The sequence below is a fragment of the Aegilops tauschii genome, chromosome 6 (genome assembly GCF_002575655.3).
Source record: "Aegilops tauschii subsp. strangulata cultivar AL8/78 chromosome 6, Aet v6.0, whole genome shotgun sequence".
NCBI lineage: Eukaryota > Viridiplantae > Streptophyta > Magnoliopsida > Poales > Poaceae > Aegilops > Aegilops tauschii.
Window position 1 is genome coordinate 275333799 of NC_053040.3, and position 72089 is coordinate 275405887.

The following is a 72089-nucleotide window of genomic DNA, read 5'->3' on the forward strand; positions in this document are numbered from 1 at the left end:
CTTTCTCATCAGTCGGTAAAGAGGCAATGCCTTTTCACCGAGATGAGAAATGAATCGACTTAATGCAGCAACACAACCTGTATGCTTCTGAACGTCATGCACAAGCACAAGGCATTTCATTCGGAGAATTGCACCGATCTTTTCAGGATTTACATCTATCCCTTGTTCGGAAATGAGAAAACCGAGCAACTTTCCACCAGGAACTCCGAATGTGCACTTGGGCGGATTCAGCTTGATGTCATATCTTCTCAGATTGGCAAAGGTTTCAGCGAGGTCAGATAGCAGGTCGGATCTCTTGCGTGACTTGACCATGATATCATCCATATATGCCTCAACATTCCGACTGATCTAAGTGAGCAGGCACTTCTAGATCATGCGCATGAATGTGGCGCCAGCATTCTTGAGACTGAAAGGCATGGTGACATAGCAAAAACACCCAAACGAGGTGATGAAGGCCGTTTTTATTTCATCGGGCCCATACAGTCGGATCTGATGCTACCCGAAATATGCATCCAGAAAAGAAAAACGCTCACACCCCGCAGCCGAGTCGACTATCTAATCGATGCGGGGGAGAGGGAAATGATCTTTCGGGCAGGCCCGATTGATATGCTTGAAATCAATACACATACGAAGTGAATTATCCTTCTTAGGGACCGTGACGATGTTGGCGAGCCACTCGGAGTGGTATATCTCGCGGATGAACTCAGCTGCCAGGAGCCGAGCCACCTCCTCGTCAATTGCCTTCCTCTTTTCCATGGCGGACCAACGAAGATGCTCTTTGACAGGTTTTTCCTTTGAGTGGATGCGCAAATGGTGCTCAGCCAGCCCCCTGGGTACACCTGGCATGTTCGATGGTTTCCATGCAAAGATGTCCCAGTTCTCACGGAGGAACTGGATGAGCGCGGCTAGATGTGGGTCGGAGCAGCCGTGGGGTCTTCCGGGTGAATGTGGACTGGCTTTGTCTCACCAGCCGACTGAAATGCGGATTCTGAAGCAGGCTTATTGGCTCACAACAAATCACTCGGATTAGCATTCTTCTTGTACTCCTCCAGTTCCACCACCGCCATTTGCTCATCAACAATCTTGGGACCCTTCTGGAGGCACTCCTCTGCTCTCTGCCTATTCCCAGTGACTGTAATCACACCTTTGGGCCAGGGCATCTTCAACCTAAGATACATGTAACATGGACGGGCCATGAAACGAGCATATGCGGGCCTGCCCAGAATAGCATGATAGGCACTATGGAAATCCACTACCTCAAACGTCAACTTCTCCTTGCGAAAATTCTTGGAATCAGCAAAAACCACATCAAGAGCAATCTGCCCGAGTGACTTTGCTTTCTTCCCCGGGATGACTCCATGGAACTGCATGTTGCTCTCACTGAGCTGGGACATCGGAATGCCCATCCCTTGGGGGGTCTTAGCATACAGAATGTTCAGACCACTACCACCATACATGAGTACTTTAGTCAATCGGGTGCCCCCAACGACTGGGTCGACCACGAAAGCTTGCTGCCCTGGGGTAGCAACGTGAGCTGGGTGATCGAACTGGTCGAATGTAATGGGAGTATTTGACCACTTCAGGTATGTCGTAGTTGCCGGAGCAACCATGTTGACCTCTCTGTTTATTACTTTCAGTCGACTTTTCCTCTCAACATCAGCAAAAATCACCAAGGTAGCATTGACCTTCGGGTAACCATCATCCTTTTCCTCATCTTCGCCCTTATCAGAGTCCTTCTCACTGGGATGACCCTCTCGGAACTGCTGAATCAGGAGTCTGCATTGTCGAGTGGTATGCTTGGGCAGAATCAAGTTACCCTCTTCATCCTTCTTTGTGTGAATGTGGCACGACAAATCCAGGACGTTCTGGCCGGACTAATCCTTCAACTTTTTTGGCACCCATGGCCCCTTGGGTTTTCCTTTAAACTTTCCTTGGGTATTCACTACTGCTGCTTCAGCCTGACCAGTGGCTTCGGCCTTGCGTTTATGCTTCCGAGTGGGGTTTCCACCCCGGGTGTCTTGGTCGACTATCTTTCCCTTGCCATTGCGGAGTCGGTCTTCCTGAGGGAGTCCTGGATTATGGGGTCCTCGGGTGTCCGGGCTATGTAACATGGGTCGGACTGATGGGCCATGAAGGTACAAGCTTGAAGGCTTTCTCCTATGTCCAGATGGGACTCTCCTTTGCGTGGATGGCAAGCCTGACGCCCGGATGTATAGTTTCCTTTTCTCTGTAAACCGACTTTGTATAACCCTAGGCCCCTCCGATGTCTATATAAACCGGAGGGTTTAGTCCATACGGGCAATCATATATCATATAGGCTAGACATCTAGGGTTTATCCATTACGATCTCGAGGTAGATCGACTCTTGTAACCCCCATACTCATCAAAGTCAATCAAACAGGAAGTAGGGTATTACCTCCATCAAGAGGGCCCGAACCTGGGTAAACATTGTGTCCCCTTTGTCTCCTGTTACCTTCGATCCTCAGACGCACAGTTCGGGACCCCCTACCCGAGATCGGCCGGTTTTGACACCGACATTGGTGCTTTCATTGAGAGTTCCACTGTGTCATCGACGGTGGGATCGATGGCTCGCCTTGTCATTAAAGACAACATTACCTCTGGAGGAGCCCTAGTTCCGGGACAGGTCCTCCAGCTCGGCGGTTTCACCATAGGCGCCCGTACGGCCGTTAAGCCAAAGGCGTCCCTTGAGATCGCTAAACATCGTCTTCGGATCGACTTTGAACACCTCGAAAAGATGGATCCGGCAGATGTCTCGTCCTTAAATGAGCTACTAGATCGCATCGCCGCCATGGGAGTTGCAACAGACTACGATCAGATTGGGCTTAAACCCGATCAGAGGGAAATCAGGTCCCCGGCGATCACCCATCTGGTAGCGGTCGTGGAGGAACAAGCCGAGAATACTTCTCCCCCTAAGTTAAGAACGAGCTATGTTCGGGTTTCCGAGTCCCGCGGGCTGGATACCCGTCTTCGGGAAGAGACATCATGTCCTCCAAACACAGAACCAAGCGTTGAGCCCAAAGGCCACCGGGACACTCCGGATCTTGGGTCGGTGACCTGGCAAATTCTTCAAACTCCGGATACAATAGTGGATCAGGGTTCAGATTTTCACCCGCCCACCCACCACAAGCAATATTCCCCAAGTAATTCAGGTCCTCCAGACGTATGTGACCTAATGTATATACGGCGGCAACCTGAGGAAACGGTCCATCACTTTGGGCCCAGATTCCTCCTTGTTAAAAACAAGATCAAAGATTGTTGCGATGACGACGCAGTTTCAGTATTCTGTCGCAAGTGTACGGACGAGGGAATCCTTAACGCCCTCAACCGCCGCCGCATACTGCACTTTGCAGATCTGGCACACATCATATAGAAGTACTGTGCAATGGAAAGCGCCTGGAAGGCCCAGACAGCTCGGTGGGACCCGCCTGCCTTCAAGCAGTCCACCGGATGAACAAAAAGGTTTCATCCTTACGGGGCACCTGATCATCATCTCATGGACAAAAAAATCAAGCCCTGCACGGGACATAGAACTATCCTTGACGACCTGCTCTACAAACCCTGTCAGATACATACGACGCCGAATACCGAATCAACACATAGCCTTCGGGCATGTTGGGTACTCCGGCAGGTGGCTAAAAGCGGCGAGGCCATCCTCACCAGCATTACCCCAAAGAGGCACTCTGTGGAGGTCTCCGATCTCAATGTTTTTACGATCTTCGAGGCCTTTTCTTCCAACAACCGGCGCAAAAGGGCATTACGCGACCTTGCCGAAGTTAATCAGGTAGCCGCGATAAATCCTTGGAACGACATAGCGATAACTTTCACTGTCGATGACAAGCCAAGGGCCAGATCAGACTGAGCACCAGCCGCCTTGGTCTTAAACCCAATAGTGGATGGCTTTCGGCTCACCAAAGTGCTCATGGATGGCGGCAGCAGATTGAACCTCATCTACGAAGATACGCTCCAAAAAATGCAAATGGATAAAAGCAGCATTGAGCAAAAAGGCACCACTTTCCGAGGCATCATCCCCAGCCGAGAAGCACGATGCTCGGGAAAAATCAAACTTGATGTAGTATTCGGCATGCCGGAGAACAACAGGTCTGAAGAGCTACTCTTCCACGTGGCACCTTTCAACAGCGGATATCACGCCCTGTTGGGACGAGACATTTTCACACGCTTCCAAGCAATACCCCATTATGGGTACATGAAGCTCAAAATGCCAGGGCCCAACGGAATCATCACCATCACAAGTGATCCGGATATAGCACTCCGTGCCGAAAACAAAACTGCATCCCTGGCCCTCAAGGCACTATCTGAGGCCCTCGCGGCCGAGGAGTTATCCACTTTGCGGACAACGGTGGACAAGGACAATGTAATCCTCGATAAGAGATCCAAGTCCACCTCTTTCAAACCAGCAGACGAAATAGTTAAATTTCAAGTACACCCAACGGATCCTAACAAGACAGCCTCCATTGGAGCACAGCTGGATCCAGCAGTCGACGTCGCTTTGCGAGCATTCTTGCACGAAAACCGGGACATCTTTGCTTGGCATCCTTCGGACATGCCAGGAATCCCGCGCAGACTGGCCAAACACAGCCTCAACATAATAAAGGGGTTCAAGCCAGTCAAGCAAATGCTGCGACGATTCTCCAAACCCAAACGACAAGCCATGGGGAAGGAGCTTGCCAAGCTACTTGAAGCCGAGTTCATTAGAGAAATCAAACACCCGGATTGGCTGGCAAACCTGGTCATGGTACCAAAGAAGGACAAATCCTGGCGCCTTTGTGTCGATTTCAAGGACCTCAATAAGGCTTGCCCTAAGGACCCCTTCCCACAACCTTGCATCGACCAAATCATTGACGCAACCATAGGACACGACTCATTGTGTTTCCTCGACGCATACTCCGGATATCATCAAATCAAGATGAAGGAGTCCGACCAAGCTGCGACAGCATTCATTACCCCCTATGGGCCTTTCTGCTTCAGCACTATGCCTTTTGGGCTAAAAAACGCCGGTGCCACTTACCAACGCATGATTCAAACATGCCTAGAAAAGAAAATTGGCAAGATGGTGGAGGCCTACGTAGATGACATCGTCATCAAGACTAAGCACGTCGAATCATTCGTGGATGATCTATGACTCACATTTGACAACCTCCGAACATACGATATCCGACTCAATCCGGAAAAATGTGTCTTTGGCGTTCCAGCCGGAAAACTGCTTGGGTTCATCATGTCCAATAGAGGAATTGAAGGAAACCCAGCAAAAATCCGAGCCTTTTCACAATTGTCAATGCCAACAGACTTAAAACAGGTCCAAAAACTAGCGGGGTGTGTGGCAGCATTGAGCCGCTTTATATCCAGACTAGGAGAAAGGCATTGTGCTTTATCGACTGCTCCGACGTACTGACCACTTCGAGTGAATAGATGCGGCAACAGACGGGTTGGAAGAAATAAAAACCTTGTTAGCAAGCAACCCAATCCTTGCCGCACCGAACGTCGGCAAGCCTATGTTGCTCTACATATCTGCAACTCACCAGGTGGTGAGCGTTGTGCTCGTCGTCGAATGAGAAGAAGAGGGACACAAATTCCCACTCCAAAAACTAGTATACTATGTATCGGCGGTCCTTACACCATGCAAATCCCGATACTCGCACTATCAAAAGATAGCCTATGCGGTCTTCATGGCATCTCGGAAGCTGCGGCACTACTTTCAAGAGTGATCGATTACGGTGGCTTCCGAAGTTCCACTCAACGACATTATAAAATATCGAGACGCCACCGGCCGCATCGCCAAATGGGCCATCGAACTCTTACCATTTTAAATAACATACAAGCCACGCCGAGCTATTAAATCTCAGGTGTTGGCTGACTTTGTCGCCGAATGGACAGAAGCCCAGCTCCCTAAAGAGTACATCACATACTCCAACTGGGTGATGTACTTTGACGGCTCTAAAATGTTAGCCGGATTAGTGGCCGGTGTCATCCTCACATCCCTACAGGGGACACGGTCCGTTAGTATTACAGATTATGTATACGGACTCCAACATTGCGGCCGAATATGAGGCACTATTGCATGGTCTCCGAATGGCTGTTTCCATGGGCATACAACGCCTTGAGGTGCGTGGGGATTCGAACCTCGCGATATCTCAAATAAATGGAGAATTCGATGCAAAATATCCAAAGATGGCGGCCTACCGCAACACCGTACTCAAAATATCAGCCCGGTTTGAGGGGCTTGAGTTTCACCATGTGGCTCGAGACAGTAATCAGGCAGCGGACATCCTTGCTCGAATGGGTGCTAAACGCGACCCCGTCCCGCCTAACACCTTTGTGGAAAGGCTTTTCAAACCATCCGTGGTGTGGCAGGACGAAAGCGGAAATACCAGTCCGGCGCCGATTACACCCCCGGAGGTCGAACACGATACCGATATCATCGGAGGCTCGGGCACTGAACCAGCGCCTTCCGCCCATGTAATCATGGCGGTTATTGCTCCATGGACCGAACCCTTCTTAGCCTACCTTAATAGGCAGGAGCTCCCTGATGACCAGAACGAGGCCCGTCGCATAGTTCGACGCTCCAAAGCCTACAAAGTTCACGAAGGAGAGCTCTACAAGAAAAGCACTACTGGAGTCCTTCAAAGATGTATCTCCGAAGAAGAGGGGCGGCAGCTCTTGGTCGAAATACACGCTGGCCTCGGCGGCCATCACGCCGCAGCTTGGGCCCTTGTAAGCAAAGCCTTCCGTATAGGCTTCTTCTGGCCTACGGCCCGAGCAGATGCACGGGCCCTCGTACAGCACTGTGTCGGATGCCAGCTCTTTGCCAATCAAAGCCATATGCCGCCCACTGCCCTAAGAACTATCCCCATTACCTGGTCTTTTGCGGTCTGGGGGCTAGATATGGTCGGACCTCTTAAAGGGGGAAGACATAAGAAGAACTACCTACTGGTCATGGTGGATAAATTCACTAAATGGATAGAAGCCAGACCAGTAAAAACAGTTGAAGCCGGACCAGTGATAGATTTCATATCCGGCGCCGTACACCGTTATGGTGTCCCGCACAACATTATCACTGACAACGGTTCTAATTTTACAGTCGATGAGGTAAAAAATTGGTGTGCTAACCTGGGCATCAAGCTCGCCTACGCCTCCGTATATCATCCTCAAACAAATGGTCAAGTCAAGCGGGCTAATGGCCTGATAATGAGCGGCATCAAACCCAGACTAGTGCGCTCCCTAAAGGAGTCAGATAAACACTGGGTCGAGGAGCTTGACTCCGTACTCTGGGGGCTTCGGACCATGCCCAACCGCACGACTGGATACACACCATTCTTCATGGTGTACGGCGCAGAGGCTGTCTTGCCCTGTGACATTATTCATGATTCACCTCGAGTGCGCATGTACGAAGAGAGAGAGGCCGAGATCGATCGGCAGGACGACTTAGATGGCCTAGAGGAGGAGCGCGATGTCGCCAAGGCCCGTTCCGCATTCTATCAACAACAAGCTCGAAGATACCAAAGCAGAGAAGTGCTGGCAAAGACTTATAACGTCGGTGAGCTTGTTTTACGCTTCCTAGAGAAGAAAAAGGACAAACTCAAACTAAAATGGGAAGGTCCCTTCATAATAGATGAAGTTCTCACTGGAGGAGCCTACCGCCTTCGCATCGGATAATCGCTTAGAGCCGAACCCTTGGAACGCTGCCTGGCTCCAAAGATTCTACGCGTAAGTACGGCCATGTTTCTTATTCGTTCTTTTGTCTCCTTTTTAATTTTTTTCCTTTTTCTAGCTTTATACGCTTTCCATGGTGCGTTCGGATAAGCCAAACACTTGAAGGGTACACATCCTTAAATGTACACACCCCACCATGACTGGGGGCTTCTATAAGTAGAAGCTTATTATTATAACAAGCCTAGAGCTCTCAATTTATGTGTCGTTCACGGATGTACATCCCTTTTGCCATCATATGCACCATTATGACTTAAGTTTTGGCCAAGCTGGGTTGCCTCGCTCCTGTGCTTATGCCCTACGTTCCCGATTGTTCAGCTAGGGCATAAAGGGAGCACCTCTACGATTATTACAACTGGGTTATCCGGACATGTACCTCAGATGGGTGAAGCCGAAAGCTAGCATTCTTAAGGGAATAATTGGCTGGCACTAAAATGACAGATTGTTGCCGTATTGCAACTATTTTAAGCACCGCAAGATAGTTTTTTCCGTATTACGGACAAAACACCCCGGCACGTGTAATCATAAAATGCTGACCCAGGGAAAGGAACCCTTAACGGAACTATTTTCCTTGGAAGATGTTTCTTACTTATGTAATATAATATACATCTCGAACTCGAATATTTTTTCTGTTCGAGCACAATGACTGGGTTGCCTTGTTTCCGGATGGATACTTCCTTTTGTCTTAAGTATCCGGAAACACTCCACCATTTTGGTCCGGGGGATAAAGCCGAAAGCCTGCGATGAAAAAATCATTTCACATGTTCGGATCTAACCAAAGGTTGATCATAAATGTACATTGATACATCAAGTCAAAAACCTATTCCTTTTCTATTCCATCTATAAGGCTGTCTAATCTACAGTCTTCCTGCGAATATTTCGCAGCGATCATTACTTGAATATACACCAAATTTAAAGAGATTTCCTTCCCATCTGTCCATGTGGTCCTACTCGGGCCATATGATTCAGATCCAGTTTCGAGAAGCATGTCTTCACCATGGCCCAGGCTTCTCGTGCGCCTTCACGGCTGGCAAACATCTTCCATAGCTCGAACCGCCGCCGGGCACCTTTGAAAACAGTTTTGCCAGGGCTTCCATACTTTCTGGAGGGGTGTCAAATGGCCATAACGCCTTCACCATACTCCTCATAGCCTTCCGGGCTCGAGCATGCATGATGGATAACTCCTTTAGCACGTCGCCTTGAAACCCAGCCACTTCCTCCTCTGGTCGACCAGTTAACAGACCTGCCGCAACAAATTCATGATATTCCACATTATGGATTAGCCATGAAATACCTATGGTGGTTCTAAAACATGAGGGGAACACATACCGAACATGTCGCCCTTCAGCTTTTCATTTTCATTCCGAGCGGCTGATAGCTGAGCCTTCAAGCTCTCTATCTCTTTGGATTGTTTGTCCTTTTCCTCCTCAAGTTTTCTCTCCCTAGATGCACCCTTTGTGGTCTCTTTCAAAGCCGATAGTTCGGCAGTAGCTGCACTCAGTTGCGTCTGGTTTGCGTTCAGCTCCTGAGCCAACATAGTATTATTTTCTTGCAGAACCTGCACAAATTATCGATCCTTAAATCGGTGTGCTTCACCGTTTCAAGTCTCAGGGGCTATTGGCATACAACCATGCAAAATTGTGTCAAACTTTACCTGTATTTTCTTTAAGAACAACTGTATAACTCCGGCAAGGCCGTCTCGAGCGGCTCGGACGATATAAGCATCTTTCGAACTCAGGGCGGTGAATTCTTGTTCGGACAAGGCCGGAGCACACATAGCTTCCTTCAAGCGACAGTGATTCATCACGCTCCCCACTTCAGAATTCGTGACCGACACGTCATCCGAATCCTCTTGAAGAGGCAGAACGGGCGCGACATTTGCTTGCGTCCTAGCCGGCGAGTCCGGCACCGGATTAGTAGGCATTTGGCTAATTGGGCATTTTCCCACCGTTTGTCGCATACTCCGCCCACAAATAAAAAGGGGGGAGACTCTTAACAATCCAGACTCATGCCTAGGCATGCATTAAATATACATACCTCTTGGAAGACTGTGAAGTCTCCATGGTACTCCCGGTCCCTTTCTGTTTTGAACGACGGCCTTGTGTGGGGGCCACCCTCGAGGAGACACGGTCCCCGGAGCACCGATCCTGTTAAGATCCAGGTCAGTACAGCGGATAATGGTACAGCTGGGGACCTCTTCTTAAGAAGCCGCTGGATACTCACAATGCAGAATGGGTAAAGGCGAGGGTAGTCAGCGATGATGGCCACTTCCAAACCGTCAAGGCTCGGTTGATAGAATACCCCATCATCGAATACTATATATATGTCCGGATCCTCACAGAAGCCAGGATCCTTGTCGCGATTATGATCCTCAGGCTGGGGAGTAGGATAGTGGACGTCCTCGATCATCCTCCTCCATGACTAAGTTGGTGGCAATAAAAATTACATTCGATCAGTATCTGCAATGCAGTAAAGTAAGCACAAACGAATTGAGATCTTACCCATTCAATAGGGGTGTACATGGAATAGGCCTCCCGACAGTTCAACCGGAGAAAAACTTCTTTTTTGCCCTTGTACAGATCTGCCAAAATAGAGGCCAGTTCGGCTGGGGTATCCGGACCCTGCCGCCTGTAACGAGATGCGTCGTCTTCTCCGTTGTAACACCATGAAGGAGTTACTCTGGATTGAAGAGGCTGCACACACCTCTTTATTGCAATCGCCATGACTTCAACTATTGAGAGTTCGGAGTGGGCCAGCAGCCTGACCTTGCGGACCAACCTCTGTACTTCCACACTATCCTCTTCTTTGGGACTGTGGGGACGCCAGTTGAGGCACTTCCTTAAGGGAGCAGTGGAAAATTCAGGGAGGCCGCTCCGAACTGGGTCTGGCAGTGCGACGCCGTCCACATAGAACCATTCCGAAGACCGCTGCGGGTAAACCTCTTTAGGTGTTCCTACTAGGTATCCGGATCCGGCTATGCGCCATACTTCGCCGCCGCCCACCTCAAATATGGAACCTCCTCGGTGGCGGGGAACGAGACAGAAGAACTTCCTCCATAATTCAAAATGGGCCTCAATGCCCAGAAATAGCTCGCAGAGGGCAACAAAGCCTGAGATGTGCAAAATTGAACCTGGGGTGAGGTTGTGTAGTTGGATGTCGTAGAATTCCAATAACCCCCTAAGAAAGGGATGGATTGGAAATCCTAGGCCCCGCAACAGGAATGGGACGAAGCACACCCTCTCCTCCCTATTGGGATTGGGGAATTTCTCAGCCATTGCGTCATCGCCTACTGAATACAATCCCGCTCAAACAGAGACTAGATCCGCGGGGGGGAGGTAGCCTTGCATTTGGAGCCGGCTTAACTGAAGATGAGGCATGGAGCAACTCTGCCAATCAACCTCTTGAGGGCTGTGAGGGCGCGAAGAAGAGCCTGGGCGCTCATCATGATGGAGGGCTTTGTTCGTGGCTAAACTTGATAGTTTTTTTTCTACGCGATGTGAGATGACGGTTGGAGCTCTGTATCTGCTTATATAGATGCCATCTGAGCGTGGCGAAGGACTTAATTGCTAAAAAGCATGGACCGTTCATATTCACTCAACGCGCGGAAATCGAAGCGTCCGTAGGGGGAATCGTAAAAGGCATCAAGATTATCACCAGACTGTCATCGGCCTGGACTATAGTGAAGAACTCGCCTTGCAAAGCCGAAGACATGAGCCGAATACTATGTCGTCATTGAAGGCAAGTTCGGGGGCTACTAAGGGAGTCCTGGATTATGGGGTCCTCGGGCGTCCGGGCTATGTAACATGGGTCGGACTGATGGGCCATGAACGTACAAGATCAAAGGCTTTGTCCCGTGTCCGTATGGGACTCTCCTTTGCATGGATGGCAAGCCTGACGCCCGGCTGTATAGTTTCCTTTTCTCTGTAAACCGACTTTGTATAACCCTAGGCCCCTACGGTGTCTATATAAACCGGAGGGTTTAGTCCATAGAGGCTATCATAAATCATATAGGCTAGACATCTAGGGTTTAGCCATTACGATCTCGAGGTAGATCGACTCTTGTAACCCCCATACTCATCAAATTCAATCAAGCAGGAAGTAGGGTATTACCTCCATCAAGAGGGCCCGAACCTAGGTAAACATCGTGTCCCCTTTGTCTCCTGTTACCTTCGATCCTCAGATGCACAGTTCGGGACCCCCTACCCGAGATCGGCCGGTTTTGACACCGACACTTCCTCTTTGCCTTTCGCATACCGAGTGGCTATCTCCATCATCCGATTCAGAGTCATGGCCCCAGAGCGACCGCATTTCAGTGTGAGCTCTCTGTACCGTACGCCTTCCTTGAAAGCGCAGACGGCCTGGTGCTCTAAAACATTCTCCACCAGATGATGAAGTGTAGTCCACCGCTGGATGTAATCCCTCAAAGTTTCATTCGGCTTCTGGACACAATACTGCAATTCAGACATCCCAGCGAGGCGCTTCCAAGTGCCTTCGAATGTCTTGATAAACACTCGGGCCAAATCTTCCCAACAGAATTTTCTTCTAGGAGCCAACTGATTCAACAAAGCTCTGGCCGAGCCTTCAAGCATCAAGGGGAGGTGCTTCATGGCTACATCATCGTTGCCTCCACCAATCGGCACCGCCACTCGGTAATCTTCCAACCATGTGTGTGGCTTCGACTCGCCAGTGAACTTGCTCACTCCCGCAGCCAATCTGAAGTTGGACGGGATCTCAGCTGCTCGGATGGCCCTGCTGAAACATTTGGGCCCAGAAACGAACGCCCTGTTTCCACTCGGACGATCTCTGTCCAGCCCTTCTCTGTTAGCTCCGCCTCTGTCAACCAAGCCATGTACGAGGACTGACCTATCGCATCGAACCCAGGCTCTCTTGGGTCGACTGGAACTCTCTGCTCATCACCATATGGACGCCTGTCATCATACCGCTGGGGCGCGTACGAACCACCCCTCGGAGGGGGTGTAGGCACTCAACGGTGGTATCGAGGATCAAACTACCCATAGCCTCAACCAAGGTACTGGTCCTGGCGATAACCACGATCTTCACGCCGCGGAGGCGATCTCGGGCCGTGTGCCGACTGAACTATGTCCGCCATGATGGATCTGTTGTGAATCCTGTTGTGCGACTGAGAAACAGCTGAATTCTGCTCCTCGGCCGCCCTGAGCAATTCCCGAATCTGCTGCAACCCTCTACCAGCCTCGGAACGGGACGTTTGAATTGAATCTGCTATACGTGCAACTGCTACAACATTCTGGATCGGGGTACGGTATACCTCACACTCTTCTCGAGGCCCAGTCAAAAACAATTGTCATTGCCGTCGACTGGAACTTGGAATTTGCCTGCGGGCGCAGTCGCCGAGTGCCTGCTAAAGATTCTCCAAGCGCGTACGCTCAGCCAAGGTGGCCAAGCGCGCAGCCTCCAAAGCCCGAGCCTCGGAGGTCTCCCCAACAATGGGGGTCTAGAGAGCCTGATTGTTTCTGCGATGAAGCTCCTCCCTCTGCTCTGTAGTGAGGGCTTGAGGATAATACTCATCGTAGTCGCGCGACGGGCCACCTCTATCGCCGCCGCCGCGACGGAAATCGGGCAGACTGCACTGGGAGTCGACCATGAGGACTTCCGCCGCGGGATTGTCGTTGCTCTCACACTCGGAAAGCGTATCTGAATGGCCAGTCGGCAGATCAAACAATCTGTAGAGAGATTCATCGGGCTCAATCGCCGCGGTTTGAGGGGTGGTCGACTGACGAGGCACCGCATGCTTCACCCACCGCTGGAGCCGCGAGCGACCGGATCGCTTGCGGCGACGGATAGCGGGGAGCGAAGACGCCACGGGAGCCGATCGATACTGAGTCGACGGCTGCCGCAGGAGGACGCCGCAGGCACTCGCGCGGATGTGCGCCGCCCCGTGAATGGGGAGAGCCTCGACGTCGACGGGGGCTTCTTGGAGCCAGGTGGAGTCATCAGCGATGAAGGTGAGCGCGCCCGGAAACCATGTTGATGAAGATCGAAGATTGCAACCTCACCGGAAGTCGCTCAGATGCCTGCCCCATGGTGGGCGCCAACTATCGTGGGAACGAGTCTGACAGTAGAAGTAGGGGGTACGTAGGAGAGGGCAGTGTCCTAGCTACGGCGAGGTTGTACGCACAGATTTACGAGTTCAGGCCCCTCTCGAAGGAGGTAACAGACCTACGTCTCGGTGCCGCGGAGGCTTGTCAATTGGAGTGTTGAATAGTTACAGGGGGTGCGAACCCTTGTGCAAGAGGGGGGTGGCTTATATAGAGTGCGCCGACCCTTCACTATCCTCAGTTACACCAGGGTTCAATGAGAGTTAAATCCAGAACGTTACTGGTAACGCCCATACTAAATGGTCTTTATAACGACAAAGTGAATGCCTGACCATTGCCATCCTGGGGTGACTCTAGGTATTCTGTACTTCGAGTGGATTCTTGTATGATCGAGTGAAATAGTCATGGTCGAGTGGAATTGGGATTTCCGAGTGGAACCTCCTGTTTGCACTTCATGGGGATTTCAGTCGGCATCTTCTCTTGCACCTTATAGGCCTTGGACTCTTGTGTAGCGTCCTTGGGTAGGGTGTCCAGGTCAGGCCTAAGACCCTACCCTAGGTACGTGGCACCGTCACCTGCCACTGCGCATTGGACTGCAGCAAAACGCATACTAAGATATGTGAAGGATAAGTTAAGTGTTGGGTTGACATTTAACAAGTCACCATCCACTCTTGTTAGTGCTTTATCTGACTCTGATTGAGCAGGATGCCCAGATGACAGATGCTCAACTGGTGGTTTTGCTGTGTTCTTTGGACCTAACCTAATCTCATGGCGTGCAAGGAAACAGGCCATAGTTTCGAGGTCAAGCACTGAAGCAGAATACAAGGCACTAGCAGATGCAACTTCAGAGATTATTTGGGTGAAGTACATGCTGAGAGAACTTGGGATACATCACACTCCAACTCCTTGTCTTTGGTGCGACAATCTTGGTGTTACATATTTATCTGCTAACCCTGTTTTTCATGCAAGGACCAAACATATCAAGATTGATTACCACTTTGTGAGGGAAAGAGTTGCCAACAAAGAGTTGGATATCCAGTTTGTGCATTTAAGAGATCAAGTTGCTGATGGATTTACAAAAGCGCTATCTACAAGACTTTTTGAAGAATTCAAGCGTAATCTCAACTTAGTTAAGTTTTGATTAAGAGAAGGTATTAGACATATTCGTTGTTTGGCTATGTACGCCAAGTGTGGCCTTTTGCACCAAGACCTCTGTAGGGTAGTTTAGTTAGAGTTTATCTCTATCTCTCTATATATCCTTTTAAACCTCCCTGTAAAATCCGTGGTAGTCCAACTACCATATCACGTAACCTATCAAGAGATGGGTCTCTCCACAATCAATATAAGATCACGCGGCTCCCTGTATGGGAGGATAGATGCTTCAACCTATTTTCACACCATGATGGTCCCGAACTGTGAGAAAGTGGTGGAGCCCCGCGGTGCTCTGGCCGGTGGCGAGGGGGAGCGTAAGGGCAGGGGAGGGGACGCGAGGGAGGAAGACGGGAGGCGCCAATCATACGGCCGCACGGCGACTGCTCCCTTTGAACTTAGATCGATCATCGAGTTGACTGTCCTCTCATCTATGGTATGCTGGCCAGTCGAACTTCCTTTTGAGTTAATAAATTGCACCTTTTGTCAAAAATATAATCTGTGGTATTGCTGGCGAGGCACAACGAACCAAGCATAGGAACGCACTGCAGAGAAGAACGACGGAAAACGCATATAAACTGGAGTATCTTACACAAGCTTTAATCGGCGCAGGACCTTTGTTTATCTAGTACAAGTATAAGAGTAGAAGCTCATCGCTGCGCATTTGCATGCAAAGAGTAGATCAAAACTAACTTCCTGCTCTGCCGTTTGCTATCCCTCCCGTACTGAAACCACCCCCTGCCTGATGTGGTCAGGTCGGATCTTATTTTAGGCACCATCTTCAAGGCTTTCTTCTCCTCCTTTTTCTGCTTCTGCTTCTGCCTCTGCTTCTGCTTCTGCATCTGCCTCTGCCTCTGCTTCTGCTTCCGCCTCTGCCTCTGCTTCTGCTTCTAATTCTTCTTCTTCCTCCTCCTCCACCTCCACCACCTCCTCCTCCTCCTCTTCTGGGAGAGCTTCTTGTGACGCTGCGGATCCTGTTGGCCCGGGGCCTTCGTAAGGTCCATGCTTCTGCAGACTCCAGTACATGATGCTTGCAGTAAGAGTGAGGATCATCTTGGGATTTACCTGACACAACAAAATGAAAAAGGCAATGTCACTGTTTGATCCTTGACTGGCCCAATGTTACTATCCATCTCTCAAGTTAGCGCGACAAACAATTTTTCGTAGGCTACCTCCATTATGTCCTCTGGCAACCAGAACACGGTGCACCCAAGTTTCCTAGCAACAGTTATGATGTATGTTGCATTCATCTTCTTCTCATCATCTGCAACCACAAAAGCAAATGACAACGGAAACGTGAAAAATCTGAAACTGACTCAAGAATCAGAGCAAAGGTACACACCATCCTCCCCCTTCTTCACCATATTCCAGTCAACAACTCTACTTTGCACAGCGCTTAGAAGATCCAGGAAGAACATCCCGTCTGATAAGCTCTTATCCTAGAGAATCAATCAACACAGCTGCTTAAGGCCATGGCCATGACAACACAAGTTAATTTTAATAATATGGGAATGCTGATCAACCTTGAAGTTTTCGATGTGAGATGTTTTTCCTGATTCCTTGACCTTATTATTCGCCCAGATCAGAATGTCAGCATCTGTAATTTCTTTGTCTTTAGAGTGGGATCTCAAGTTCTTTAGCAGCTGTAGGATGCTGGTCCTCATGAGTTGCCACAGGAAAGCTGACAGGGTATTATTTGAAATCAAATACTACACAGAATTCAAAATTAGAAACAAAAATAAGAGCAAGCTAAAGCATGCGCGGGGATTTTTTTTTTACCAAGGGTTAGCTTCTTGTTTCCTTGAACAATGTCATTTCCTGCTACATTCACAAGCGAAAAATTTAACTCCTTCCCAATTCTGATAACCTGATTGCAGTTCTCAACCTTCCTAAACGGCATGATAATTGGAGGTTTCGATGCTTGTTTCCAGATAACTGATCCTGGAGAAATTTTGTCAAGCACTTCTAGAAGAACCCATCTGGAAATGAACTTTTGTAAGATGCCAAAAATTATATTTCAAGGCTAAGTTGCTGGTGGAAATGGGACTAACCCAGTCCTAACATCCTCAAATAAATTGTTCACGTAAGTTGCAATTCCAAGACTGTTGATCCACAAGCGAAATGCTCTCCCTTCCCTCGATGCTTCAACATCATCAGGGGTATCTTGGACGACAGGAGCCACCTTGTTCGATGATAGACCATTTCTGCATAGGTTTTAAATCATTTTCATAATACAATATGCATTAACCTGGACAAAATGTTTGAAACATCGACATTTGCATAGTTATATAGCTATTTTGATTTGTGTTTTAAGACATAGATAACAGGTGGAACAATTCCTCACAAACTGATGATATTTCTTTTAGTTTCTTGCATTGCATACAACCCTAAGGGGCAAAACAGATTTATCAGAAGAGAGGACAAGGAGAGACCAGTACCTTTGCTGGAATATTTGTGCGACAAATGCCAAGTTGAGATTTGCTGAACCCTCATTAATATCTTTAGATGTTACATATCTTGTACAATCAAGCTTTTCGGCGGTTTCAAGTACTTTCTTTGCCCTTTCTTTAGGATCTGTAGTTTCTATCATGGTCGTTGAGCTATGCTCGGGAGCAAGGGCGCTGAGAAGGTAAGCATACGCTTCACCATCCTGCAAATACATCATACGATATAGCATAATGAAATCTTTTGCATTAGCATTTCTCAAAATGTCGTCAATATCATAGAATGATTTAACAGATCTATATAAACATGCCATAAAAGTCAGTGTTTATTCCAAGCAAAAACAAAAGTCACAGTATTTACCGTCGATATGAAAAAATTGCCTAGAGGTTGTGCATTTTCAGGTGGTTTGTGTAATATCCATACAATTGATATACATACCTTAACATCAGTAGAGAAATTTGTTACAGTTTTTTTGTACCCTGCTTTCTTGATATGAAAGTTCATCCATTTGAGCAACATCTTGTCTGGTGCTAAGGTGACAAGCTCCTCTGCTTCCTGTATAACATCATGTAACATAATTATCCAGACTTTGCTAATGCACAAGCATGTACATACAAGTTCTCTTGATGATTTAAACCTTGCTGTTATCACCAGCCACCAACTCCAACAACTGAGGTGTATTCCTCAGATTCAAATCTGCTAAGAGTTGTATCTGAGAGAAGTCCAACGAAAAAATTAGAAAGATGCATTCATCAATGTTCTAGGTAACACTATATTGCTGAAAAAATTATTTTGTAACTAACTCAGTATTGGTGGTTGTAGAAAACACACCTTTATGATTTGGGATAGCAAACCAAGAACTAGATGAGGCTGAAAAAGGAAAAATACTTCAGCAGTACAAAGTGAAATGATTTTTAACAATAATAAATATATTGCTACGAATCTTTACTCTTACATAAAATGTGAGTTGACAATAGTACCCGATATCCCATCAGATTTTTTTCTACCATCCTAAAATTCTAACAATCTAACTTATTGAAACACGAGCAAGCTTCCAAGAATTTAATAAATTAAGCATGCTCTCTTTTCCACCTTCCTAAAAAAACTGTAACAGTTAAGAAAACTAATTGAGACACAAAAAAAACAAAAGCTTGTATGCATATAAAAAATTTAACCACCTCCTTGAAAAATCTCCAAGTAAAAATGGAGCTGAGAACTTGTGCTTGCAGAGACATTATATATAAATCATTCTGTGAACTGGACCAGGCCGATGACAACGCCTTAACACGACCGGCTATGTGTTTATCCCTTGCAAAGCACAGTTATGTTTCTAGTAGTGATATGTAACATTTTTCAGTCCAAGAATTTGTCGACACCAAAAAAAGTTAAGAGCCTCAAAATAGAATAATCCCCAAAGATTCATTTAATAAAATGTACAACTGTGTACATTGTGCAATTCAAGATATGCACAACCTAGTCAAGAAATGTCATTATATATCTACCCTTCCCTGAAAACCAGCTCAACTTGTATACTGTTTTGCCAGTTCAAACTTAAATAGGAACCGAAGGAAAAGAAGAACTTAAGATCTAAAGTAATAAACTACGTTAATGCAGTAAAAACATAGATACATACTCTAGCTTCAATCAGATCCTGTGTCCCAATGTTAACAACAGTACAACCAATGGCCTTGGCAGAGTTGAGACAAAGAGTGTGGTTCTCATTCCTCTCCCATGGATTCGGTTCCTTCTTTGTATTGATTGCTCTCTCGTCTATTGTGCCGGGAACAGCAACATTGATCAACTTGCTGATTCAGTATTAATAAGGTAAGGGAATAACTGCCTTAGAAAATTTGTTAACAGAAATCAAAATTAAGAGATGTTGTGGTAGTAAAAAAATACAGTGAGCATTTAAAAGAACATCTCACCAAAGTAGAACACCATCCCCAATAAGATTAAATATATCGTTTGATGCTGGATTCAATGGCAAGAAATTCTTCAGGAAAGGGTCCTCCCCGAGAAATTTATTGATATGATTGACATAAGAAGTTTTTTCAGATTCATTAATGACGTGCAAGAGAGTAGTGGTGGACGCCTTCAAAAATGACACTGATCCCTTCAATTTCTTTTTGCCTCCTGATTTGCTGGCTCCCTTTGCTTGAAGATTTAAGTACTCCTAACATATTGCAAGATTTTACAACTCATCAAACAAAAAAACTCATACATAAGTGAAAATGTGGAATCAACAGAAGGTATGCCAAGATGATCGAATGTACCCTAAGGAATGGCTCAAATTCGATTGACTGGTCCATATCGGGGTAAGACTCGCTCAAAAAATTTGTGATCTCCTCCTCAGTCAGAACCTCTTGAATGCCCCTAAGCTTCTCCATTACCGGCGGCAAATCTTTTATAGTTACCTGCTCGGCATCCGATCTCTTTGCGGAAGTGAACTATACCGTGGAACATAAGAGGTAGCATTGTGATTACACAATTATGGAAAGGAAACAACACAATTTTTCAAAGTGCATCAAGAATGGCCTCAAGGAGTGCTTACTTTTGTTCGGAGCGTTCGGAGCTGCACTTGGGTGAACTGGTTCTGGAGCCATGGATCAGAGACAAGAACACCAACGCTAGACATTGTCTTCCAAATTTAGTTTCACTCTCGTGCTAAATTAATTTTTGCACCAATTCGGCAGTTATTGAGACCTAGAATAAAGACAGTCCAACCATGATCTTGAATCTCTAGGACTAATTAGCACCAAGCTCTCTGATCAAATTCAGCACTATGTTTGCAGTATATGCATCAAGAAGAATAGGACCAAAACTGGTGGAACTATTACACTTGCGGAAAAAATACCCCCCAACGGATCGTCACCAACCTTTGCGATGAAAAATTCTTTTTGGAAGGCTTTGATCTTCGTTCTTCCTGTCTTCCTTCCTCCAGCACCCGAAAACTATTCACTCCGCATGCATTGCTCCCAGCTCCGCGGCGAACCCCAAGAACTGTGGGGAAGCGAACGAGTGGTTGGATAGCAGAGAGCCATAGGATAGGAAGAAAAAGGGAGAAGCTAACATGGTGCCTCCTTTTTCAGCCTCCCGCAGATGCCTAGAATAGAAAAGTAGATAACTAATGTTAGAACGTGAAGCTTCCACGGACATGCTCCTCTTCTTCTCCCATGTAGACGACGGAGGGGTGCCATCTCTCTCTCTCTCCAACATGCCTCATCTTTCATGGGTTTGGACGGCTCTCGGATTTTTCTCGCCGCGGGCATAATAGGTCTAGCTACAGCGTGGAGCTACTGGGCCGGTAATACTGTAGCTGCGTAGAAGTTTTTTTCTGTGATTTTCTTATTCATTATTTCACTGTTTTGCTTCTTTTTTCTTTTTTCTTTGGTTTTATTTGTTTCTTTCTTCTTTTTTCCTTTTTCTTTTTATATTTCTTTATTTCTTTTTGAACACATGTCTAATTTTGCTTACAAATTTTATATTTTTCGTATAAACATCAAGAATATTTGTATACACGTTTAACATTTTTTAAATACATGATTAACATTTTTGAAATATATATTTTTATGTCTAACTTTTTAATACATATCTATTCATTTTTATATGCATCTAGAACATTTTTATATACATTCAACATTTTTCAAATACATGATTAACATTTGTTTTCAAATACATGTTTTGAGTATATTTTTGGAATGTTTCTTGTCGGGTTTTCGAATATGTGTTAAACTTTTTTAAATACACGTTGAAACTTTGTTTGAATGATACAAAACATTTTTTATGCTATGTGAACATTTTTTTTACACTAGTAGTTATGTACGTGCAACACAGATCCAAAATTTAAATAATTCTATTTTTATATTAATCTATGTTTTGCTTCTTGGAACTTACTTAATCAGTCTAGCAAGCAGTGAATATCAGTTATCTCCAGTGGTTGCACGGTTCGCGGCTTACAAGGTCATGCTCTAAGGATCACGTCGACTAATTTGAAACATTTCAAATTACGATATTTTTTTATTGCTATTACGTTTCTTTGGTTCATTGTTTAGAGCATCTTCAATAGATGATGTAGATACAAAAATACTAACTTTTGCATATCTAAGGCACAAAAACCCCTTCCCAACAGATGATGTAGATGCAAAAAAAATTCCATCTCTGAGGCACAAAACCCCCTCTCCAACAGACGATGTAGATCCAAAAAAATTTACATCTCTGCCTCCTGGAGATGTAAAATACAACACCTCGCAATGGAAATTTACATCTCCACCTAAAGGAGATGTAAAACTCGCGGATGCGCACCAACTACCCAACCGTATTTATTTGGCTTCCGCGCGACCGCCGCCACCCGCATGCCAGCGATTTTTTGCCCTGGAACGTGCCGCCGCCACCCGTCGGCCCATCCCCGGCCGCGCCACCATAGCCGCCGGCGACCCACCGGTTTGAGTCCGCTACACCAATGACTGCCCGCCTCCGCCGCCTACGATTTGTGCCCGAAAACGCCGCCGCCCGTCCGTCCATCAACGACCCTAGCTCATCTAGAGTACTCACACACTAATGGTGCCATGTCATCGCAGTTAATTTGCTAAACCTCACTTTGATGCGAACCGAGTTCAAATTCAAAATTTAAAATAAAGTAAAATAATATTTCTTCAAACAGTAAAACAAAAATGTTTATAATGTTGCAAATAATCCCCTAGTATTTTTCGAAGAGGATCCAACATTGAATGACTTACAAATTGCCCCTAGAAATATTTTAGCGGATCAGCGGGTTTAAATAAACACATTTAAAATTCAAATACAAATTTGAATCGCCCCATTTGACTCCAAAAAATTTTGTGCCACCCCACCGTAATGCAATGAAATTATGTGCCAAGTTTCATATTTAGCAAAATTCATTGGGTAGCTCAAATTATTGCAAAACAGTAATAGAAAAAGAAAATAAAACGAAATAGAAAAGTAGGGGGGAACCTATCCTGCGGCCTTCCCCCACCGGCCATCCTGTGCCACCCCTCTCCAAATGTCTATAAGGCATCCCCCGGACGCCCCTCTCTGCCTCCCCGAAACCCTAGCCCCCAAATCCCCCCCTCTTCCTCGCTCATAATCGACGACCCAGGACGAGGCCGAGCTCGCGGTCTTCGTCATCTTCACCGATCCCGCGGCCACCGAGCCTCCCGCACCTCCTCTTGGTGCCCACCGGCTTCCCCTTCGTCGACTACCTCGACTACGAGCACTCACTCGATCGGAGCCGCTCCAAATCCTCGCCATCGAGCTCAACCACGCCGTTGGCCGCACCACTACCTCACTGCCGCGCTGCTCCTCCGGTCCGTCCCTGGCCTCCTCGACTAAGCCCCAGAGTGTGCAGTGAGCCCCTCTCCCGAATCCCCCTTTCCCCAACGTCGATCCGTGCTTGTAGTCCCCATCTCCGCGAGCTCGTCGCCGGCCGCACTCACTGCACCCCCCACACCGTGCGCCCCTGAGCACGTTCCCGCGCCTCGGCCGCGCTCGCGCCTCTTGTCCGCGCCCATGCCACCCCCTGCGTCTTCCCCCTACATGCCCGCGCTTGATCGTCGTAGCTGCCAGCGCTGTGTGCTGCCGTGCGTGCCTGCGCACGCACACCCGCTCCGGCCTGTGCCTTGCCTCTCCTTAGGCCGCGCGAGGCCGCACCCCTGCACCGCCCCTGTGCCGCACATGCAGCCCAGCGCCCAGCCCCGCCCCGCGGCCTTCTGCTGCTTCTGTTGCTTTGCCGCCGCTTATCGCTGCCTGCTGCCGCGCTGTTGCCCTGGACGCGCCCGCTGCTAGCGCTCGCCTCCGGCCACCGGCGGGCCCGTTGTGCCCTCGGGCGCCCTTCCGCGTATGGCCTCGCCTGCCGCTGCGGCTGCCCCACCTACGCCCGGCACAGCCGACCGCCCGCGCCACGGCTCTGACCACGCTGCTCTACTGCACTGCCGCTAGATACAGTAGTTGTTGCTCGCTTCTAATTCTTCACGGACTAACCCTCTAGACAGCCCCAACAGCGCCTAAACGACTGTTAACAGGAGTAAAAGTTTTATGGGTAGGTAGTATACTTGACAAGGTTCTAATGTTTGCACTGGACCAAATCCATTTGATGCATGGACTAAATCCTATGAAAATCACAGTGTGCTATGTTCTGTTAACAGAAAACATAAAAAACAGCTTTATTGTCATAGCTATTTTAAGGCTGTTGTTGAACAAGCTGCAGGGATCTGTGATGCCATATAAGGGCATGGCATGATAGTACTCTTGTTGTAGTACAAAACACTTATAGGAAGTATCACCTTTAGAGCTATGGATCAATGGCAATCATCCAACAAACTTTGTACTCCCTCCGTTTCAAAATTCTTTTCTTAGATTTGTCTAGATACGGATGTACCTAATACTAAAATGTAACTTGATACATCCGTATTTAGACAAATTTAAGATAAGAATTTTGGGACGGAGGGAGTATATTATTTTAACAATTTCTGGAGTCAACATCAAGTGGCACTTTTCAAATGAAGTTTCGACGAAGGAACTGAACTCTATCATGGATGTAAATGATACTAACATGTAGATCACAGAAAATTTCTCAAAATTGTTATAAGGCACAAAATCATAGGACGTACAGAACCATAGTTATAGACTTTTGAAAACAACTAAGTGATGTTTAATACTGAGGAATTCTCAGACTTTGCAGATTTTCAGGAATTTTCAGGATATTACTAAAACTTTAGAAATTCGTAGAAATTCAACCGTAGCTCCGATGAAAATGTTTTATATATGAAAAATGTTTAGAAAAATGAGATGAAATCTGTTGGTGCCCTCCATGTAGCTGTCACATGCCTCTAACACTGCAACACATGGATCCTTCCCTTTCTTTCATCTGTCCGAAAAATACCAAACGCCGAGAAAACGTCCCCAGATGTTTTCTCTCTCCGTCTGTAACCCGTAGCACTGCGTCAGGTCACCCCTAGTGCAGCGTTTTGCCGTGTCATGCTTTATGATGCTATTGTTTGCTCTGTTATTTATTTGTTTCCCCTTTGTTGCTTATTTTTGATAGACCCCGATACTGCGATAGACCCCGAGACTGCTGATGATCTGGTGGTCGTCTACTTTGCTTGAAGATCCGTTTTCGTCAGCAGAGCTTCCAGGCAAGCAAACCCCCCTTGATCATTTCGTTATCGCCCATTCCATTCTCTCTCATGTTTGCATTAGATATTGTCGTTGTACTTGATTGATCCTATTCTAATGCATAGCCTGCTTTTGTAACCTGCTCTCGTACCTTACCTGCTTATCCTAAACTGCTTAGTATAGGTTGGTTAGTGAGCCATCATTGACTCCTCATCTTGTCCATATTGCCCCCGCTGGATTACCAGATGACTCGATCAACGTGATCGACGTCCAGGGCCTAACACATCACCTCACCCCCCCCCTTAGTTGTATGACTCTGCAGGGCTACTATCGAGTGCCGAAGGTGATGCCTCGTAGTGCACTCCTGATGATAACTCTGTAGTGTAGCTAATCGGTCGTGGTCTGTCGAGGGTGATTCCTCCTTCACCACTCCCGATGACGACCCTATCATGCAACCCCTCAAGTGTGAACCATCGAGGGTGATTCCTCCTTAGTTCACCTTGAAGATTACATCAGGTGGATTCCATCGAGGGTGATTCCTCGGATTCCCCCTTGGTGTTTTGGACACACGGTTACTTTGACTTTACCACAGAACCATGTTCAAGTCGGGTCGGCCCTGAGGGGTACCCACGAGTTGATGTGTAGTCGGGTTGACCTGGAGGGTACCTGCGAGATTTCTACGTGGCACGGCCGGGCATTCTGGGCCCTTGCCGTAAGGCCACGAGACGGGGCGACGGGGTCACATGATCAGGAGTCTCTGCTCATTACCGCGCGCTCCCAAGACACTAATGGATTGGGTATTTGATCTGAGTTGGCCACTGGCCTATACGCACTAACCGCCACGTGGGACAAGATATGGGCAACCGGCGTCGTAGTATCAGTCGTAGCTTTCCAAACGCAGTTACTAAGCGGCGCGCGCCCGGGTGGCCCACGTAAAGCAACCGCCTTTGTAATGGAGGTTGCCAGGACTGATCCCGGCCGCCCACGCAATGTGCAAGAGTGCAAAGGGCAATGGGCCTAAGACCCCTGCGCTCTTAGGATGTATACCGGCGTGCTGGCCTCTTTGTTGAGCCTAGGTAGGGTTGCGACGTGTTGATCTTCCGAGGTCGGGCATGGCCCAGGAAAGCGTGTCCGGCCAGAGATGATTGAGCGTGTCGGGTAATGTGATGCATCCTTGCAGGGAAGTTAATCTATTCGAATAGCCGTGTCCGCGGTATTAGGACGACCTGGAGTTGTATCTCGATCTTTACAACTAGAACTGGATACTGAGATGTGAAAGGGATATGATGGCTCCAGGATTGCTTTCTTGCAGGGAGTCGAGAAAGGATCTTTGGGCGCTAATGCTACAACTTACTTGCTAAATATAATATGCTATCATGCACTCTTCTAAATGCTGCAAAATGCTTGAAGATGCTAGTCTTCGATAGGCTAGGCCTTCCCCTCTATTCTGGCATTCTACAGTATAGTCCACAGATACATCCCTTCCCTTGATACCAATGCATACTTAGTATAGATCTGATGCTTGCGAGTACTTCAGATGAGTACTGACGGTTGCTTTGCTATCTTTTCCCCCTAGTTTCTTCTTTCTGGTTGTTGCGAACATATGATGGATCCCAGGAGCCAGATGCCACTATCGACGACTACTACTACCCTGACGGTGCCTACTACTACGTGGAGACCACCGACGACCAGGAGTAGTAGGCCTTGCCTTTTTTATCGCCGTTGCTTTTGTGCTAGCCTTCTTAAGGCAAACTTGCTTAACTTATGTCTATACGCAGATATTTTTGCTTCCGCTGACTCGTTTGTTTTCGAGCTGACGTATTCGAGCCCTCGAGGCCCCTGGCTTGTAATATAAAGCTTGTATTATTTTAATTTGTGTCTAGAGTTGTGTTGTGATATCTTCCCGTGAGTCCCTGATCTTGATCGTACACATTTGTGTGTATGATTAGTATACAATTGAATCGGGGGCGTCACAGACCCCATCGCGACCCCGTGGCCTATCCCTTCCACCACCGCATCGCCACTTTACCAGCACGCTGGCAAAATCGTCCATATTTTTTGCCGCTTCACCGCCGTCGAGCCATTTGTCCTCGCCGTCCTTTTCGCCGCAGCCGCCGAGCCATTCGTCCTCGCCGTCGTTTTCGCCGCCGCCGCAGTCACCAACTGACCGCCAAGCACCCGCCCAGCCACCACCGCACCGCGGCTCCACCCGCACGCTACAAATAGGCCATATTTTCCACTGCTACGCTGTCGCCGCCCGATTCGTCCCCGTCGTCGTTTCCGCTGTCGCGTCACTCATCCGCCATCGCCAAGCCACCGCCCAGCCCCCACACCCGCCGCCGCCTCGCCGCACAACTTTTGCCCTACGATCACCGCCCTGATTTGAACATCGTGTTATGGCCGTTGTTGCTTAGCCGCCCCAATTCTAGTTTTTACATCTTCATTTGCATCATCTATTGGAGTTGCACTTTTACATCACAGTCTACATCATCAGTTGGAGTTGCCTCTTTTTTGGAGATGTAAATTTTTACATCTCCAAATTTGCATCTTCTATTAGAGATGCTCTTATTTTTGGAATGCTAATTATGGTGATTTGATTGATCGATACGATATTTATTTTTTGAATGCTAATTATGGTGATTTGATTGATTGTACGATGTTTCTTTTTGGAATACTAACTATGGTGTTCTAATTGGTACAACGTCATTGGAGCAATGTAGGCCACAGGGTCTAAGATAACAAAGGGTTGATATTCAATGTTTCTGCCACAACTCACTTGTTTAACAGTAGTGGAGATTGTATAAATGTTTTTTCTAAAAATGTCACAAACATATTTTCAAAACATGTGAACATTTTTTAATGTAACATGCATTTTTTAATTGGTGCAAAACATTCATTTTTTGCCTTGTGTAACATTTTTCAAAATTGTCATGTACATTTTCCTGAAACACGTGAACAATTTTTTGAAATGTTACATGTATATTATTTGAAAAGCATGAACAGGTTTGAAATGTCAGACCCATACCGAGACGTAAAAGATCCCACATTTTCCACAGCTGATATGTTTCATGGAGAAAAGAGGAAATATAATGAGAAGAAACACAAGGCTAAAGAAAAGGCTGCTAGATTGGCCGCAGAACAACAAGCAAAGTCTTCGCAAGAAGCTGCTGCAGGAACTTCCTAGCCAAAAACAAAGAAGAGGAAGGCAATGCCTTTGCAAGAAGATACCCCTCCCGGAGTCCACCAAATCTCCAGGTGGAGAAAATCCAATAGTTTCTAACTCCGAAAAAGAAGGAAACCAAGAGAGTTGTTCATCATCGTGCACAACATTCTCTTTCAGTTGAAGCATCTGTAGTTGAGCAAGCTATAGATGAAGCAGATCATGTTGTTGTTGGAGAAAACGCTGCAGTTGCAGCACCTGAAGATATTGTTGCATATGGAGCTCCTAAAGAAAATGCTCCTCCCAATGCCTCACCTGTCGATCAAGAACCACAACATGAAGAAATGATGCAGATAATATACCTTTGTCTCAGTTGTACAACATTAATTATGACACTGCGAAAGGTTCTTCCGGTGCTAACAAGAAGCCACTAGACTTGGAAGCAATCAAAAGCTTCTTTGTCAAATCAATGAAGAAATCAAAGGATCACCAAATTGCCTCGAGTACCTCTGGAAATCTTTTCTGACTTCATCGAAGTGGAGAAGATGAAGACAATGCTCGAAAAGCATAGGCTGCTGCAACGACTATTGTTGGTTAGGCAAATGATTAACCAGTGTAGGTATAGGAGACATGAGGATTATCTTTAGAAGCAAATGCTGAGCCAAGTGCTTAAGAAATTTTTGGTGCTAAAACAGTTAACGTACCTCAAACAAATGTGGCTGAAGCAATGGTCAGTGAAGACATCAAAACTCCAGCTGTTGTCCCTCAAACTTCTCGCAATAGGATTGCTACTCACAGAAGACTTATTTTCATCTGAGAGGAAATCAGAGCAACACCTGATGAATACGTTGATCTGTGCCCGGAACCATTCATGCCCAAGTTTAGAGATGTCACTGAACCTCATGCATTTGAGGAGATGGCATTCATCGGGACAAGGAGTACTTAACTGGTCCAAATCACAATCTTAGAGAGAGAGGAGATCTACTTCAGCTTAATTCTGGATAATGGGACAAAAAACTTACTATGCGAGTGTGTTTTGTCACAAGGACATAATGTTTACTTGAAAGAGATGCATCATGGGTTGCCTTGTTTTGATTCTGCGCTTGGTAACTGAAGCAAATTGGGCTTCACAACTTTGTTATCTTACGCGGGACTGGAAGGAAGAGACTATTCTTTAATTCCATGCGACCCTATTCATTTCTGGCAAGGTTGAAGACACAAGAACGTGGAAGTTGCCAAAGTTGATGAAGCGTCTCACCATCCTGAGAAGGTTGCGTTGGTTTATACTAATTGAATCGTGGCTCTCGCAAAGGCATACATGTATACGGTTTAAGCTATGTGAGATTACACAATGAGACAGAGAAGAATAAGTAAAGAGATAAACCTCCTAACAACTCTCTAAAGATACACATGCATGCACCCTATGTATGTTACATACTGCATATTCTAACACTCACCCTTAATCGTAATGCTGCAAGTTGAGATTATGCTTGAACTATTCTAAATTCCTTGTAGGCAATGATTTTGTGAATCCATTTGCAGTTGGTCCTTTGAGTGCACAATCCGGATTTCTAACTCTTTGCGAGCTCGTTCTCTTCCAAAGTGAAAGTCAATTTCAATGTTGTTTTGTCCTTGCATGAAAAACTGGATTAGCAGATAGATAAGTAGCACCAAGATTTTCACACCAAAGACATGGAGTTTTATCATGACGTATTGCAAGTTCTTTCAGCATGGATGTACCCAAATAATTTTTGTTTTTCCATTGGCCAATGCCTTGTACTCAGCTTTAGTGCTAGCAAGGGTAGATGATGACTTGTTGAAGGTCAGGCCAACATTTAAAGTATTTTTTACATGTGTCATGTGCATTTGGCAGCGGTCCAATGAGCTGTGGTGGGTGCATGAATAAACTAACATACTTTATTTACAGCAAAAGATATGTCAGGTTTGGTAAGTGTCAAGTACTGGAGTACTCACCAACCAAACTTATGTATCTGGTGCCATCTTCTTGATCCGGGAGCTCTCCTACTGCAAGACACAATTTTTTTGTGTTGGACAATGGAATTGGTGATGGTTTACAACCCTGCAATCCAACTCTATTAAAAAGATCAGTTGCATATTTTTCTTGAGAGAGAGGAAGGCCATATCTATTTTTCATTACTTGAATACCAAGGAAAAATGTAAATTTCCTAAATCTTTAAGGGCAAACTCTAAGCTCAAATTTCAGTAGGCCTTTCACTGCGTCATCTAATGAGCTTGTGACAATGATAACACTAACATATATAAGCACAAATATGGATGAGTTTGGCTTATAATGAATAAATAACGAGGTGTCAGATTTTGAAAGTGCGTTATATTGACTAGAGTGGGGTGAATAGGCAATTTTTACAAATTCGTCACTGAGGAAATTCAACTTGAGGAATTTCCTAAGTCACGAACTATAGGCAGCGGAATGAGTACTCAGGTGCAAGCATAAGAGAGCAGTAGCATAGTCATCATGATGAAACAAAACATACACAGAGTACAAGTAGCGTGAAAACAGGATAAGCAGGCTGAAGACAAAGTGACTGAAGAATTAGGATTGAGGAAATTTAGAAAGTCTTCGATCAAAGTCTTCAAACAGTAACAGTCAAGTTCATCAACACATGAATGAGGAAATGAAAGGGTTGAGGAAATAGAACCAGTAGCTTGGTGAAGACGATGATTTGGTAGACCAGTTCCAACTACTATGATAGTCGTATGTCTGGTTGGAGTGGCTAGGTGTTTAAACCCGAGGACACGTAGTCCCGGATACACAGTCCGCACCGTATTCTCCTTGAGCTAAGATCACACAGACCTCGCCCAATCACTCGTCGTAAGTCTTTAGGTGACTTTCAAACCTTCACAGATTCGGTCACTCGGTGGTCCACAATTCCTCTTGGATGCTCTAGACCATGACGCCTAACCGTCTGGAGGATGCACAGTCCTCAAAGGTAACAAGCATCGGTTCCACACAGGAACAATCTATTCAGTGATGCTCAATCACTTTGGGTTTGTAGGTGTTTGGGTTTGGGTTTTCCTCACTGATGATTTTCGCTCAAAGTCCTCGGAGGATGGGATGCTCTCAATGAAAAGTGTCAGTTTCTCTCGGAGCAGCCAACCAACTAGTGGTTGTTGGGGGCGGCTATTTATAGCCTAGGAGCAACCCGACATGATAAGACATAAATGCCCTTCAATGATATGACCGTTAGGTGGGTAGATATTTTGGTACAGCTGGCGCGTAGCACAGCAACGGTTGGAAATTTGAGATCATATCTAGCCATGTGCTATGCTTCCAAGCAAATATCTTATTGGTATATGTATGACGTCCTTTTGGATATCTTGTTCCTTCTTGTTGTAACTATTTCGGGTGTACATCCTTCTTTGTAGATATATATCATCATGATTTCGTCTACCTAGAACCTTATACACTTGAGAGAAATTACATCCCTAGATGATATCCTTTCTTTCACGTCCGCCTTGTCTCTCTTTTGTTATTTCTTTGGTGGCTCCGTGAAAGCTTTTGCCTTGAGTATGTGTCGTATCTCGTTGCATCTTGATGCACTCTTGTGTGGTGAAGATTATTTTCCTCATGCTTATCTTTACGAGGCTTTTGCCATCTTAATTGGTATCCCTCGTCTTGATGAGGCTTTCTTCTTCTATCTTCACCACGGGTTGTCACAAGCATAGGTTCTCTATATGCTTATTAGTAAGCCTGTGAACCCATTTGCTAGTTGTCTATGGGAATGATAGGCCTTGCACCGTGTGCCTCATTTTTCCAAGACTATGTTGATGCTTAATGCTCATCCGTACATTAGTCTTCTCAAGTGCTTTGCCATGACTCACATACATCATTTTGGTTGAGCCTACCCTTAAGTTGCCTCTTTTATATGTTGCTCAACCATTTGTTTGTTGCAAGTGCTAGGCTTTGTTTCCTATATGCTCACTTGCACTTGTCATGAGGTTCTATTGATCTTCGGGGAGTGACGATCCTATTTTGTGCTCGTTGTATCCAGTTACAAAACTAAATTGTGCACAAATCATGGGGAGCTTCTCTAGTTTCTCTAGAACACTCCTTTGCTCATATCATAATTTATTTCATGCATGTGGCACGTAGGATCATTGGTCTAGTTGGCTCAATTGATATCCGTTGATTGCTTGCTTCAATTGGTATCTTTTGATTGCTTGTTTCTCTCTTTCTTATGTCTTTGTGGCATATCTTTCTTTTGTAAACTTTGGGCCTAAATATAGTTTGTTTTCCTCCTAGTATTTACCGTCAAACTTGTGTATTGCATTCCACTCTCTTGTTGAGAAATACACAAATTATGGAGGAACACAATTTATATTGGCCTTCTAAGCTTTTCTCCCATTTTGGCAATCGATGCCAATGGGGGAGAAGTTTCAGAGAGTTTTGTGGAGAAGTTTAGAGAATTCTCTCCTCTTGCTTTGGTTTTGTTCCTAAGCATTTGCATCTCTTACTCATGCATCATTGGTTGTTGCATTGCATGGGGATGCATAATTCCTTATATAAACTCTCTTGAAAGTGATTGTCATCAATTACCAAAATGGGGGAGATTGAAAGAACATGTGGTGCCCCCATGTTTGGTTTTGGTAATTGACGACAATCTCTATGGACTAATGGTTGCCTTGAGTTATATTTGAAGGTTTTGTCCATAGGCTTTTCTTGGAGTACATGTGTTGGTTTCAAGGAGAGTTTGTGTTGACCAAGGTGCTATTAAGGAACTATCCAAAGATTGGTCATGTGAGAGTTGAGCTTATTGCAAGCATGTCTTGAAGAAGAACATTGTGTGATCATTCATGTTTACATTCAAGACATCATCCAAATGAAGAGAGTTGGAAAGATTCTAGGTTGATCAAGACTAAGTCAAGAGTGAATCAAGTTGATCAACTCACAAAGCGTAGAAGATGTACCGAGAGGGAACAAGTGATCCCATGGTATGGTAAGCATTGTCCATTGTGCTTTGTGTACTAACCCATGGTCTATGTGAGAGTTCTATGTGGGGTTAGGTAAGTGTTCATGGGCTTGCGTCAAGAGGAAGATATCACTCAACCCATGGAGAGGATGACATCAAGTGGTGATCGTCATCAAGATTGCCGTGTGCAAGTTTAAGTGGAGCATCACGAAGAGATCAAGTGCTTGAAGCTTGCCGTCCATTGTGGTGACAATGGACTTGTGAAGATGTGCTGAAGAGTGGCTCACCCATAGTGGACTATGGGGGAGTAATCATCTAGTCTTCATCGAGTCAACGCAATCAAGAAAGGTGGTCCAACTTGAAGGAGTCAAGATCGTCATCATCTAGCTCAAGTGGACCATGTGCAAGGCAAAGGTTTTCCCTTGATAGATTTTCTATTTTACCAGTCTCATGGTGGTAGTTGGGAGACCGGGTTATAGGATCGATAGCCGTACTATCAAGGGCGGCTCTCAAGTGAGTAGCTTGATCGTATCGTTCGTCGAGAGCTCAAACCATTGCATCCTTGCATCATGTTTCTTGGTTCTTGCTTGGTTCTCTTTGTGAGTCTTAGAGCTTATGGTCATCTTGATGACAAGCTTGAGTTCATCGAAAACGGAGTTTGCATGCGTCTTCTATGATGTTTTCGATGTTGGAGGTTTTACCGATCTTATCCGAGGAAGGGTTCTCACCATTTTCGTTTGGGCCCTTTCTCATTTGCTTCTTATTGGTATTTCTATAAAGATTGTGTTAGCCCTTGTCGCTAGCTTTCCAACAAACTTGGTTTCGTCGAATTCGGAGTCCGTTTGCAGAAGTTGTGTCAGTTTTGGTGTTGAGAAAAGGCTGCACCGGTACTACCGCGGACATGAGCGGATGTAATTTTTTACTACCGCTCTTGGGAGCGGTACTACCGCTTGGAGCAGTACTACCGCGGCTACTTCCGTGGCTACTTCCGCTCGGGACCAAAAACTCGTCACAAGTCCAGCGGTGGTAGCCACGGATGTAATTTTTTCGTACCGCTCGCAAGCAGTAGTACGGCTACCCTTAGCAGTAGTACCGTGAGGTCAAGCGGTACTACCGCTCCGACGGTTCTTCTGGCTTTGTTGCCTCCTCGTTGTTGTGTTTCAAATGGCTACTACCGCCCTAGCGGTAGTACCGCTCGGTGCGGGCTGTGACCATAACGGTTGGATTTTTCCCCACCTATAAAAGGGGGTCTTCTTCCCCAATGAACCTTATCCTTTGAGCTCGTGTTCTTTCCCCATTGTTGACCTTCTTCGAACTTGCTAACTCTCAATCCCTCCATGGATTCTTGCTAGTTTTTAGGGCAAAGAGAGAGGAGATCTAGATCCACATTTCCACCAATCACTTTCTCCTCTATGTGAGGGGAACCCCTTGGATCTAGATCTTGGAGTTCTTGGTGTTCTCCTTCTTGTTCTTCCTCTCATTTTCCTCCCTAGCATTAGTTGCTTTGGTGGGATTTGAGAGAGAAGGACTTGGGCACTCCATGTGCCCTTGCCATTGCATTTGGTGCATCGGTTTGAGTTCTCCACGTGATACGTGGAAGTTACAAGTTGAGAAGCTTATTACTCTTGGGTGCTTGGTACCCTTGAGCTTGTTCCTCTTGGGTGCTTGGGCGCCCTAGACGGTTGGTGGTGTTCGGAGCTCGATCATTGTGGTGTAAAGCTCTGGGCAAGCGTCGGGGTCTCCAATTAGGTTGTGGAGATCGCCCCGAACAATTTGACGGGTTCGGTGACCGCCCCCAAGGGTTGCCAAAGTGTACGGGTTCGGTGACCGCCCCCAAGGGTTGCCATTTGTACGAGTTCGGTGACCGCCCTCAAGGGTCCCTTAGTGGAATCACGGCATCTTGCATTGTGTGAGGGCGTGAGGAGATTACGGTGGCCCTAGTGGCTTCTTGGGGAGCATTGTGCCTCCACACCGCTCCAAACGGAGATTAGCATCCGCAAGGGTGTGAACTTCGGGATACATCGTCATCTCCGCGTGCCTCGGTTATCTCTTACCCGAGCTCTTTACTTATGCACTTTACTTTGTGATAGCCATATTGTTTCTTGTCATATATCTTGCTATCACCTAGTAGTTTATCTTGCTTAGCATAAGTTGTTGGTGCACATAGGTGAGCCTAGTTGTTGTAGGTTTTGTGCTTGACAAAACCGCTAGGTTTATTCCGCATTTGTTCAAGCCTAAACCGTAATTATTTTAAAGCGCCTATTCACCCCCCCCCTCTAGGCGACATCCTCGATCTTTCAATTGGTATCAGAGCCTCGTCTCTCTTTATAGGGCTTAACCGCCTAGAGAGTAAGGATGTCGACTAGGGGTTTAGGATTCTCTGACACTCTTAGTTTCGATGGCACAAATTTTGATGTTTGGGTAATTCGCATGCTTAATCTCTTTAGGGTCATGGACCCAAATTTAGAGCAAACTGTAGATATATGGGTTTTTCTCCTCCAAAGGATCCACAAAGATTATCTATAGAGGATGAGAAAAACTCTTATCTCAATGCTCAAGCTTCTAATGTGCTTTTTGATGCTTTGAGCAATGTAGTTATATTTCAACTCATGCCGTTTCGGGATGCTCATGAGTTGTGGACAAAGCTTCAAGACAAATATGGCGTGTCCGAGATTTGTGGAGATGATTGTCCTCCTTCCACCTCCGGTCGTATAGTATTCTCAACTTCTTCTACTTCACCTACATGTGGTTTGCCACAAGGTAATGATATGGTGAGTAGTGGTGTTCATTGCAATGATTATAGTGAGCTTATTATTGATGATCCTTCGTCACTTTATTATTGCAATGCTTCACCTTTGGACTTTAACACTTCGAGCACTCTAAATGTTTCACATGCTTGTGTTAAAAGTTCTTGCATATCTTGTAGAAATTGCTTGCTCAAATCTCATGATGATATGCTTGCTATGTCTTGTTGCCATGATAAAAATGCATCTATTTCCTCGAGTTGTTGTGCTAACAATGTAGAGGAAACCCAACACTCCATGTAACAAGATGTGGTCTTGAACGGTGCTTCAAGGGATCCTACATCATCATCGATTGCTTTTTGCCTTATGGCCAAGGCTTCAAAGGTACCTCCCACTTTGAATCCCAATATATCTTGTGATAATATTGATGATGGCAAGAGTGATGATGATGTCGATTATGATGAAGAGAATGATGATGTTGCCTCCTTAAAAGTTAAGGGGGAAATAATTTTTAAAGCTCTTCTTAAGAATAAAATTGCTCATTCCAACTTCATGGAAATCATGTCTATTGCTATTGAGGGCAAGAAATATATTGATGAGTTGGAATCTCGTCTTGAGGAGCATGAGGTCACCATTGATAAAATGGAGGGTCATGAGCGTGATTACGCTAATGAGATTGCGGACCTCTCTCAAGCTCTTGAACTTGAACAAACCACCAAGGAATCTCTTGAGGAGACTTTTGCTCTAGAGTTATCTAGAGTGAAGGAATCTCATGATAGAGCTCTTGAGGTGGCCAATGTTTTAGAAACTAAAAATGCTAAGCTTGAAGTTGCTCATGCTAGACTCCTTGAGGATTTTGAGCACCTCAAAAATGGCTCAAGGGTCATCAAGGGTGAGCTCATCAAACTCACCGAGTCTCATGCTCAACTTGAAGCTTCTTATTTAAAAGAGCTTGCCAAGTTGCCTTCTCCCCTTGTTGTTAATGATGATGCTTGTGCTACTAACTCTATTTCTTGTGAAGCATCCATTTTAAAGGAGAATGTTGAGCTAAGGGCTCAACTTGAGTTGCTATCTAGCAATTATGAGAAATTGGAAGAAAGTCATGAAAAGCTTTCTAGCTCTCATGGTGATCTTGTATCCCATAATGTGCTAAAAATAGCTCATGAGGCTATGATTGCTAAGGTAACATCTAGTGAGCCTCATGTGGACATTAGCACTACTTTTAGTCAAAATGCTATATTGCCTTGTGCTAGTCCGCGTAATTCGTCTATGCATAACATTGGTACATCTTGTGATGAATTGCTTTCCTTGCCTTGTTGCTCCAATGATGAAGCTTATACTTCCTCTAGTACTTGTGTTGAGACTAACCATGTAGAGGAAATCAAAGAGCTCAAGGCCCAAGTCACTTCTTTGAAGAAAGACTTGGAAAAGTGTCATGAAGGGAAATCCACACTCAATAATATCTTGAGTGTGCAAAAATCCCCCAATGACAAAGGTGGACTTGGATTCAACTCCAACAAGAAGAAGAAGTCAAGATGAACAAGAAGAAGGGACAAGAACACGTCAAGAATTTGGCCAAGATTATTTGCTTCAAGTGCAAAATTGAAGGGCACCATGTTAGATCTTGCCCATTAAAGAAGAAGGCCATTAGTGACAAGCAACAAGGGAAGCGGCTACAAGTGCATTCTCATGCTCAACCTCAAGTTGAAGAAAGGCCTCTTCCCAAGAAGACTCAAGCTAATGCTTCTCAAGTTGAGAAATCAAGTGAGAAGAAAGTGAAGAGTAGACGTTGCTACCTATGTCGTGAAAAAGGTCACGTCGCTTCTTCATGCATGAATGGTACCTTATCCAACCCTATTCTAATTGATGATATCTATTCTCTTGGGAAGGATAAGGTTGGCAATGTGTTTGCCAAATTTGTTGGTACTCAAAGTGGTGTCAAGAAAAGAACCATTTGGGTAGCCAAGCCTATTGTGACTAACCTCTTAGGACCCAACTTGGTTGGGGACCAACTAGCTCATACTTGATCAATAGGTGTTGTTGGAGGACATTGGAGACTTGGCTACATTATCAAGAATTAAGGGGACTTCATCACTCTTATTGTCTCAAGCCAAGTCAATCGAATCATCAAGCTTATATCTTATATCCAATGTGCCTCCTTGTGGTAACTTGTACTTAAATTGCTTACATTGAAAGTTAATTGCCCCCTTGCATGTATTGGTTTTGTTCCTTGCATGTGTTTGTATTTGTTGTGGATCCAAATTGCTTATCTTGAGTAATCAAGTTTATGTATGTTGGTCTGCACTTCATGTACATGTGTGTCGTACGTTGAGCCTTTGTGCATCTTGTTTGTATCTTAGTTGGCTCTTGTGAGAGATTAATGGAATATCCCATTATGGGGGAGTGATGTGCTTTGTGCACCTCACAATCCTATAAATGTGTGTACATGAGTAATACCATCTAGTATTGATATTTCAAGATTATCTAGTCACTATGTGGTATGTCTTCTCATGAGAAATTCAAATTCTAAATTGTCCATTAATTATCTCTTGTTGGATCGTTATTTTTTCCTCTTGTTTATCTTTAATTGGTATCACATTATGGGGGAGTAATATGCTATGTGTATATTACTAGCCTAGAAAATGTTTACATTTGATATATTGTCACCTAGAATTGATATTGTAAATTATCTTGTTCCTAGGTGGCATGTTAGCTCTACAAGTTGAAATTTGCTTGTGTTTGGTGTGAAGATGATGTCGGATATCCTTGCTATCTACCATCGGGAATTATTTCCAAATACTTCTTGTCTTTTGACAATTGGTACTCACTTATGTGTGGTAGAAATTTTTTATCATCTTCACGTTGGTGTTTGCCTTTTATTTGCCTTATCTCTTGCCAAGTTTGTGTCAACTCCCATTGCCTTCCGTGCCACTTGAGGCTCTTGTTGTTTTCTTGATCTTGTCTAGTGTTTTCCTTGATATAGTGAACGTGGTGATCCTACCTTGTGCATTTGTATTCAAATGCAAATTCTCTATAATGCACAACTCATGGGGGAGCTATCCTTTTTTCTATAAAACACTTAACTTGTGATCCATTTTAAGTGTGTGTTGGTGGACGGCAAGCCGTTTCTTTTTGGTACTTGTGCCATCATGAAACTTTGTAGAGAGCTTGGTTTGTTTGGAACCATCCTCTCTTTTGGGAGTTTGATATCATTTTGTGGGTTCCAATGGATATCTCATTCCTTGATGTATCTTTTAATAATATCTTCCAAGTGATGATTTCTCCATTTGGTATTCTTTTCACTTGGTATTTCCTTGTATTTTGGTATCGGTTCTTGAAAGTCTTGAGCATGCATACTAACTTCATGTAGTTTCCTTGGCATGCTTTCTCTCTTTGACCCAATATATAGGGGAAACTCCACCAAGTCTCAAATTGGATGAGATGTGCATGAAATTCATTTTCATATCTATGTGCACATATATATGTGCACATATTTATGTGGAGTTTGTCCTATGGATTGTTGGTTCTCTAACTCTTTGGTCCCAATGAGTTTGGGTACCATTTTGCTTGTGTTGTTGTTCTAGGAACAATTGGAGATGCATTGGATGCTCGGCTACTCACAAGGAAGGTGTTGTCACCATGTGCTTTTTGGAGTCAAGCTAGGATGGTCAATGAACTACTCTGTACCTTTAATTGGTATCTACTTCATCCTTCCAATGTTAACTCGGTAACAAGTATCTTCATATATTTCATGCACACATTTCTTACATCAACCTTGTGTAGGTTGTATCATGGCATGTTATTCATTCTCTCTTGTGATACTTGTTTCCTTTCTCAAAGCATCGCAACAATGATCTCTTGTTGCTAGTTGTGATGTCTTTGATGGTTGTGTGGTAGGAATTCATTTATATACAATAAGACCATATCTAGCCATGTGCTATGCTTCCAAGCAAATATCTTATTGGTGTATGTATGACGTCCTTTTGGATATCTTGTTCCTTCTTGTTGTAACCATTTCGGGTGTGCATCCTTCTTTGTAGATATATATCATCATGATTTCGTCTACCTAGAACCTTATACACTTGAGAGAAATTACATCCCTAGATGATATCCTTTCTTTCACGTCCACCTTGTCTCTCTTTTGTTATTTCTTTGGTGGCTCCGTGAAAGCTTTTGCCTTGAGTATGTGTCGTATCTCGTTGCATCTTGATGCACTCTTGTGTGGTGAAGATTATTTTCCTCATGCTTATCTTTACGAGCTTTTGCCATCTAATTGGTATCCCTCGTCTTGATGAGGCTTTCTTCTTCTATCTTCACCACGGGTTGTCACAAGCATAGGTTCTCTATATGCTTATTAGTAAGCTTGTGAACCCATTTTCTAGTTGTGTGTGGGAATGATAGGCCTTGCACCGTGTGCCTCATTCTTCCAAGACTATGTTGATGCTTAATGCTCATCCGTACATTAGTCTTCTCAAGTGCTTTGCCATGACTCACATACATCATTTTGGTTGAGCCTACCCTTAAGTTGCCTCTTTTATATGTTGCTCAACCATTTGTTTGTTGCAAGTGCTAGGCTTTGTTTCCTATATGCTCACTTGCACTTGTCGTGAGGTTCTATTGATCTTCGGGGAGTGACGATCCTATTTTGTGCTCGTTGTATCCAGTTACAAAACTAAATTGTGCACAAATCATGGGGAGCTTCTCTAGTTTCTCTAGAACACTCCTTTGCTCATATCATAATTTATTTCATTCATGTGGCACGTAGGATCATTGGTCTAGTTGGCTCAATTGATATCCGTTGATTGCTTGCTTCAATTGGTATCTTTTGATTGCTTGTTTCTCTCTTTCTTATGTCTTTGTGGCATATCTTTCTTTTGTAAACTTTGGGCCTAAATATAGTTTGTTTTCCTCCTAGTATTTACCGTCAAACTTGTGTATTGCATTCCACTCTCTTGTTGAGAAATACACAAATTATGGAGGAACACAATTTATATTGGCCTTCTAAGCTTTTCTCCCATTTTGGCAATCGATGCCAATGGGGGAGAAGTTTCAGAGAGTTTTGTAGAGAAGTTTAGAGAATTCTCTCCTCTTGCTTTGGTTTTGTTCCTAAGCATTTGCATCTCTTACTCATGCATCATTGGTTGTTGCATTGCATGGGGATGCATAATTCCTTATATAAACTCTCTTGAAAGTGATTGTCATCAATTACCAAAATGGGGGAGATTGAAAGAACATGTGGTGCCCCCATGTTTGGTTTTGGTAATTGACGACAATCTCTATGGACTAATGGTTGCCTTGAGTTATATTTGAAGGTTTTGTCCATAGGCTTTTCTTGGAGTACATGTGTTGTTTTCAAGGAGAGTTTGTGTTGACCAAGGTGCTATTAAGGAACTATCCAAAGATTGGTCATGTGAGAGTTGAGCTTATTGCAAGCATGTCTTGAAGAAGAACATTGTGTGATCATTCATGTTTACATTCAAGACATCATCCAAATGAAGAGAGTTGGAAAGATTCTAGGTTGATCAAGACTAAGTCAAGAGTGAATCAAGTTGATCAACTCACAAAGCGTAGAAGATGTACCGAGAGGGAACAAGTGATCCCATGGTATGGTAAGCATTGTCCATTGTGCTTTGTGTACTAACCCATGGTCTATGTGAGAGTTCTATGTGGGGTTAGGTAAGTGTTCATGGGCTTGCGTCAAGAGGAAGATATCACTCAACCCATGGAGAGGATGACATCAAGTGGTGATCGTCATCAAGATTGCCGTGTGCAAGTTTAAGTGGAGCATCACGAAGAGATCGAGTGCTTGAAGCTTGCCGTCCATTGTGGTGACAATGGACTTGTGAAGATGTGACGAAGAGTGGCTCACCCATAGTGGGCTATGGGGAAGTAATCATCTAGTCTTGATCGAGCCAACGCAATCAAGAAAGGTGGTCCAACTTGAGGGAGTCAAGATCGTCATCATCTAGCTCAAGTGAACCATGTGCATGGCAAAGGTTTTGAAGGAAATATGCCCTAAAGGCAATAATAAAGTTATTATTTATTTCCTTATATCATGTTAAATGTTTATTATTCATTCTAGAATTGTATTAACCGGAAACATGATACATGTGTGAATACATAGACAAACAGAGTGTCACTAGTATGCCTCTACTTGACTAGCTCGGTGATCAAAGATGGTTATGTTTCCTAGCCATAGACATGAGTTGTCATTTGATTAACGGGATCATATCATTAGGAGAATGATGTGATTGACTTGACCCATTCCGTTAGCTTAGCACACGATCGTTTAGTATTCTACTATTGCTTTCTTCATAATTTATACATGTTCCTATGACTATGAGATTATGCAACTCCCGTTTACCGGAGGAACACTTTGTGTGCTACCAAACGTCACAACGTAACTGGGTGATTATAAAGGTGCTCTACAGGTGCTTCCAAAGGTACTTGTTGGGTGGCGTATTTCGAGATTAGGATTTGTCACTCCGATTGTCGGAGAGGTATCTCTGGGCCCACTCAGTAATGCACACCACTATAAGCCTTGCAAGCATTGTAACTAATGAGTTAGTTGCGGGATGATGTATTACGGAACGAGTAAAGAGACTTGCCGGTAACGAGATTGAACTAGGTATTGAGATACCGACGATCGAATCTCGGGCAAGTAACATACCGATGACAAAGGGAACAACGTATGTTGTTATGCGGTTTGACCGATAAAGATCTTCGTAGAATATGTGGGAGCCAATATGAGCATCCAGGTTCCGCTATTGGTTATTGACCGGAGACGTGTCTCGGTCATGTCTACATAGTTCTCGAACCCGTAGGGTCCGCACGCTTAAAGTTAGATGACGGTTATATTATGAGTTTATGTGTTTTGATGTACCGAAGGAGTGAGGAGTCCCGGATGAGATCAGGGACATGACGAGGAGTCTCGAAATGGCAGAGACGTAAAGATCGATATATTGGACGACTATATTCGGACTTCGGAAAGGTTTCGAGTGATTCGGGTATTTATCGGAGTACCGGAGAGTTACGGGAATTCGCCGGGGAGAAGTATTGGGCCTTATTGGGCCATACGGGAATAGAGGAGAGAGGCCAAAAGGAAGGAGGCACGCACCCCCCCCCCCTCTGGTCTGAATTGGACAAGGGGTGCAGCCCCCTTTTCCTTCTCCCTCTCCCCCTCTTTCCTTCTCTCCTACTCCAACAAGGAAAGGAGGAGTCCTACTCCCGGTGGGAGTAGGACTCCCCCCTTGGCGCACCCTCCTCCTTGGCTGGCCGCCTCCCCCCTTGCTCCTTTATATACGGGGGCAGGGGGCACTCCATAGACACAACAATTGATCTCTTGATCTCTTAGCCGTGTGCGGTGCCCCCCTCCACCATAATCCACCTCGATAATATCGTAGCGGTGCTTAGGTGAAGCCCTGCATCGGTAGAACATCATCATCGTCACCACGCCGTCGTGCTGACGGAACTCTCCCTCAAAGCTCGGCTGGATCGGAGTTCGAGGGACGTCATCGAGCTGAACGTGTGCTGAACTCGGAGGTGCCGTACATTCGGTACTTGGATCGGTCGGATCGTGAAGACGTACGACTACATCAACCGCGTTGTGCTCGCTTCAGCTTTTGGTCTACGAGGGTACTTGGACACACTCTCCCCTCTCGTTGCTATGCATCACCATGATCTGGCGTGTGTGTAGGAAATTTTTTGAAATTACTACGTTCCCCAACAGTGGCATCCGAGCCTGGTTTTATGCGTAGATGTCATATGCACGAGTAGAACACAAGTGAGTTGTGGGCGATATAAGTCATACTGCTTACCAGCATGTCATACTTTGGTTCGGCGGTATTGTCGGATGAAGCGGCCCGGACCGACATTACGCGTACGCTTACGCGAGACTGGTTCTACCGACGTGCTTTGCACATAGGTGGCTGGCGGGTGTCAGTTTCTCCAACTTTAGTTGAACCGAGTGTGGCTACGCCCGGTCCTTGCGAAGGTTAAAACAGCACCAACTTGACAAACTATCGTTGTGGTTTTGATGCGTAGGTGAGAACGGTTCTTGCTAAGCCCATAGCAGCCACGTAAAACTTGCAACAACAAAGTAGAGGACGTCTAACTTGTTTTTGTAGGGCATGTTCTGATGTGATATCGTCAAGACATGATGCTAAATTTTATTGTATGAGATGATCATGTTTTGTAACCGAGTTATCGGCAACTGGCAGGAGCCATATGGTTGTCGCTTTATTGTATGCAATGCAATCGCCCTGTAATGCTTTACTTTATCACTAAGCGGTAGCGATAGTCGTAGAAGCATAAGATTGGCGAGACGACAACGATGCTACGATGGAGATCAAGGTGTCGCGCCGGTGACGATGGTGATCATGACGGTGCTTCGGAGATGGAGATCACAAGCACGAGATGATGATGGCCATATGATATCACTTATATTGATTGCATGTGATGTTTATCTTTTATGCATCTTATCTTGCTTTGATTGACGGTAGCATTATAAGATGATCTCTCACTAAATATCAAGGTATAAGTGTTCTCCCTGAGTATGCACCGTTGCGAAAGTTCTTCGTGCTGAGACACCACGTGATGATTGGGTGTGATAGGCTCTACGTTCAAATACAACGGGTGCAAAACAGTTGCACACGCGGAATACTCAGGTTAAGCTTGACGAGCCTATCATATAACAGATATGGCCTCGGAACACAGAGACCGAAAGGTCGAGCGTGAATCATATAGTAGATATGATCAACATAGTGATGTTCACCGTTGAAACTACTCCATCTCACGTGATGATCAGACATGGTTTAGTTGATATGGATCACGTGATCACTTAGAGGATTAGAGGGATGTCTATCTAAGTGGGAGTTCTTAAGTAATATGATTAATTGAAATTAAATTTATCATGAACTTAGCCCTGATAGTATTTTTGCAAATTATGTTGTAGATCAATAGCTCGCGTTGTTGCTTCCCTGTGTTTATTTTTGATATGTTCATAGAGAAAATTATGTTGAAAGATGTTAGTAGCAAAGATGCGGATTGGATCTGTGATCTGAGGATATCCTCATTGCTGCACAGAAGAATTATGTCCTTGATGCACCGCTAGGTGACAGACCTATTGCAGGAGCAGATGTAGACGTTATGAACGTTTGGCTAGCTCAATATGATGACTACTTGATAGTTTAGTGCACCATGCTTAACGGTTTAGAATCGGGACTTCAAAGACGTTTTGAACGTCATGGACCATATGAGATGTTCCAGGAGTTGAAGTTAATATTTCAAGCAAATACCCGAGTTGAGAGATATGAAGTCTCCAACAAGTTCTATAGCTAAAAGATGGAGGAGAATAGCTCAAGCAGTGAGCATGTGCTCAGATTGTCTAGGTACTACAATCGCTTGAATCAAGTGGGAGTTAATCTTCTAGATAAAATAATGATTGACAGAATTCTCTAGTCACCATCACCAAGTTAGTAGAACTTCGTGATGAACTATAGTATGTAAGGGATGACGAAAGTAATTCCCGAGCTCTTCACGATGCTGAAATCGACGAAGGTAGAAATCAAGAAAGAGTATCAAGTGTTGATGATTAACAAGACCACTAGTTTCAAGAAAAGGGCAAAGGGATAGAAGGGTAACTTCAAGAAGAACGACAAGCAAGTTGCTACTCAAGTGAAGAAGCCCAAGTCTGTACCTAAGCCTGAGACTAAGTGCTTCTACTGCAAAGGGACTGGTCACTGGAAGCGGAACTGCCCCAAGTATTTGGTGGATAAGAAGGATGGCAAAGTGAACAAAGGTATATTGGATATACATGTTATTGATGTGTACTTACTAGTGTTTATAGCAACCCCTCGGCATTTGATACTGGTTCAATTGCTAAGAGTAGTAACTCGAAACGGGAGTTGCAGAATAAACAGAGACTAGTAAAAGGCGAGGTGACGATGTGTGTTGGAAGTAGTTCCAAGATTGATATGATCATCATCGCACACTCCCTATACTTTTGGGATTAGTTCTGAAACTAAATAAGTGTTATTTGGTGTTTGCGTTGAGCATGAATATGATTTGATCATGTTTGTTGCAATACGGTTATTCATTTAAATTAGAGAATAATTGTTGTTCTGTTTACATGAATAAAACCTTCTATGGTCATACACCCAATAAAATGGTTTGTTGGATCTCGATCGTAGTGATACACATATTCATAATAATGAAGCCAAAAGATGCAAAGTTAATAATGATAGTGCAACTTATTTCTGGCACTGCCGTTTAGGTCATATTGGTGTAAAGCGCATGAAGAAACTCCATACTGATGGGATTTTGGAATCACTTGATTATGAATCACTTGATGCTTGCGAACCGTGCCTCATGGGCAAGATGACTAAAACGCCATTCTCCGGAACTATGGAGAGAGCAACAGATTTGTTGGAAATCATACATACAGATGTATGTGGTCCGATGAATATTGAGGCTCGTAGCAGGTATCATTATTTTCTGACCTTCACAGATGATTTGAGCAGATATGGGTATATCTACTTAATGAAACAGAAGTCTGAAACATTTGAAAAGTTCATATAATTTCAGAGTGAAGTGGAAAATCATCGTAACAAGAAAATAAAGTTTCTACGATCTGATCGTGGAGAAGAGTATTTGAGTTACGAGTTTGGCCTTCAGTAAAAACAATGTGAAATAGTTTCACTACTCACGCCACCTGGAACACCACAGTGTAATGGTGTGTCCGAACATCATAACCGTACTTTATTAGATATGGTGCGATATATGATGTCTCTTACCGATCTACCACTATCGTTTTGGGGTTATGCATTAGAGACAGCTGCATTCACGTTAAATAGGGTACCATCTAAATCCGTTGAGACGACATCTTATGAACTGTGGTTTGGCAAGAAACCAAAGTTGTCGTTTCTTAAAGTTTGGGGTTGCGATGCTTATGTGAAAAAGTTTCATCCTGATAAGCTCAAACCCAAATCGGAGAAATGTGTCTTCATAGGATACCCAAAGGAGACAGTTGGGTACACCTTCTATCACAGATCTGAAGGCAAGACATTCGTTGCTAAGTAGGGATTCTTTCTAGAGATGGAGTTTCTCTCGAAAGAAGTGAGTAGGAGGAAAGTAGAACTTGATGAGGTAATTGTACCTGCTCCCTTATTGGAAAGTAGTTCATCGCAGAAACCAGTTTCTGTGACGCCTATACCAATTAGTGAGGAAGTTAATGATGATGATCATGGAACTTCAGATCAATTTATTACTAAACCTCGTAGGTCAACCAGAGTAAGATCCGCACCAGAGTGGTACGGTAATCCTGTTCTGAAGGTTATGTTACTAGACCATGACGAACCTACGAACTATGAAGAAGCGATGGTGAGCCCAGATTCCGCAAAATGGCTTGAGGCCATGAAATCTGAGATGAGATCCATGTATGAGAACAAAGTATGGACTTTGATTGACTTTCCCAATGATCGGCGAGCCATTGAGATTAAATGGATCTTCAAGAGGAAGACGGACGCTGATAGTAGTGTTACTATCTACAAAGCTAGAATTGTCGCAAAAGGTTTTCGACAAGTTTAAGGTGTTGACTACGATGAGAGTTTCTCACTCGTATCTATGCTTAAGTTTGTCTGAATCATGTTAGCAATTGCCGCATTTTATGAAATCTGGCAAATGGATAAACAAAACTGCATTCCTTAATGGATTTATTAAAGAAGAGTTGTATATGATGCAACCAGAAGGTTTTGTCAATCCTAAAGGTGCTAACAAAATATGCAAGCTCCAGTGATCCATCTATGGACTGGTGCAAGCATCTCGGAGTTGGAATATACGCTTTGATAAGTTGATCAAAGGATATAGTTTTATACAGACTTGCGGTGAAGCCTGTATTTACAAGAAAGTGAGTGGGAGCACTACAGCATTTCTGATAAGTATATGTGAATGACATATTGTTGATCGAAAATAATGTAGAATTATTCTGCAAAGCATAAAGGAGTGTTTGAAAGGAGTTTTTCAAAGAAAGACCTCGGTGAAGCTGCTTACATATTGAGCATCAAGATCTATAGAGATAGATCAAGACGCTTGATAAGTTTTCAATGAGTACATACCTTAACAAGATTTTGAAGTGGTTCAAAATGGAACAGTCAAAGATAGAGTTTCTTGCCTGTGTTACAAGGTGTGAAATTGAGTAAGACTCAAAGCCCGACCACGGCAGAAGATAGAAAAAGAATGAAAGTCATTCCCTATGCCTCGGCCATAGGTTCTATAAAGTATGCCATGCTGTGTACCAGATCTATTGTATACCCTACACTGATTTTGGCAAGGGAGTACAATAGTGATCTAGGAGTAGATCACTGGACAGCGGTCAAAATTATCCTTACTGGAATAAGGATGTGTTTCTCGATTATGGAAGTGACAAAAGGTTCATCGTAAAGGGTTACGTCGATGCAAGTTTTGACACTAATCTAGATGACTCTAAGTCTCGGTCTAGATACATATTGAAAGTGGGAGAAATTAGCTAGAGTAGCTCCGTGCAGAGCATTGTAGACATAGAAATTTGCAAAATACTTACGGATCTGGATGTGACAGACCCGTTGACTAAAATTATCTCACAAGCAAAACATGATCACACGTTAGTACTCTTTGGGTGTTAATCACATAGTGATGTGAACTAGATTATTGACTCTAGTAAACCCTTTGGGTGTTGGTCACATGACGATGTGAACTATGGGTGTTAATCACATGGTGATGTGAACTATTAATGTTAAATCACATGGCGATGTGAACTAGATTATTGACTCTAGTGCAAGTGGGAGACTGAAGGAAATATGCCCTAGAGGCAATAATAAAGTTATTATTTATTTCCTTATATCATGATAAATGTTTATTATTCATGCTAGAATTGTATTAACCGGAAACATGATACATGTGTGAATACATAGACAAACAGAGTGTCACTAGTATGCCTCTACTTGACTAGCTCGTTGATCAAAGATGGTTATGTTTCCTAGCCATAGACATGAGTTGTCATTTGATTAACGGGATCATATCATTAGGAGAATGATGTGATTGACTTGACCCATTCCGTTAGCTTAGCACACGATCGTTTAGTATTCCGCTATTGCTTTCTTCATAATTTATACATGTTCCTATGACTATGAGATTATGCAACTCCCGTTTACCGGAGGAACACTTTGTGTGCTACCAAACGTCACAACGTAACTGGGTGATTATAAAGGTGCTCTACAGGTGCTTCCAAAGGTACTTGTTGGGTTGGCGTATTTCGAGATTAGGATTTGTCACTCCGATTGTCGGAGAGGTATCTCTGGGCCCACTCAGTAATGCACATCACTATAAGCCTTGCAAGCATTGTAACTAATGAGTTAGTTGCGGGATGATGTATTACGGAACGAGTAAAGAGACTTGCCGGTAACGAGATTGAACTAGGTATTGAGATACCGACGATCGAATCTCGGGCAAGTAACATACCGATGACAAAGGGAACAACGTATGTTGTTATGCAGTTTGACCAATAAAGATCTTCGTAGAATATGTGGGAGCCAATATGAGCATCCAGGTTCCGCTATTGGTTATTGACCGGAGACGTGTCTCGGTCATGTCTACATAGTTCTCGAACCCGTAGGTTCCGCACGCTTAAAGTTAGATGATGGTTATATTATGAGTTTATGTGTTTTGATGTACCGAAGGAGTTCGGAATCCCGGATGAGATCAGGGACATGACGAGGAGTCTCGAAATGGCCGAGACGTAAAGATCGATATATTGGACGACTATATTCGGACTTCGGAAAGGTTCCGAGTGATTCGGGTATTTATCGGAGTACCGGAGAGTTACGGGAATTCGCCGGGGAGAAGTATTGGGCCTTATTGGGCCATACGAGAATAGAGGAGAGAGGCCAAAAGGAAGCAAGCGCGCATCCCCCCTCTGGTCCGACTTGGACAAGGGGTGCAACCCCCTTTTCCTTCTCCCTCTCCCCCTCTTTCCTTCTCTCCTACTCCAACAAGGAAAGGAGGAGTCCTACTCCCGGTGGGAGTAGGACTCCCCCCTTGGCGCGCCCTCCTCCTTGGCCGGCCGCCTCCCCCCTTGCTCCTTTATATACGGGGGCAGGGGGCACCCCATAGACACAACAATTGATCTCTTGATCTCTTAGCCATGTGCGGTGCCCCCCTCCACCATAATCCACCTCGATAATATCATAGCGGTGGTTAGGCGAAGCCCTGCATCGGTAGAACATCATCATCGTCACCACGCCGTCGTGCTGACGGAACTCTCCCTCAAAGCTCGGCTAGATCGGAGTTCGAGGGACGTCATCGAGCGGAACGTGTTCTGAACTCGGAGGTGCCGTACGTTCGGTACTTGGATTGGTCGGATCGTGAAGACGTACGACTACATCAACCGCGTTGTGCTAACGCTTCCGCTTTCGGTCTACGAGGGTACGTGGACACACTCTCCCCTCTCGTTGCTATGCATCACCATGATCTTGCGTGTGCGTAGGAAATTTTTTGAAATTACTACGTTCCCCAACAGGTTTGCCCTTGATAGGTTTTCTATTTTACGGGTCTCATGGTGGTAGTTGGGAGACCGGGTTATAGGATTGATAGCCGTACTATCAAGGGGGGCTCTCAAGTGAGTAGCTTGATCGTATCGTTCGTCGAGAGCTCAAACCATTGCATCCTTGCATCATGTTTCTTGGTTCTTGTTTGGTTCTCTTTGTGAGTCTTAAAGCTTATGGTCATCTTGATGACAAGCTTGAGTTCATCGAAAATGGAGTTTGCATGCGTCTTCTATGATGTTTTCGATGTTGGACCGGTCTTATCCGAGGAAGGGTTCTCAACTTTTTCTTTTGGGCCTTTTCTCATTTGCTTCTTATTGGTATTTCTATCAAGATTGTGTTATCCCTTATCGCTAGCTTTCCAACAAACTTGGTTTCGTCGAATTTGGAGTCCGTTTGCAGAAGTTGTGTCAGTTTTGGTGTTCTGAAAAGGCTGCAGCGGTACTACCGCGGACATGAGCGGATGTAATTTTTTACTACGGCTCTTGGGAGCGGTACTACCGCTTGGAGCAGTACTGCCGCGTCTACTTCCGTGGCTACTTCCGCTCGGGACCAAAAACTCGTCACAAGTCCAGCGGTGGTAGGCACGGATGTAATTTTTTAGTACCGCTCGCAAGCAGTAGTACCGCTACCCCTAGCGGTAGTACCGTGAGGTCAAGCGGTACTACCGCTCCGACGGTTCTTCTGGCTTTGTTGCCTCCTCGATGTTGTGTTTCAAAGGGCTACTACCGCCCTAGTGGTAGTACCGCTCCTTGGAGCGGTAGTACCGCTCGGTGCGGGCTGTGACCATAATGGTTGGATTTTCCCCACCTATAAAAGGGGGTCTTCTTCCCCAATGAACCTTATCTTTTGAGCTCGTGTTCTTTCCCCATTGTTGACCTTTTTCGAGCTTGCTAACTCTCAATCCCTCCATGGATTCTTGCTAGTTTTTGAGGGAAAAGAGAGAGGAGATCTAGATCCACATTTCCACCAATCACTTTCTCCTCTATGTGAGGGGAACCCCTTGGATCTAGATCTTGGAGTTCTTGGTGTTCTCCTTCTTGTTCTTCCTCTCATTTTCCTCCCTAGCATTAGTTCCTTTGGTGGGATTTGAGAGAGAAGGACTTGGGCACTCCGTGTGCCCTTGCCATTGCATTTGGTGCATCGGTTTGAGTTCTCCACGTGATACGTGGAAGTTACAAGTTGAGAAGCTTATTACTCTTGGGTGCTTGGTACCCTTGAGCTTGTTCCTCTTGGGTGCTTGGGCGCCCTAGACGGTTGGTGGTGTTCGGAGCTCAATCATTGTGGTGTAAAGCTCTGGGCAAGCGTCGGGGTCTCCAATTAGGTTGTGGAGATCGCCCCGAGCAATTTGACGGGTTCGGTGACCGCCCCCAAGGGTTGCCAAAGTGTACGGGTTCGGTGACCGCCCCCAAGGGTTGCCATTTGTACGGGTTCGGTGACCGCCCTCAAGGGTCCCTTAGTGGAATCACGGCATCTTGCATTGTGCGAGGGCGTGAGGAGATTACGGTGGCCCTAGTGGCTTCTTGGGGAGCATTGTGCCTCCACACCGCTCCAAACGGAGATTAGCATTCGCAAGGGTGTGAACTTCGGGATACATCATCATCTCCGTGTGCCTCGGTTATCTCTTACCCGAGCTCTTTACTTATGCACTTTACTTTGTGATAGCCATATTGTTTCTTGTCATATATCTTGCTATCACCTAGTAGTTTATCTTGCTTAGCATAAGTTGTTGGTGCACATAGGTGAGCCTAGTTGTTGTAGGTTTTGTGCTTGACAAATTAACCGCTAGGTTTATTCCGCATTTGTTCAAGCCTAAACCGTAATTATTTTAAAGCGCCTATTCACCCCCCCCCCCTCTAGGCGACATCCTCGATCTTTCAGTGTTTCCTATGACTCAAGAAAGAGAAAATGAAACTACGAAGACAAAAGTCTTCATGCTTCATAATCCTCGCATGAATATTGAAGTCTTCAAGGTCACACCAATTTCCTCAGTTTCAAAGTCTTCAAGAAAACCAAAGTCTTCAGTTGAAGAAATTCATTTTTAGGGGTCGACTTTCACCGTAAATATCAAACTCCTCATAGACTTATAGACCTGTGTACACTCACAAACACACTAGTCCCTTAACCTATAAGTCTTCAATACACCAAAATCACTAAGGGGCACTAGATGCACTTACAGTCTCCCCCTTTTTGGTGGTTGATGACAAATAGGTTAAGTTTTCAACGGGGATAAACATATGAAGTGTAAATACTGATATTGAGGAATTTGATTGCAAGATATAGAAGAACTCCCCCTGAAGATGTGCATATTTGAGGAATTTCTTTGAATAGCAAATGCACATTGTAGAGTAAAATCATGGAGATCTCCCCCTATATCTTGTAATTCATACACACATTTAACATATAATATAAAGAATTTGAAATGCATGATGAAATATGGACCCTGACGAATTCAGCATGCGTGCATTAAGGTACTTGAGGAATTAAGCATGCAGAAAAGCAGTTCAAAAGAGTCAGAGTACCATAGGACTTAAGTTTACAAGTCATCAGAGCAAACACCTCAGAAGAGCAAGAGTTGTAACTTAACAAAAAAACGCCCATATAAGAGACCCGCTTGAAGACTAACTCAAATTTCTCCCCCTTTGTCATCGAATGACCAAAGTAGACGAAAAAATGAGGACTAACGCCCCTGAAGAATATCATCCAAGATGTCAATGGAGGAGTGCCAGCGTTGTTGGGGTCGTCCGTTGAAGTAGGGCCTGCCGTGGTGTTGTTCAAGTCTTTGGCTTCATCCATCTCGCACGATGAAGAATATGAACTGGCGACCAGCTGAGGAACTTTGACCTTCTTGAATTTCTTCAAAGGTGGCTGTGCCCAGTCAAAGTCCTATTGAAATTCCATCTCCTTGAGATCTTCTGCACTGTAAAGATTAGACAGAATAGCCCAAGTGCGGTCAAAGACTTCATACAAGTAGTAGTGATTCTTCTTCACAGTATTTTGTGTGACTGTCATGTTCTGAAGAATTGCACCAAGCTAACGCTTGACCCACTTGTGATTTTGATCAACTTTCTGGTGAAGACTGAGGAGAGGTTCACGATCAGTCATAACACGCGGAGCAGTAGCCTGAGGATTTTGCTTTGAAGCTTTTGCGGCAGAATCTTGTGTTGCAGAGTCATCATTTGTGGAATAGGATCTAGCTTTGTGAAACTGTCCATCCAAAGGACGAGTGCCTTCATCTATGATCGCAGCCTTGCCCTTCTCATCAGCTGAGGAGATAGTCCTTTTGAGGACTTCAATGGGGGGAAAATTGCTGAGATGATTTTGAAAATCAGCCTTAAAATGAATTGAAAACCTTGATCTGATGAATTTCATGATCCAGGGAGCATAAGGCTTCAACTCAAAAGGTGATAGAGCAGCATTGGCCAAATTCCTCATGAAGAAATCGTGGTAGTTGATAGGAATACCATGGATGATATTGAACAGTAGATTCTGCATGATGCCAACAACTTCTTCGTCATCAGAGTTGTGGCCCTTGATTGGACTGAGGGTTTTGGTCAATATTCGATATACTGTCCTTGGCACATGGAGTAATTCCTTGATGAGGAATGTGGTCCTTGGAGCTTGGCCAGGCTTCAATGGCTTCATCAGCACTTGCATCAGATGATTTGAAAGTTCTGGTTCGTCATAGATGCGCCTTGCACCTTCAACCGGAGGACTGATTGGGACCGCGTGAAGCAATTCAGAGGTCGGTGCTTTGTAATGAGTGTTTTCAGACATCCAGTCGAGCACCCATGAATTCACATCTTCAACATTTCCAGTGATGTGCAGTGTGGCATAGAATTGAAGAATGAGTTCTTCATTCTAGTCGCAGATGTCAGTGCAGAAGTTTAGTAGCCCAGTGTCATGAATAACACTTAGGACAGGGGTGAAGCACGGAAGAGACTCCATATCCACATGAGGAATTTGTTCGTGGTCAAATACCCTGTCCTTGTCAAATAGCAGTGAGGAATAGAAATTCATCTGGCTGGCTATCCAGAAGCGCTTTTGACGAAGTCTAGCAGAGTCATAGGGATTGTAATCCGTGAAGAAATGATGCTCAGAAAAGAAATCATCAGCCTTGAATTTATGCTTCTTGGTATGAGGATTTTGTGCCTTGGGCTGAAGATTAACAGTTGAGGGGTTGTCTGTGGTGAACTGGGGTGATGACTTTTCCAATAGTCATCATTCAAAATAGGAGTTGTAGACCCAATGTCCACATCCTTATCTTCTTCATCGATTTCTTCAACGCCTGCCTCTTCAGCCGTGAACTGAGGCATGGGCGATGATACCAATAGAGTTGAAGGGGGATATTATACACTTCAATATCTTCATCCAACTGCTCTGAAGAAGTAGAAGAAGGATTTTCCTCATCCGTGTCATCAGGTATGACATATTCCTCACCAAAGGGAAGAATCTCCTTTGATGGCATGCTTGAGACAGGAACAACATCGATGGGGCTGTTGTATGAGCTTGTCAAAGTGTTCACTTTCTTAGGAGCTGAAGACTCTAAAGTCGCTGATGCTTTTCTTTTCTTCACAGCTGCCTTCTCCGCAGCTTTAGTTTTCTTCGCTTCTGATGCAGAAGGAAGAGTGACTTTCTTCATCTGTGATGACTTTGCAGGAGGAGCAGATGAAGGTGGTTCAGTTTCTTCAGGCATAACTGATCCAGTTGCCCTGGCATGTTCAGATTCTTCAGGCGCGGTAGAAGATGCTTCGACTGGCCTGGTTTGTTCTTCAGGCGCAACATTGGTGGTTGCCCTGGCAGTTTCTCCATAAGCTGGAATTTCTTCAGCAGCCTTGGTACTTTCAGTTTCATCAATAGTCTGATTTTCATCAGCTGTGCTTGCACTTTCTTCAGTAGGCTGAGAAGATGCTTTAGCCTGAGGAATTTCTTGTTGCGATGTGGCTGCAACATTTAGTTTGAAACCCTTTGCCAATTTGACGAATCTGACTTTGGCACCTAGCCAATCTGCTCGATAAGCGTCAAATTCATCACTGAGGGCTTTGATCGCAGTCTGCATGTTGACAAGTTCTTCAGGAGACATGTTTACAACATTCTTTTTCAAAAAAACTCTCCTTGTACTAAGCTTTTCTTCACTTGCTTGGCCTTCTCAAATTTCCATTTTTTCTCCTATGAAGGCATTGATCATGTGACTTTGGCCAGGAGTGAGATCCAGATCAGGAAGAGGAGTGTTAGGGTCCTTGTGCCATAGATCGATGAAATCAATGATCAGTTTTGGATCCAGCATGAGTGGCACTTCACTTCCTTTGGCTCTAGCGGCCCTTTGTTGCCTGTCTCTAATGATCTCAGCGAGTTCTTCATCATCAGCCTCATCGTCACTTGACGGGATTTGAAAGGCAACCTGCTTCTTGTGAGGACTTGGCCTTGTGCCTCGTCCAGCAGCGGCCTTTTTCTTCAGCAAAGTTGGAGTTGTTGAGGACTGAGGCAAAGCTGAGGAACTTGCAGAGGCTCCTAAAGCAATTGAGATTCCTGTAGTCCCTTGGCAAGAGGCAAGATGCACAAGTGCTCAGGACTTCGCAACAGCCGCTGAGGATTTTGCAATAGAGGGAGTTGGAGCTGCTTTCGAAGGGGTAGCTTGAGGAATAGGCCGTGAGGGATTTGAAGAGCTTGGCCGTGAGGGCATTGCAGCTGAGGAACTCGACTTTATAGCTAATTTCTTCGGCAAAGCCTTCTTGGGTTTGCTACAAGAGGCCTCAGTGGTAGCAGCAGCAGAATCATCGTTGAATTTCTTCACTGTTTCTTTTGCCATTTTGGCCAACTTAGCTTGGTGCTTAGCCCATTCCTTGGGAAGATCCTCACCACTTTTGATGCTAGTGGGATCAGCTTCTTGGCCTGGAGCCAATGGAGGTCTTAGGCATGGAGGGTGTACAGCGAATTTCTTCATGTACTTTGGAGTCACATATCGATACTCCCTCCATTCTCTTGCCCATCTCGTTTCAATCCGCTGAATGCGCACTTTGCACCGATTTTTGTTCTCCTTGCCATGCTTGGCTTCATCAGGAGTACAATATTCATCATAGATGTCTTCGGGGATTTCAAACGCAGTGTTTTGTCTCTGGCCTCTTTCCTCCCTTCTGAGGTCTTTTTCCATCAGCCATTTTCTTCACTTGAGGATTCTGAACAATTGAAGTTTCTGATGAGGTATGCAATTTGTCTTCAAGGAACGCTGGAAATGAGTTAAGTTGATGAGAACCTAGTGATTCAGCAGCGGACATGTGTACCTATGAACAGAGTATAGGTGCGAAGAATTTCGAGAGGTCATATGTGTTCTCAGAATTTCTTCAAAAGAATAAAGTTTGAGGAATTTGACCAGAGGTGTCTTGAGAAATTTCACTAAGCGTTCTTGACTTAGGTTCCAGAGTTGTATAGATTTGAAAATTGACATAACTGAGGAATCTTGAGGAAAAACGTTGCTTAGAGAAACAAATCAAGAAAAGATGCAACAGGGTGTTTAAGGGTATGGAAGTTGAAGAATAAACACTTTTTCAAGATTTTGTGGAAATCATCAGAATCAACTAGGGCAGTAAAATCAGATTTTAATTACCCTGGATGAAGAACATGACGAACTGGGAGTTTAAGTGGAGAAGTTCGTCCATTCAGATCTTCCTCGCCCTAACTTGGTGGCGGAAGACAACTACGGTGGCGGCGGAATGAAGATTTCCGCGGCTGGCGCGAGTATGACGACGACGAGGTCGAGGCAGTGAAGCTCTTCCTCACCGGCGACGATGGAGAGTAGCGGTGATGCTAGGTCAGAGAGCTCGAGGGAGGGGTGTGAGATCGAGCGGAGGAAATGAGGTCTGAGGAGGTGAGGGGTATTTATAGCCAAGGTGAAAAACCGCTCGTTCGAAGAAATTGGACGAACGTGCCCCTGACCCTTGCCATCCTAGCGACATGTGTCACCCCCGTACAAAGAGGTGGAGATCGTGGTAGATCGTGGGTGAGTATTTTAATCTTTTCATGGGATGCGGAACGGTTTGAGCGGCAAAAGCCGAAAATGCGGATATGAAATTTTTGACGTTTCGTTCGCAAATTCTTCAGCTGACAAGGACACAGTGAAGATTTTGAACGGGTTTCAAATAGAACGCACATGAAGAATTTGTGAACAGACTGGGTTGAGTTTAGCATAGAGGGGGACGAGTCCGATCACATTCACTTAGGCAAAAAGGTCAACTTGAAGAATTAGCAATAAGTGAATGCTGTAGAGGACTTGAAAACTCAATTATATATATAGTCAATGAAGAACACAGTCGGAAAGAGTGAAGACTTTGCAAAGTTGAAGAATTTGAACAACTGAGGAATTTGAAAACTGAAGAAAAACTCAAATTGAAGATTTTCAACTTTTGTTGGTGGCGTGACCCACCGTATAAGAATGATGATTTCAGACGTCGTGTACAATTCTCGTAGGGCTTTGAGAATCAAATTCTTCGTTAATTTCTTCACACTTAGAGGGTTAGTCTTCATTGATTGAAGAAAAACTTTACTTCGTGTGTTGCACATCTAAGTCATCAATTTTGCATAAGTGTTAGGATGTGTGTCCTTTTCAAAGAACATTCGAAGATTCTAAGATATTTAGCTCACACTGCAACTTGCTAAATCTCTTTTCATCCAAGGGCTTTGTGAAGATATCCGCTAGTTGTTCTTCAGTCTTCATGTGCTCGATAGAGATGTCGCCCTTCAACACATGATCTCGAAGAGAATGATGACGAATCTGGATGTGCTTAGTCTTCGAGTGCTAAACTGGGTTATGAGCAACCTTGATGGCACACTCATTGTCACAGTAGAGTGGCACATTCTTCATGTTGATGCCGTAGTGCTTGAGGGTTTGCTTCATCCATAGCAATTGAGCACAGCAAGAACTAGCAGCAATGTACTCAGCTTCAGTAGTAGGGAGTGATACACAGTTCTGCTTCTTCGAGGACCAACATACTAAGGATCGTCCGAGGAAATGGCATGTGCCTGATGTTGACTTGCGATCTGATACATCTCCAACGTATTTATAATTTTTTATTGTTCCATGCTGTTATATTATCAATCTTGGATGTTTTATAATCGTTTTATAGTCATTTTATATCATTTTGGTACTAACCTATTGACATAGTGCCAAGTGCCAGTTGTTGTTTTTTCCATGTTTTTTACATAGCAGAAAATCAATACCAGACGGAGTCCAAATGCCACGAAACTCCATGATGATTTTTTATGGGCCAGAAGGAACACATTGGGCCCTGGCTGCGCCTGGGGGTGCCCCGAGGAGGCACAACCCACCAGGGCGCGCCAGGAGGCCCAGGCGCGCCCTGGTGGGTTGTGCCCACCTCGGGTGCCCCCCGGACCGCCTCTTTGATCTATAAATACCCCAATATTCCAAGAACCCTAGGAACATCGACGAAATATTCATCCAGCCGCCGCAGAGTCTATAACCACCCGATCCAATCTAGACACCATCTCGGATGGGGTTCACCACCTTCAATGGTGCCTCTCCGATGATGCGTGAGTAGTTCTTTGTAGACCTTCGGGTCTATAGTTAGTAGCTAGATGGCTTTCTCTCTCTCTCTCTCTCTCTCGCTGAATTCTCAATAAAGTGGTCTCTTGGAGCTCCATATGATGTAACTCTTTTGCGGTGTGTTTGTTGGGATCTGATGAACTTCGAGTTTATGATCAGTTATATCTTTTTATATCCATGAAATTTATTTGAGTTTCTTTGATCTCTTATATGCATGATTGCTTGTAGCCTCGTATTTCTTCTCCGATATTTGGGTTTTGTTTGGCCAACTTGATCTATTTATCTTTCAATGGGAAGAGGTGCCCGGTAGTGGGTTCGATCTTACGGTGCTTGATCCCAGTGACAGAAAGGGAACTGACACGTATGTATCGTTGCTACTAAGGATAAAACGATGGGGTCTATCTCTACATAGATAGATCTTGTCTACATCATGTCATCGTTCTTATTGCATTACTCCATTTTTCCATGAACTTAATACACTAGATGCATGCTGGATAGCGGTTGATGTGTGGAGTAATTGTAGTAGATGCAGGTAGGAGTCGGTCTACTAATCTTGGACGTGATGCCTATATAATGAGCATTGCCTGGATATCGTCATGAGTATTTGAAGTTCTATCAATTGCCCAACAGTAATTTGTTTACCCCACCGTTTGCTATTTTTCTCGAGAGAAGCCACTAGTGAAACCTACGGCCTCCGGGGTCTTATTTCTCTTATATTTGCCTTTGCGATCTACTTTTTCCTTGTATTTATTTTCAGATCTATTAAACTAAAAATACAAAAATACCTTGCTGCATTTTATTTATATTTATTTTATTTGGCATTCGATCTATCAATCTACTACAATTTATCTCACGTCCGTTTGCCTATCTTGAGGCGCCGTATCCCGGAAGGGATTGACAACCCCTTTAACACGTCGGGTTGCAAGGATTTGTTATCTGTGTGCAGGGGTTGTTTACCTTGTGTTGCTTGGTTCTCCTACTGGTTCGATAACCTTGGTTTCATTTCTGAGGGAAATACCTACCGTCGCTGTGCTGCATCATCCCTTCCTCTTTGGGGAAATACCGATGTAGCTTCAAGCGACATCAAAAGGAATTTCTGGCGCCGTTGCCGGGGAGGATCTTCAACATATACCAGGTTCCTAATCACAAATCTCATCTCCTCGCAATTTACATTATTTGCCATTTGCCTCTCGTTTTCCTCTCCCCCACTTCACAAAAATTTGCCGTTTTATTCGCCTCCCTTTATCTGTTTGCCATTTTCTTGCCGGATATGTTTTTTGGCTGCAATCTTGTTGTGTGGTCATCATGACGCAAGAGAACACCAAATTATGTGATTTCTCAAATACCAACAACAATGATTTTATTAACACTCTGCTTGCTCCTCCCGCTGCTAGTGCGGGGACTTGTGATATTAATACTGCTTTGCTGAATCTTGTTATCAAAGATCAATTTTCCGGTACTCCTAATGAGGATGCCGCCTCCCATCTTAATATAATACCTTCGAGGAATTATGCGATATGCAAAATAAAAAAGATGTGGACAATGATGTGGTTAAGATGAAATTATTTCCGTTTTCTTTGTGTGATTCTACAAAATTTTGGTTCTCTTCTTTGCCTCGCAATAGTATCGATTCTTGGAATAAGTGCAAAGATGCTTTTATCACTAAGTATTTTCCTCCCGCAAAAATTATTTCCCTTAGAACCCAGATCATGAATTTCAAGCAACTTGAACATGAGCATGTTGCACAATCTTGGGAAAGGATGAAAATGATGCTGAGGAATCGCCCAACTCATGGGTTAAATCTTTGGATGGTCATACAAAATTTTTATGCGGGATTGAATTTTGTTTCTCGTAATCTTTTAGATCCCGCCGCGGGTGGTACTTTTATGGAAATTACTTTGGGTGAAGCCACCAAATTGCTTGATAATATCATGGCAAATTACTCACAATGGCATACCGAAAGGGTGTAACGACCCGAACCTGATAAGATTCGATGTCTCTTTGCTTACCGTGCTAGTCCTTAGATCGACTCGCTAGCACACACAGTACATATGAATATCAAATAACAAGTGCATCATTTACTATAACGTATGACCCAGAATTCATAAAGTATTACAAACTGAGTAGCACATAGCTAACTTTATTCAATAATAATAGCGGAAAGGTAGCATAATAAACTATGAGTCCATCAATGCCCACTGGAGAATATGTTGAGTGAAGACTCGCGACCCTACTCTATCTCACTGATGATCTGAAAATCCTGCAACATGATAAGTCGCAGCCACAAAGGGTCAATACATTGAATGTATTGGCAAATCACACATAATGTAATAGCAAACCTACATCCACAAAGCAATGTATGACAAACAAAACACACAAGTTAGTTCGGAGAAGAATGTCTTCACGTACCTCCACTACCTGAACTGACAACCATCTCTAATTTACTCGCCCAAGATAACCCAAAGATTCTAAATAAACATGACAAGAACTTCAGAAGTATCTCTCAAGTGCGCTCTGTCAGTGATGCATTCTCTAGGAACAATAGAGCGCTCTGCCAAGGACGCATTCACCTGATTTAAGTTCCGAAAACTATACCTCGCCTCAAGTGCGCTCTGTCAATGGCGCATTCTCTAGGGACAATAGAGCGCTCTGCCAGTGACGCTTCACCTGGTTAATGATCCCGAGCCTACGGCTATAAACACTCACCACTTTCATGGATCACTCAACACATGCCCACGTCTATCATAGCAAGTCGATCACACCATCACATAATACAATCAATATCAGAATATGACAACACAGAACATACATATCAAACCAAGCACATGTCATAGCATAAAAACCACACATGCATAGAAGAATATAGGATGAGCAAAATCAAAAGTGCAAACTTGCGTTGAACGCTATTGAAATACTCTAACGCTCAATTCTGATCCGCTTCGCACTCCGGACAATCTACACGATTTACGAAGGCACCGATAAATAAACCGTAATCACATAACAATCACAATAAAGGCAACAACAAATAATTCAAATAAAAACTTAAATAACAGAACTTAACAGTAGGTATATATCATCTAAATGCTGGTAGGGTCACAATGCAAAAAGAATCAACTAATTTGGATCAACTGTTTGAAAGATATGGCCTCCGGAAGTTTGAATTCAAATTTAAACAAATTCATATTTGAACTGTTAAAAAATGTGAAATTTTGCTTCTACAATATTCTCCTGGTCTCTACGAGTACACAGGAAAAATAATCGATGAATTTGGAGTTAGGGATCTCAAGATAAACCTAAATGAAAATGTGATATGGAATCTGCAAAGAAAAATTATGCCATAAAAGCGTTCTGGGAAGAACTGCTGCGGCTGCTGTGACGTTGCCACGTGGCGTGACGAGATTCGGTGAAGGGTGTTCGCTGTTACGGCTAACCGATGGACAGCCACTAATTAGTGCATACCGGTTCGAAAAAAAAACTTAACTGATCTAATCCTAGCGCTCCATCATAGATCGAACGGACGGAGGTGCTCACCGGTGAACAAAGGCAAGGTGGTCACCGGACTTGAGGAAGATGACGGCGCGAGCGGTTCGAGGTTGTTGCCGGCGGCCGTTCCGGTGGCCCTTGGAGTCAGTGAAGGGGGCGGAGAGGTACCGGTCGAAGAGGGGGTCGAGGTGGTCCTGGTGATCGTCGGGGACGTTGGGTTGAAGCAGGTCGAAGCGGGGCGTCCGTTGTTGGTGGCGGCGGTGATCTTCGGGTCGGGGTTGCGGGTGTCGTCCTGGTGCTACCCTGCGTTCTTTAGAAGGTAAGGGACGGAGAGGAGACCAAGGGGAAGAGGACAGAGGAGAGAGGAAGTGCTGGGAACCTTCAGACGCGACAGAAACGACCGGCGGAAGCTTCTGAACGGCAGAACTCCGGCGAGATCCAATCGGGAGCTCCAGGGCACGGGAAATGGAGATTTTGGCGAAAATCGGACGAGACGGAGGTGTAGAATATTTATATGGAGGTGGGAGTTCGGTAGGTGCAAGAGATCGATCAAATCGATGGGGATTTGGATCCGCTGCAGCACTGGACTCGTGCTCGTGGAGGAGACCGGCTGAAGCTAGGAGATGACATGCGGGACAGGCTCGTCAGCCAGACAGGGAAAAGGAAGAAGAAGAAAAAGAAGGGAGAGAGCTGCGGGATGGGCTGGGGCAATGGGCCGGCCTGCTAGCGGCTGCTGCTTAGCGCGCGCGGGCGAGGAAAAGGAGCTGGGCTGCAGCTGGGCTGCCCGACGGCACTGTGCACGCGCCCTTTTTTTCTTTTATATCTGCTACAAGAATTAAAATGGCTAAATAGAATACAAAAATAAAAACAAAATAATATCACCAAGGCATATAGCAAAATATTATTACTAAGATATAAAACAGTAAACATTTTTTGAAACACATATGCACTTTTGAAAAAATTATATTTTATGCAATGCAAGCACATAAAGAGCATTATAACAACTCTAAAATAACGTTAAGCTTCAACCATGCCAAAATAATTTATGTAAACTCCAGAAATATATTCTTAGCATTTTCTAACTATAATTAACAAGGGAGAAGTAATATTATCTCCACTCCAAATATTTTGCCTTGCGTTGGAAAACACTTTAAATATTCAGAAAATTTAAATAAGCATAGAAATCATGATGAAAAGAATGATCCTATTAACATTCCAAATTTTAACAATTTAGGATGTTACAAATCTATCCCCCTTAAAATGAATCTCGTCCTCGGGATTCGAATTGGCTAGCAAAGGCTAAAGACGGGTACTTGATATAATCCATACTCCAAAGTTTCGAGCTTACTCATTGCATATTTCCAAATCTCCCTTGACATGACTAAATGTGATGCATCAATGCTGAAAGAATGGTCACAATAGTTGATCTTAATTTAGAATCTTACCAAAGGCTGATGCATTATCTGGTCTTCCTACCCTCATGTGATTCACATGTCCACTTTCGAAGTGATCAATCTCCTTCTCTCCAGAATTCCCATTGTCATAATTCATGTTCTTTAGCTCAGGACATTTTGTTGAATAGTGTCCTGGGTTCCTGCATCTGTAACAAAGTAACTGGCTTAGATCCTTCTTTGTGGGCGTCGAAAGGTCGTGGTCATTGTTGCCATTCCTCTGACCATTGTGGTTGTGTCCATTGTTATTGTGATGATTATGCCCATTGTGGTTATGATGGTTATGACCATTATACACGTCCACTTCAGAATCATAGTAATCAGAAGATGCTAACGAATTACGGTGCTTCTGTTGTCCTCTAGAGTTGAAATCTGTGTCACTTGCCTTCCTCTTGCGGTTCTCCACCTCTTGAAACTTGCCTTCGAGTACAATAGCCTTATCAATAAGCTCCTGACAGTTGTTGAATGTTGCCACTGTCAATTGAACACACAACTCATCATCCAGACCTTCCAGAAACTTCTCTTGTCTAGTTGCATCCGTGTTAACATCATTAGGGGCATAACGTGCAAGATTATTGTATTCTTCCACATATGCATTCACAGTGCGACCTCCCTGACGCAAGCTGCGAAACTCCTTCTTCTTCAGACTCATGGCTCCAGCAGACACATGTGCGGCGCGAAAACCTGCCTGAAACTGCGCCCAAGTGATAGTAGCAATAGGATAAGTGACCAAGTAATTGTCCCACCATGCTGCGGATGGTCCTTCTAACAAATGCGAGGCAAACCTCACTCTCTCTGCATCAGTGCAACCAACTGTCTCCAAATTCCTATTAACTGAGCGAAGCCAATCATCAGCCATAATAGGTTCAGGGGTACTAGAAAACCTCTGAGGATTCAACCTCAAGAAACAAGTGCATCAACTGGGGTGGTGGTGGATTATTTTTGTTGTTGTTGTTGTTCTGGTTCTGAACAAGTAACTGGATCAACTGAGTTTGTCCCTGGAGCATGCATGTATGGCGGTATGTCATTGTTGTTGTTGTCTCCTGAACCACTGCCTCTAGAGTTACGCCTCGGCGGCATCTGATGGGTAAGCAGGGGTGAGATATAGACAGGAATAGGTCTAAGGGGGAAAACACTACCCATATGCTCATGCTAGAAACTAAAACTCGAACAACAACAAAAACAATCATTAAATTCACACAAGTGACCAAAACTATCCTAAAATAACCACATCAAAAAGAGCACATATATATGATCAATCAAAGCACCCAATTGCATCACACAATCCACAAAATATGACAACACGGAAAGCAATGACCAATCTACATATGACATATCACACAACACAAGCAAAACCTATAGGTAAGGTCATATCCACAAGAGATTTGATCTCATCATACTACCGCAAATCGTTTATCGAACACAACTTAGGAATGGTGCTCTGCCAACTAAACTCCTTGAATAACACTAATATAATTCCAGGGGTCATCTATATTTGAAAAGTAAAGATATGAGTACAAGAGTATGAACTAACAAGTAGACAACAAGTTGTAAAGTAAGTTTTTCACTCCTATGGCATTTCTAATCCATTTTCTAGGGTCACGGCCTACAGTCAACACACTGCTCTGATACCATCTGTAACAACCCGAACCTGATAAGATTCGATGTCTCTTGCTTACCGTGCTAGTGAAGGAAATATGCCCTAGAGGCAATAATAAAGTTATTATTTATTTCCTTATATCATGATAAATGTTTATTATTCACGCTAGAATTGTATTAACCGAAAACATAATACATGTGTGAATACATAGACAAACAAAGTGTCACTAGTATGCCTCTACTTGACTAGCTCGTTGATCAAAGATGGTTATGTTTCCTAGCCATAGACATGAGTTTTCATTTGATTAACGAGATCACGTCATTAGGAGAATGATGTGATTGACTTGACCCATTCCGTTAGCCTAGCACTCGATCGTTTAGTATGTTGCTATTGCTTTCTTCATGACTTATACATGTTCCTATGACTATGAGATTATGCACTCCCGTTTACCGGAGGAACACTTTGTGTGCTACCAAACGTCACAACGTAACTGGGTGATTATAAAGGTGCTCTACAGGTGTCTCCGAAGGTACTTCTTGGGTTGGCGTATTTCGAGATTAGGATTTGTCACTCCCATTGTCGGAGAGGTATCTCTAGGCCCACTCGGTAATGCACATCACTATAAGCCTTGCAAGCATTGTAACTAATGAGTTAGTTGCGGGATGGTGTATTACAGAACGAGTAAAGAGACTTGTCGATAATGAGATTGAACTAGGTATTGAGATACCGACGATCGAATCTCGGGCAAATAACATACCGATGACAAAGGGAACAACATATGTTGTTATGCGGTTTGACCGATAAAGATCTTCGTAGAATATGTGGGAGCCAATATGGGCATCCAGGTTCCGCTATTGGTTATTGACCGGAGACGTGTCTCGGTCATGTCTACATAGTTCTCGAACCCGTAGGGTCCGCACGCTTAAAGTTTGATGACGGTTATATTATGAGTTTATGTGTTTTGATGTACCGAAGGTAGTTCGGAGTCCCGTATGAGATCGAGGACATGACGAGGAGTCTTGAAATGGTCGAGACGTAAAGATTGATATATTGGACGACTATATTCGGACATCGGAAAAGGTTTCGAGTGATTCGGGTATTTTTCGGAGTACCGGAGAGTTACGGGAATTCGCCGGGGAGTATATGGGCCTTATTGGGCTTTAGGGGAAATAGAGAGGAGAGGATGGGCGCCCCCCAAGGCCTAGTCCGAATTGGAGTAGGGGGAGGGGCTGCGCCCCCTCCTTCCTTCTCTTCTCTCTCCCCTTTCCTTGACTCCTACTCCTACTACTTGGAAGGGGGGAATCCTACTCCCGGTGGGAGTAGGACTCCTCCTAGGGCGCGCCATAGAGAGGGCCGGCCCTCCCCCTCCTCCACTCCTTTATATACGGGGGCACGGGGGCACCCCATAGACACAACAATTGATTTGATCTTTTAGCTGTGTGCGGTGCCCCCCTCCACCATAGTCCACCTCGATAATACTGTAGCGGTGCTTAGGCGAAGCCCTGCGTCGGTAGAACATCATCATCGTCACCATGCCGTCGTGCTGACAAAACTCTCCCTCAACACTCGGCTGGATCGGAGTTCGAGGGACGTCATCGGGCTGAACGTGTGCTGAACTCGGAGGTGCCGTGCGTTCGGTACTTGATCGGTCGGATCGTGAAGACGTACGACTACATCAACCGCGTTGTGCTAACGCTTCCGCTTTCGGTCTACGAGGGTACGTGGACAACACTCTCCCCTCTTGTTGCTATGCATCACCTTGATCTTGCGTGTGCGTAGGAATTTTTTTGAAATTACTACGTTCCCCAACAGTGGTATCCGAGCCAGGTTTTATGCGTAGATGTCATATGCACGAGTAGGACACAAGTGAGTTGTGGGCGATATAAGTTATACTGCTTACCAGCATGTCATACTTTGGTTCAGCGGTATTGTTGGATGAAGCGGCCCGGACCGACATTACGTGTACGCTTACGCGAGACTGGTTCTACCGACGTGCTTTGCACACAGGTGGCTGGCGGGTGTCAGTTTCTCCAACTTTAGTTGAACCGAGTGTGGCTACGCCCGGTCCTTGCGAAGGTTAAAACAGCACCAACTTGACAAACTATCGTTGTGGTTTTGATGCGTAGGTAAGAACGGTTCTTGCTAAGCCCGTAGCAGCCACGTAAAAATTTGCAACAACAAAGTAGAGGACGTCTAACTTGTTTTTGCAGGGCATGTTGTGATGTGATATGGTCAAGACATGATGCTAAATTTATTGTATAAGATGATCATGTTTTGTAACCGAGTTATCGGCAACTGGCAGGAGCCATATGGTTGTCGCTTTATTGTATGCAATGCAATCGCCCTGTAATGCTTTACTTTATCACTAAGCGGTAGCGATAGTCGTAGAAGCATAAGATTGGCGAGACGACAACGATGCTACGATGGAGATCAAGGTGTCGCGCTGGTGACGATGGTGATCATGACGGTGCTTCGGAGATGGAGATCACAAGCACAAGATGATGACGGCCATATCATATCACTTATATTGATTGCATGTGATGTTTATCTTTTATGCATCTTATGTTGCTTTGATTGACGGTAGCATTATAAGATGATCTCTCACTAAATTTCAAGATAAAAGTGTTCTCCCTGAGTATGCACCGTTGCCAAAGTTCGTCGTGCCCAAACACCACGTGATGATCGGGTGTGATAAGCTCTACGTCCATCTACAACGGGTGCAAGCCAGTTTTGCACACGCAGAATACTCAGGTTAAACTTGACGAGCCTAGCATATGCAGATATGGCCTTGGAACACTGAGACCGAAAGGTCGAGCGTGAATCATATAGTAGATATGATCAACATAGTGATGTTCACCATTGAAAGCTACTCCATTTCACGTGATGATCGGTTATGGTTTAGTTGATATGGATCACGTGGTCACTTAGAGGATTAGAGGGATGTCTATCTAAGTGGGAGTTCTTAAGTAATATGATTAATTGAACTTAAGTTTATCATGAACTTAGTCCTGGTAGTATTAGCATATCTATGTTGTAGATCAATAGCTCGCGTTTAGCTCCCCTGTTTTATTTTTGATATGTTCCTAGAGAAAACTAAGTTGAAAAATGTTAGTAGCAATGATGCGGATTGGATCCGTGATCTGAAGTTTATCCTCATTGCTGCACAGAAGAATTATGTCCTTGATGCACCGCTAGGTGACAGACCTATTGCAGGAGCAGATGCAGACGCTATGAACGTTTGGCTAGCTCAATATGATGACTACTTGATAGTTTAGTGCACCATGCTTAACGGCTTAGAATCGGGACTTCAAAGACGTTTTGAACGTCATGGACCATATGAGATGTTCCAGGAGTTGAAGTTAATATTTCAAGCAAATACCCGAGTTGAGAGATATGAAGTCTCCAACAAGTTCTATAGCTAAAAGATGGAGGAGAATAGCTCAAGCAGTGAGCATGTGCTCAGATTGTCTGGGTACTACAATCGCTTGAATCAAGTGGGAGTTAATCTTCCAGATAAAATAGTGATTGACAGAATTCTCTAGTCACCATCACCAAGTTAGTAGAACTTCGTGATGAACTATAGTATGCAAGGGATGACGAAAATGATTCCCGAGCTTTTCATGATGATGAAAATCAATGAAGGTAGAAATCAAGAAAAAGCATCAAGTGTTGATGGTTGACAAGACCACTAGCTTCAAGGAAAAGGGCAAAGGGAAGAAGGGGAACTTCAAGAAGAACGGCAAGCAAGTTGCTGCTCAAGTGAAGAAGCCCAAGTCTGGACCTAAGCCTGAGACTAAGTGCTTCTACTGCAAAGGAACTGGTCACTGGAAGCGGAACTGCCCCAAGTATTTGGCGGATAAGAAGGATGGCAAAGTGAACAAAGGTATATTTGGTATACATGTTATTGATGTGTACTTTACTAGTGTTTATAGCAACCCCTTGGTATTTAATACTGGTTCAGTTGCTAAAAGTAGTAACTCAAAACGGGAGTTGCATAATGAACAGAAACTAGTTAAGGATTAAGTGACGATGTGTATTGGAAGTGATTCCAAGATTGATATGATCATCATCGCACACTCCCTATACTTTAGGGATTAGTGTTGAACCTAAATAAGTGGTATTTGGTGTTTGCGTTAAGCATGAATATGATTTGATCATGTTTATTGCAATACGGTTATTCATGTAAGTTAGAGAATAATTGTTGTTCTGTTTACATGATAAAACCTTCTATGGTCATACACCCAATGAAAATGGTTTGTTGGATCTCGATCGTGGTGATACACATTTTCATAATATTGAAGCCAAAAGATGCAAAGTTAATAATGATAGTGCAACTTATTTGTGGCACTGCCGTTTATGTCATATTGGTGTAAAGCGCATGAAGAAACTCCATGCTGGTGGACTTTTAGAATCACTTGATTATGAATCACTTAATGCTTGCGAACCATGCCTCATGGGAAAGATGACTAAGACTCCGTTCTCCGGAACAATGGAGCGAGCAACTGACTTATTGGAAATAATACATACTGATGTATGCGGTCCGATGAGTGTTAAGGCTCACAGCAAGTATCGTTATTTTCTGACCTTCACGGATGATTTGAGCAGATATGGGCATATCTACTTGATGAAACACAAGTTTGAAACATTTGAAAAGTTCAAAGAATTTCAGAGTGAAGTGGAGAATCATCGTAACAAGAAAATAAAAGTTTCTACGATATGATCGCAGAGGTAAAATATTTGAGTTACGAGTTTGGCCTTCAGTTAAAACAATGTGAAATAGTTTCACTACTCACGCCACCTGGAACACCACAGTGTAATGGTGTGTCCGAACGTCATAACCGTCCTTTATTAGATATGGTGCGATCTATGATGTCTCTTACCGATCTACCACTATCGTTTTGGGGTTATGCATTAGAGACAGCTGCATTCACGTTAAATAGGGCACCATCTAAATCCGTTGAGACGACACCGTATGAACTATGGTTCGGCAAGAAACCTAAGCTGTCGTTTCTTAAAGTTTGAGGTTGCAATGCTTATGTGAAAAAGTTTCAACCTCATAAGCTCAAACCCAAATCGGAGGAGTGCGTCTTCATAGGATACCCAAAAGAAAATGTTGGGTACACCTTCTATCACAGATCCGAAGGCAAGATATTCGTTGCTGAGAATGGATCCTTTCTAGAGAAGGAGTTTCTCTCAAAAGAAGTGAGTGGGAGGAAAGTAGAACTTGATGAGGTAACTGTACCTGCTCCCTTATTGGAAAGTAGTTCATCACAGAAATCTGTTCCTGTGACTACTACACCAATTAGTGAGGAAGCTAATGATGATGATCATGTAACTTCAGATCAAGTTACTACCAAACCTCGTAGGTAAACCAGAGTGAGATCCGCACCAGAGTGGTACGGTAATCCTGTTCTGGAGGTCATGTTACTTGACCATGACGAACCTACGAACTACGAGGAAGCGATGATGAGCCCAGATTCCGCAAAATGGTTTGAGGCCATGAAATCTGAGATAGGATCCATGTATGAGAACAAAGTATGGACTTTGGTTGACTTGCCCGATGATCGGCAAGCCATAGAAAATAAATGGATCTTCAAGAGGAAGACGGACGTTGATAGTAGTGTTACTACCTACAAAAGCTAGAATTGTCGCAAAAGGTTTTCGACAAGTTCAAGGTGTTGACTACGATGAGAATTTCTCACTCGTATCTATGCTTAAGTCTGTCCGAATCATGTTAGCAATTGTCGCATTTTATGAAATCTGGCAAATGGATAAACAAAACTGCATTCCTTAATGGATTTATTAAAGAAGAGTTGTATATGATGCAACCAGAAAGTTTTTGTCGATCCTAAAGGTGTTAACAAAATATGCAAGCTCCAGCAATCCATCTATGGACTGGTGCAAGCATCTCGGAGTTGGAATATACGCTTTGATAAGTTGATCAAAGCATATACTTTTATACAGACTTGCGGTGAAGCCTGTATTTACAAGAAAGTGAGTGGGATCATTACAGCATTTCTGATAAGTATATGTGAATGACATATTGTTGATCGGAAATAATGTAGAATTATTCTGCAAAGCATAAAGGAGTGTTTGAAAGGAGTTTTTCAAAGAAAGACCTTGGTGAAGCTGCTTACATATTGAGCATCAAGATCTATAGAGATAGATCAAGACGCTTGATAAGTTCTTCAATGAGTACATACCTTGACAAGATTTTGAAGTAGTTCAAAATGGAACAGTCAAAGAAAGAGTTCTTTCCTGTGTTACAAGGTGTGAAATTGAGTAAGACTCAAAGCCCGGCCACGGTAGAAGATAGAAAGAGAATGAAAGTCATTCTCTATGCTTTGGCCATAGGTTCTATATATAGTATGCCATGCTGTGTACCAGATCTATTGTATACCCTACACTGATTTTGGCAAGGGAGTATAATAGTGATCTAGGAGTAGATCACTGGACAGCGGTCAAAATTATCCTTAGTGGAATAGGGATATGTTTCTCGATTATGGAGGTAACAAAAAGGTTCGTCGTAAAGGGTTACGTCGATGCAAGTTTTGACACTGATCCAGATGACTCTAAGTCTCAACATGGAAACATATTGAAAGTGGGAGCAATTAGCTAGAGTAGCTCCGTGCAGAGCATTGTTGACATAGAAATTTGCAAAATACATACGGATCTGAATGTGGCAGACCCGTTGACTAAACTTCTCTCACAAGCAAAACATGATCACACCTTAGTACTCTTTGGGTTTTAATCACATAGCGATGTGAACTAGATTATTGACTCTACTAAACCCTTTGGGTGTTGGTCACATAATGATGTGAACTATGGGTGTTAATCACATGGTGATGTGAACTATTGATGTTAAATCACATGGCGATGTGATCTAGATTATTGACTCTAGTGCAAGTGGGAGACTGAAGGAAATATGCCCTAGAGGCAATAATAAAGTTATTATTTATTTCTTATGTCATGATAAATGTTTATTATTCATGCTAGAATTATATTAACCGGAAACATAATA

General features: G+C 44.3%; 1 protein-coding gene and 2 long non-coding RNA genes across 3 annotated transcripts; 1 reads left to right on the plus strand and 2 right to left on the minus strand.

Annotated features, from left to right (window-relative positions):
• Window positions 1–15740: 15740 nt before the first annotated feature.
• On the minus strand, window positions 15741–21552 carry LOC109738929 (fimbrin-4-like). Its single transcript, XM_073501964.1, has 14 exons — window positions 19969–21552; window positions 19691–19864; window positions 19343–19590; window positions 19051–19222; window positions 18249–18287; window positions 18055–18129; window positions 17856–17972; window positions 17411–17622; window positions 17024–17176; window positions 16752–16951; window positions 16496–16653; window positions 16315–16411; window positions 16145–16236; window positions 15741–16037 (listed from the first exon to the last, which is right to left on the minus strand). Exons 1-14 carry the CDS (start codon window positions 20050–20052, stop codon window positions 15741–15743), a joined length of 2118 nt encoding a protein of 705 aa, XP_073358065.1. The 5' UTR covers window positions 20053–21552.
• Window positions 21553–22461: 909 nt separating this feature from the next.
• LOC141025624 (uncharacterized) lies at window positions 22462–26446 on the plus strand. Its single transcript, XR_012187742.1, has 3 exons — window positions 22462–22781; window positions 24478–24568; window positions 26125–26446. It is a non-coding gene; the product is annotated as an uncharacterized lncRNA (long non-coding RNA).
• Window positions 26447–60484: 34038 nt separating this feature from the next.
• LOC120965815 (uncharacterized) lies at window positions 60485–62662 on the minus strand. Its single transcript, XR_005758822.3, has 3 exons — window positions 62397–62662; window positions 62066–62320; window positions 60485–60794 (listed from the first exon to the last, which is right to left on the minus strand). It is a non-coding gene; the product is annotated as an uncharacterized lncRNA (long non-coding RNA).
• Between the last annotated feature and the right edge of the window lie 9427 nt (window positions 62663–72089).

What these genes read in the sequence shown, in the direction of transcription:
- LOC109738929 (XM_073501964.1), bottom strand. Translation starts at nt 20,052, where the DNA reads ATGTCTAGCGTTGGTGTTCTTGTCTCTGATCCATGGCTCCAGAACCAG. An exon ending in AGGATCTGATTGAAGCTAGA is followed by an intron (nt 18,288 to 19,050) that starts GTATGTATCTAT and finishes TTCCTTTTTCAG; the next exon opens with CCTCATCTAGTTCTTGGTTT. An exon ending in ATTTCTCTACTGATGTTAAG is followed by an intron (nt 17,623 to 17,855) that starts GTATGTATATCA and finishes ATGTATTTGCAG; the next exon opens with GATGGTGAAGCGTATGCTTA.